At 40.4% G+C, this 72,089-nt stretch overlaps 1 non-coding gene and 1 pseudogene across 1 annotated transcript; one reads left to right on the top strand and one right to left on the bottom strand.

Moving 5' to 3' along the window:
- Positions 1-39,791: 39,791 nt before the first annotated feature.
- On the bottom strand, positions 39,792-47,595 carry LOC131976737 (uncharacterized; annotated as a pseudogene).
- A 1,568-nt stretch (positions 47,596-49,163) lies between these two features.
- LOC131977065 (U2 spliceosomal RNA) lies at positions 49,164-49,349 on the top strand. Its single transcript, XR_009394862.1, has one exon. It is a non-coding gene; the product is annotated as a U2 spliceosomal RNA (small nuclear RNA).
- Positions 49,350-72,089: the final 22,740 nt, after the last annotated feature.

The raw sequence follows: 72,089 nt of genomic DNA, 5'->3' as shown, positions 1-72,089 counted from the left end.
CATAGCTATGGTAGGAGAAGCCATGCGAGTGGATGAGGGAGCCAAGGGAGTTGGTGTATATCGAGAAGAAGAGCGGACCAAGGACAGAGCCTTGAGGGACCCCGGTGGTGAGTAGACAGGGTTCTGAAACAGAAGCCCTCCGAGTTACACGGAAGGTGCGGTCCTTGAGATAGGATTTGAGCAGAGACAAGGCAGAGCCCGATACTCCCAGGTGGTGAAGGGTGGAGATGAGGATCTGGTGATCCACAGTGTCGAAAGCTGCAGAAAGGTCCAGTAGAACCACCACAGATGAGAGAGAGGCCGCCTTCGCCTTGTGAAGCTGTTCAGTCACAGCGAGAAGGGCAGTCTCTGTTGAGTGGCCCTTCTTAAAACCAGACTGGTGAGGGTCAAGGAGGTTGTGCCTATGCAGGTAGCAGGATAGTTGGTTGAAGATAGCCCGTTCCAGAGTTTTGGAGAGGAACGGCAGGAGAGAGACAGGTCTGTAGTTGTCCACTAAGGATGGGTCGAGGGTGGATTTCTTTAGGAGAGGATTCACCCTTGCTTCCTTCAGAGAGTTAGGAAAGCAGCCAGTAGAAATGTATGTAGAAGGGTAATAAGGGGCCAAATTAAGGGTTATAAAGCAAAAACATTTAAAGATGGCAACAAGGTGAAACTATTTAGTAATACTATAGTAATATTTTGGCAAGAATATGGCAACTTGCCAACAATTAGTAGTTGTATCTGTGCAATATTTGGATAAAAAATGGTGAATGGGTCAAATGAATGAGGTAATACCGTCATCATAATCATCATAATAGGGTTATATGGGATGATGTTTTCACAATTTTATAGACTACAATGAGTGTAATACCATTTCACAAAATGTTTTTGTAAGTCAAAATACGTAATTACCATATTGTGCTGAAATTCGTCCTCCCTATGTTCCAAATATTCCCTTTTGTTTTAAGGTAATACTCTACATATGGCATGTATAATACTCTACATATTGTATGTAAAATACTCTACATATTGTATGTAAAATACTCTACATATTGTATGTATAATACTCTACATATTGTATGTATAATGCTTTGACTTGTTTACCTGGAAGCACACTAGTAGTTTCTGTGTACAAACCATAAAGTAGAAATTTAAATCCCTCTAGCAAGACAGATTTGACAATATACAAACCAAACACAACATATCCAGAAATCATGCCATGTTCTCCTCTATATAATTTGTCCAACACCCCTGAATTGTGCTCCAGGGCAAGACGGTCTTCCTAAATACAGAAACAGGTGGTCAAGGTCAGGGGAGGAGAGGGTGCCATTTTTTTTACACAATAACAAGTACTGTAAAAAAAAAAAAAAAATGGTTCTGTTGTTGTGTAAAAGCAAAAAGTTAAAGCTTGAGATATCTCGTCTTTTTACTGTATACAATTATTATTAGGGCAATCGCACCAAGCACTGGTTATTATACTGTGGATTTTTCTTCTTCCTCTTCCGGACGCAATTTCGTCCCGCTAAAATTATATATCAAAACGTGCGGTTTGATCGGAATCGGTGTGCTATTACTTTTCTCGACTGAATATGAAAACCATAATACCTATCATTGATCCGAGTTCACTTTGAGCGTCCTGAGTTCTTCCTGAACATCTACATATGTTGGTTTTTTTTTAAGAAAAATTAAAAAATAGCTTTGTTAGAGCGATCTAAAAAAACTGTTACATCTCCCTTTTTCAGAAATCTTCCTGCAAATCAAGTATCAGAAGTATAGAAAGTATAACATACTTTGGGACTTTTATCAATGTTTGAAATTTTTCAAATTCATTTATTTTTAATCCTTTGCATTATGGTAAAGTACACCTACTGTATACTGACTGCAAAAATAGTGCACCGTCAACATAAGAAATAATGTAATAATGAAAGAATAATGTACTTAATATATATATGTATACCATATGGAATTGGGACAGAGAGGCAGTTATTTTTTGGGTAGGTATGACCTCTATGTCAATAGTCAAGTACATTAATCTGGCCAATCATACAGACATTACATGAATCGCTGCACCCCTACCCACCTGTCCCACTATCCTTGACATGAATGAAGCATGTGTGATGTGGCTTCGGTGTTGTGTGTTAGGGAGTGTCCGTGGGTGGTGGAGGGGAGACATGAGGCATGATGTGTCGACGTTGTGCTTCTTCTACAGAGCCTGTTGGAGGGCTGAAGTTGTCACAGTGGGAGATAGGGCCAATACATCCACATGTAATCTTTACTGGGATCTGCTTCATCGTGTTGGTGTGCCAATACAGCTACAGTCAGTGCAATGGAGCCCAAGTGGAACCAGATACACCGTTTAATATTCCTAAGGCATAGAAATGTTCCCACTATATATAAAAATGGAAAAATAGAGTTGTGTTGTTTTGTTGTCATGGTGGATTAAGCCAAGCAGATACTATGTCATTAGTCTAAAGTATGGGCTTGTCAGACACTGACCCCTTTAAAACAGTGTAAAGAGACCTGGTTTAATCAAGCAGACTGTTCCTTGTTGTGACATATGTAGGTATCATATGTATGCAAATAGATACAAAATGGGAGCATAAAATGTGTGTCCTATTTTTGCTTTCTCTCTGCTGAGTCTACAGTGCTGGCACAGCCTTGCTCACCAGCTTGTTCACCTGCTCCCAAGATTATTTTCAAGCTGTTTACATTTTATTTAGCTTTGAACAGTGGAGTGACACTGATAAAATACCAACCAGAGTTAGAAATCAGAGCTCATAATTCACAGTTGCATGGTACAGTAAAGGTTATCTAAAAGTAGTCAAATGTCTAAGCTAAAAGGCCTTTATGACTTGGCTTGATTTTCCAGCATTTGCACTTTCAGCTAGCCTGGGTATACCCATACCTGCATAACCTTGCACGCTCAAATTTCATTTCGAACCTCCAGGCAGTCTGGAAACCAGGGAGGTTTCTTAGCCCTGTTTTAGGGATCGAATTCCAGAACGGGGAGGGACAGCAAGACGATGACGTGTACTACTCGGCAGAGGGAAGCTTGTAGTTTTGTAGTTTTCTTACGGATCCAACATGGCTGCAGCAGACGCGAAACTCTCTTTAGCTGTAGATGGTGTTTTAAATAGTTTAGAGCGAAAGTTGATTTTAAAAGAACAACTTGACTTCACACTGTTTCACCATGAAAAAGGATGTTTTAGCCTTGCTTCCGACAGGATTTGGGAAAAGTCTAATCTACTAATCTACCAACTAGCGCCGCTAATAGCCCCGGGACTAGCACCACTACTAGCCCTGCTAATAGCCCCGCTACTAGTGCCGCTAATAGCCCCGCTACCATAACGCTGGTGATCTCGCTACGAGCCGGGGGACAGCGGAGCTGCCGAGAGACCCGCAGCAGCTTGTTTATTGCCCATAAAATCAGTGGATATGTGTGGCTGAATGATAAGGCGTGAAAATAAATAATCTTGCAGAAAGCGAGAACTGGAGAAGCAAAGCAGCAAGCAACACTCTCTCACAGACACACACACAACAAACATCAATTTCTGTTGCTCTACATACGTCATCTGGTATAACTGATACGATTGGCTAAGAGCTACCACAGACGCTTTTGATAGACATTCTAAGCGCCCAATAAACGGCTCCGGAGGATCGTAAACCACGCCTCCTCTACGGAGAAATGAATGGCTGGTTTCCAGACTAATCTCATTTGTGATTAGTCTGGTGTTAGCCAGGCTAACTTTCAGCATGACCAGATGGCATCTATTGTTTCTATTTATTGTATTGTTTAAAACAATCCCCACTTCTGTATGAGGGGCTATACAATGGTGTAGTGCAAAGCACTCCGGTTCAACTCCATCCTGCGGCTCTTCTGTGTGGAGTTTGCATGTTCTCCCCATGTCAGCATGGGTTCTCTCCAGGTCCTCTGGCTTCCTCCCAGAGTCCAAAAACATGCGGCTTAGGTTTAATTGGGACTCTAAATTTCCTGTAGGTGTGAAAAGGCAACGTGTCCAGGGTGCCCCCCACTGTGTTGTAATAGTGTTACATCCTATCACGCAGGGCGTAGGAACCATAGCAGTTAGTCCATAGCCGGACCGTTTATGTTGTTACACAGTGCTTCCAGCCTGCGAAATAACAGGTAGTCATTCCGGTGTTATGTTACTTACCGCAAGTCAATAAAGTGAACTAAAGATGATCACAGAGTGATATAAACTCTTTTGCATAACACAACACCCACCTCTTCAATATCAGCTGGGATAGAATGGCCTTAAAGCCATCTATGGAAAAGGAAGCTGACTCCCAGGCTGCAGGGGAACAAAAGTGGGTGAATGATCCGAACTTGTTTTTCGACAGATTTGATTTGTCATCTGCCCCTCCCCCTGCTGCAACCCCTCTCAGCTTCACCTCCCTTCCTTTAAGGTCAGAGCCACACCCCACTGCTCATCTCATCAGCACAACCTGGCCAAGCCGGGCACCTGCCACAAGACTCAGGAGACTGAGGTCTTTTGGTCTGTAGGGAGCACTCCTGAAGACCTTTTATGACACTGTTGTGTCTTTCATGGAATGGTTTGCTGTGGCAGCAGCAGACCACTCAGCAGCAAGCGACTCGATAAGCTAATCAAGAAAGCCAGCTCTGTCCATAGTTGCCTCGACTCAGTGAAGGTGGAGTTATTCATACACATGTGGTCCAAGGTTGTAAAAAGTAAAAGGTAAAAGTTGCAAAAGGCTGCAGTTTCAGTGAATTTAGGCTACAAAACCATTGACCAAAAAACGTCCTGGTTATGCGTTATAGAAGACAGTTTAAACAGTAAATAAATCAACGTAAATGCCGGTGGTGTAGTTACGAGAGTGACATGCAAAAAATGTGATTCACAAACTGTGAGCCACAGAAGTTAAGTAAAAGGTTGTTTACTTTTGTTTGCAAATGGGACACAAACTCTGTACTCCTGGATTAAAGTTTGCTGTTTGTTCGACCCAACGTGACAATGAAGATTTGTGAACCATTTGCTTTTTTTTTGGCCCCACTGGATGTCGGTCTTGGCCTAAAAAAAAGGCTCTAGTTGAGTTTGTTTTCAGTGGGCTCCGTAAATAAAGCAAATAGTTCTAAAACTTTGTTGTCCCTACCTTCCACTTCCTCAAGTGTGACATCTGCCATTAAAACTCTGCATCGCTGATACCTTTGATATTTCTGGTTAAAGTTGCTTGTTTACATTTATTGTTATTTTATTCATTCTTCTTTCTATCCTATATCCTATCTCTTTTTACCACTTTTTTTTTTACACTTTGCTGTTGTAACACTGGAGATGTCCCCGTTGCGGTATTAATAAAGGTTTTTCTTATCTCTCATCTTATCTTAAGTTTTGCCTTTTTTTCAAAATGATTTGTCAAATCTGTTGCTTTTGTTTTTTGATAAATTGTTCACTGACCACAACAGAAGGCCTCTCTACTGCTTCAAACGAACACGAGCGGGTGAAATCTTACTTTGCAAGCAAATTACTGTAAGACAGCCTGTAACCAAACCAGCAAAGAACTGTTTGATTCCAATCAGAAGCAAACCTTCAACCTTTGTCTACACCTTTCTTCACAATCCTTCCTATTCATGGACTGGTATGTACTGGACTTTAGATAAGGTTAAAGCCAAAGGGCTAAGAACAAGTGTTGACCTGTAATCAGTGATTTGGTTTATGTGTGGTTTTAAGTATAATTGTCGTGATTATTGTAGTGACACCACTTGAAGTTGAATGTTAATCTTGTTTTGCAGTCATACATGCAAACAAGATTTTGTTTTTCATTGTTTTTGTTTGTCTGGAGCCTCCAAAAGTTATTGTTGATTCTTTTTAACCTTTATGTTCCCTTGCAATAAGTTTAACCTTACCTGGCAATGCTATTGAATTTCATCACAATCTCTCTTTTTTTTTTTTTTTTACAATGAGCCAAAATATGAGATGTCATGTCTTCATTTATTGTGTAATCCTTGTATTATGCACTTCAAGGCCTTTAAAATGGAAACTTACTTTGTGTTATTAAAAGCTTTTCACAATAAATTCAGTGCATAATATTTTAGTTAAACATCAGGATGTGGAGCACATACTGTACATATAACTGTTGTTAGGTTTGATGTTTTGTAGCATTCACACAGTCATTTTGATTGACTTGTTGACTTTTTGGTTGCTTGAAATGTTAAAAAGCAGCTCATGTTTACAGTCAGAGGGTATGAAACCCCTTGTGAGTTTGCGCAGTCCATTAGCATCCTTGATACAAAAGCAAAGGATTTACTCAGCCCTGAGCTGTGTATCAGCACAATATACACTGTGTGTGTGCTGGTGCCATTGAGCTATGTGAGTGCAGTCTAATTTAACCAGGGAAAGTGTATTTATTATTTGCCTTGATATCTCCTTTGAGACCACATTAATGCATGATTGAAATTTTTCTTAGAATGATCTGAGCTCCCACTGAATCAAACACTAACAACACGTGTAGCCTGCTGATTGGACAGAATTAACTGCATATTCAGGAATCTGTTTCTGACAGTTTATCTGCAGGCTAGAAGTTAAAAATGAGCTTATCTTACCCCAGGCAACCAAATGTGACACCTCATTCCACGGCCAAAGAGCTGGGCAGGCGTGACAGGGAGAGTGTGTGTGTATGTGTGTCTGTATGAGGGAGTGATAGGGATTGGTCGTAGAGTTACAGGGAGGCTATTCTCTATCTAAAGCTGACCTTGACTTTGTCCTCCACTCTCACCAATCTGCTTGCTTTCAAAAGAACCACCCTCTTTCTCTCTTTCACAGTATGCTAATATTCATACATCCACTTTGGCAAAGAAAAGTGCAATCTTTTCTTCCCCTGCCTGTATACTTGATCATTCTGGGATGGCTACAAAGCATCAAGAGGCATATATTCATTATCTGTCATCATATTCATTTCTATGCTAATGAGAATCCTGTTCCCGATGAAAATCTGTTTTCAGTCCCTCAAACAGAAGTAAGTGGCAATCACGTATTGTTTGTTTTCGAGGTTTGTCTTTAAATGAGAGAAGACATTTCCAACACTGTGCCATGCCCAGGCTATATTCCATAAATCATATTGTACCCCAAGCACTACAATGCAAATACTAACCTGTTTCATCTGCAACTCCCAGTGCAGCCCGAGCCTCTCTGCCCTGTGACGTTATATTGATTAAACAATATTTGAGCCGAGAGGGGGAGAAAACGCTGGTTTGATAACCATTGATTGATGGAGACAGCAAAAGCAATATCATTCTAAAAATGTTGTTTCTTTTTTTGAAAGTTTTTGAAAATGAATAATGAGCCTGCTGGGGAGGAAAAGGCTCAGACCCCCCCCTCCCATTGGATGTGTTGTCTGCTGAGAGGAATCATTCGTAGCTTGGAGCTACATGTTTTGTTCATGGTGGACTGATTTGAATTTTGACAGCAGAAGCACAAGCAGAAATTAACATATTGGAAAAACAAGTTTGGTGGGATCTCAGTAATCTGAGACTCAGAGAGCCGAGGTCAGTCAACTGAGGAAATTATCCAATGAGTGAGATACACTGGTATACACAGACAAATTTATACTGTATATGTAAAAAAACATGAATAAATACAATCTTTGCTTTTTATCTTACATGAAAAGATGTATAAAAAAATTACACCTGCAGCACTCACACAAAGAATTCCACAATCATAAATACTTAAAAAACATTTTGACTCACCTGTGATAAATCAGAAAATAGAATCACCTGTGATAAACTGCCATTGCCCACAAGAATTAACCAATAAATGATGACTTCAATGTTTTACAAAGCCGCATGTTATTCCCTATTACTCCACAATGGTGAAGTCAAGAAATTTGAGATAAATCTACAGAACAGAAACATCCGTGAAATGTGGAGAGGAATCAACACCATCTCTGGTTACAACAACAAGTAAAGAGCTGATGAACAGATTCACCCAATTCCAATGCTGCTTCTCCTCCTCCTTCTCCTTCTCCTCTTGAACATGTGTACATCTCCAATGCAGCATCCACCCCTCTTACACCTGAGCCTCCACCCTTGTCTGTCACAGAGACAGGGGTGAGGTTGGAACTGGGAAGACTTTGCTCTGGGAAGGCTGCTGGATCTTTCCTTCATCTCCTGGATCACAGATTACCTGACAGGAAGACCATAGTATGTCAGGTTGGGGAACTGTGTTTCTGGGACATTAATGAGCAGCACAGGGGCTCCACAAGGGACTGTTCTGGCTCCATTCCTGTTCACACTGTACACAGCGGACTTCAAATACAACTCTGAGTCCTGCCACATCCAGAAGTACTCGGACGACACTGCTATTGTGGCGTGTATCAGGAATGGACAGTAATCTGAATATAGGGATCTGATAAGAAGCCTTCAGTGACTGGAGTCACAAGAACTATCTCCTACTGAACACCTCAAAGACTAAGGAAATGATCATAGATTTCTGAAGGTTCAAGCCCCCTCTTCAGCCAGTGAATACCTGTGGGGTGGACATCGAGGTGGTGCCAAGTTATCTATCTTAAGTATCTAGGTGTTTACCTGGATAAGTTGGACTGGTCCCTAAACACAGATGCTCTCGACAAAAAGGGGCAGAGCCTCCTCTTTTTCTTAAGGAAGCTCAGATCTCTTGACATCTGTCGTAAGATGCTGCAGAGGTTTTTTTCAGTCTGTGGTGGTAGTGTGTTGTTTTATGCTGCAGTCTGCTGGGGAGGCAGCATCAGACAGAGAGATGCAAGGCAGTTGGAGACCCGTTCTCATTCCCAAAGCGTAATATACCGACGATTTGTCACACCCCTAGACGTATCTTACTGACGCAAAGGGTACCCTTCCACGTCTGTACGCTCTGGGTTCTCAATTGACTCCAATATAAACCCGCTCGCGGCGCTGAGAAACGCTTAGAGCAGAGGCTACAGCCGTCTATTCACTCCAATGTCCCGACCACGGCCCTACATGACGCTGCGAGCGACAATCTGATCGGAGAACCGAGGACCCTGTGCACGGAAGTATTTTTCTCACTATTTTAAGGATTTCTTTTAATGACATCGTCAACATTTCTCAACACAAACACATCAAAGTCTCTCTGATAATTCAACAATAAAATAGCTTCATGTTGTGGCTCATCATTTTTTTCTCCTTCGATTCTGAGAAATAAACTTTTATTCGTTTGTTTTGGATAGCGGAAAGACCTACATTACCCACAATCCTCAACAACAGTTGCTACGGCACTCCGCTGGCGGACATTTCTCTCATTTATAGTTCCCACAGCCCTTTGAGTGCTCTGAGTGCGAGATGTGAAAAAATAAAACTTTGTCATAGAGCTAAACTAAATACATCACTGGAAAGGTCTTGGCCTGGAGAGTAACATATATCAATTTCAAGGTTCTATAATATTCTTGCTTTGAGATATTGACCTTTGAACCTTAACCCTGGGGCATATTTAAATGATTATAACTAAGAGACAAAAAGGGTTACAGACATGAGACCTACTGTTATAGAAAGGTGTTGACATGGACTATAGTGTGAGCATAGTCACTAAGGGGTGGGAGTGGGGGGGCTTTAGGATATGCTGAAAAAATAAAAAATCCCCCATTGAACAAGACAATATTTAAATTCTGATGCCAAAAATGTGATTGACATCCCATCAATCCCCTGAAAAGCCACTAATTAAGTATTGCCAACTTCCAATTTTAGGGGAAACCCTGTTTTATTAAAAAAAACTACAACTCCCTAGACCTCTCTTCAGTACTTATGTCGACATTAGAAAAAACGTTTTGTAGTTCTTCCGTATTAGGGTTGTGAAAACCTATTTCTACCCAATATATCGAATATCACACACTGTCTAATAAATAATTATACTGTATGTATATTATCTATGCTAAAAAAAGACAACAATGTTTGTTTAATGAAGATATTTGAACTAAAACAGGAGAGCAGAGTCCGGGCCATTTACAGTGAAGCGCTATTCAATGAGATCGTACCACATCCGGTAGGATCGGACCACATCCGGTAGGATCGCTCAGCACATACGGTAGATTACAAAATAAAACAGATTTCAAAATAAAACACAGCGGATCGTTTTTTTTCTGGCAAGATCTTCGCCACAAAGTGATTATGTACATTCACTGAGTGAATATTAAGAAAATAAAACATATATTTCTCGCTAGAAATGTAATCAAAATCCATTTTTATGCAGAAACAAAGTCAAAATATTGATTTTTTTTCCACTATAAATGAGAGAAATGTCCGCCAGCAGAGTGCCGTAGCAACTGTTGTTGAGGATTGTGGGTAATGTAGGCCTTTCCGCTATCCAAAACAAACGAATAAAAGTTTATTTCTCAGAATCGAAGGAGAAAAAAATGATACTGAGAGCCACAACATGAAGCTATTTTATTGTTGAATTATCAGTGAGACTTTGATGTGTTTGTGTTGAGAAATGTTGACGATGTCATTAAAAGAAATCCTTAAAATAGTGAGAAAAATACTTCCGTGCACAGGGTCCTCGGTTCTCCAATCAGATTGTCACTCGCAGCGTCATGTAGGGCCGTGGTCGGGATATCATTGGAGTGAATAGACGGCTGTAAGCCTCTGCTCTAAGCGTTTCTCAGCGCCGCGAGCGGGTTTATATTGGAGTCAATTGAGAACCCAGAGCGTTTCACACAGACGTGGAAGGGTACCCTTTGCGTCAGTATGATACGTCTAGGGGTGTGACAAATCGTCGGTATATTACGCTTTGGGAATGAGAACGGGTTGGTTGGACAGACTGGTCTAAAGAGCTGGTTCTGTGGTTGGAGCCAGGTTGGACACACTGGAGGAGGTGGTGGAGAGATGACCTGTCAAGATGTTCGAGGCCATCTTGAAAAACCCGGATCATCCGCTACACAAAACCTTTATGGACCAAAAAAACAGCAGTGGGCGGCTCCTCTCTCGCCGTTGCAGGGCAAAAAGATTTAAAAAATCCTTCACTCCTACAGCCATCAGGCTGTCTCAGACAGAGCTAACAGACTAAGTGTATTTCCCCTCTAGGGTAAATAAAGTAATTTTGATTGACTTTATTGATTTGATGTCTGAGGACCTCAGAAGTGCTATTATTAGCTAACACAAGACCTCTTAAGAGTATAAGACCATATCCAAAGACTTTGTTATCCCTGTTTCAACAGTGTGCAATGTTATCATGAAGTTTGCTTAGCATGGAAGTGTGAAGAACATCCATGGGCATGAGGGGAAGAGGAAAATTGATGAGAGAAGTCTTTGAAGGTTGGTGCAAACTGTGGAAAGAAACGTCACAAAAAACATCTAAATACCTGAAAGCAGACCTGGAACAATCTGGGGTTAAGGTTTCAACACGTACCATTCGCCGCAGGGCTTTATGGCTTTAAAGCAGGGCTTTATGGGCAAGGCATAAAAAGGAGCGACTGATCTTTGCCAAAGTACCTGGACAAATCAAAAAATTCTGGGAAAAAGTTCTGTGGACAGACAAAACAAAAATAATGCTCTTTGGCAATGCACACACAGCAATTTGTTTACAGATGGTGAAATGAAGCTTATGAGCAAAAGAACACTCTACCAACAGTTAAGCATGGTGGAGGAGGTGCCGGGACGCTGTGGGCGTTGGAGGCGTGTCCCCACCTCCATGTCTCCGGTGTCTGTAGGGCTGGTCGGTGTCGGCTAAAGGGCCTTTCTGTGTGGAGTTTGCATGTTCTCCCCGTGTCCCCCGAGGATCCCCTTACAGGGACCTCTCACAAAAACATGCATTGATCCTGGTCGCTATAGTGCCTCCCTCTGGTCGGTCGGGGCGCCTGATGGGGGGGAGAGGAACCGGTGGGAATAACGCGATCCTCCCACGCGTTACGTCCTACCAGGGAATCTCCCCCTGTCAGGTGACAAGAAGCGGTCTGCTAACTCCACATGTCTCGGAGGAAGCATGTGGCCAGTTCAGGGCTCTCCCCAGACCGACAGGGACGAGGTGGCGCCCAGGATCAAGATAGGAAAAACTGGGTGATCAGGCTGTCTCATTCTAACAGAGCTAACAGACTAAGGCTAAGTGAATTTCCCCTCTAGGATAAATAAAGTGATTTTGATTGACTTTATTGATTGATGGTGATAAATAAATGGGTTACAAAATCGTGGGATAAAAAAATAAAAAACTGTTGTAGGGCTGCTTTGCTGCATCTGGTACTGGAGGCCTTGACCATATCACAGGAATCATGAAATTGGAGGATTACCAAGGGATTTTAGAGCAAAATGTGCTACCCAGTGTAAGAGAATTACATTTAGTCATGGGTTCTCCAGAAAGACCCAAAGCACACATCCAATAGCACGCAGGAATGGTTGGAAAGGAAAAAACGGACTGTTCTAAACTGGCCAGCAATAAGTACTGATCCAATCCTATTGCAAATCTATGGGTTGAGCTGAAATCTGCCATTGGTGAAAGGAATCCTGCCAACATTCAAGAGCTTAAACAATAGCAAAGGAAGAATGTGAGAAGATACCTGCTGAGAAGTGCAAGAAGCTTATAGATGGCTACAAGAAACGTGGAGGCATTCATTGCTGCCAAAGGGTGTGCAACCAGATAATAAGGAGGGGTGCCCTTATTACTCTCCATGTCAATTTTTGTTTCCTCTTTGAAATTACAACATGTAAGTTAAAAAAAATTGTTACATTTCTTTGGACATTCAGTTAAATATATATGATTTATGATATAAATTTGCTACTTGTTGCTCATTTATTTCTGAAGATATTGCACAGGTTATGCAAAAAAGAAAAAACATACTGTTAAACAAGGTTACCTGTTATGGGGCAGGGTTTTTTTTTTTGTATTTTGCATTATGATCATCCAGTTACATTTTAACTGTCTATTAAGGTTGTCAGTCAATATGTGAGGGATAGCAGAGGTCTAAGTAACCATACAGTCTAATAGATGATTGTGTACTGCTTCAGAACAGGTGTGATCTGCAGAAGACACACACAAGCAGTAGGGGTCTTGAGCTATTCATTTGACTAAAATTCCCTCTCATTGTATATATGTTGTAGTCATTATACCTGGGGCCATATTTGTTACTTGAATAGATATTCAGCTCTGATGGTGATTGGCTGAAGACACTTTCACAGCACCACCAGAGGCTCACTCTCCATGTAATTATTTCTATATGACTTGGCCCCAAATTTAAAGAATAAATATAGGCCTATATTTTCTCTGAATGCTGTCGTTTAAGAGGCTTTTTATGTGAGTAATAAAGCAGGGGCCACCACCCTCTGTCACTAAGGAGTGAATCATTTCCCAGGGAGGGGAAAACATCTGTTCCCAATTGAGGAGCCTGCCTGATGAGAAATAAAAGCTTTTCACATGATAATTCAGGATAAAAATGTTGAAATTGGGTCCACAATGTAGAGGAACTGGATAATGATGCTTCAGACATGTAAAGAGAAGGGGAAGTAACAGCTCTGCAAGCGCTCAGCAGAACGCTCCTTCCCTCCACAGTGCTATTCACCCTCATCTGAGTCATCAGTTTGGACCGAATGTGTGGAACCTTTTTACACAAATTGCTTCAATTACCTGTGTGGCAATAAACATATTCCTAACAGATGATTAAATGCATATACAAATTTACTGATACTGATTATCAATGGACATGTGACACACACACGCACACACACACACACACACACACATGCAGGCAGGCCTGAGGTGTGTACTAATTTCATGTTTAACCCTGGGTTTTCAGTGTCACGGCCGAGATTCACTTTTTAACTGCGTACATATTTTTTGTCTGCTGAGTTTTGTCTCGTCAGTTTCACAGTGACAGGGTGAAGCTGAAAGAATGAAGCTAAAATCCACATACAGACAATAATACATCTGAACAACATTAGTATAACAGAATACCCAACTGTAATTAGAAAGACCTACCTCTTCTACTCATCTACTCCCATCACCTGTGGAGTACCCTAAGGCTCAATTTTAGGGCCCAAGTTATTCACCTTATACATGCTGCCAAGGGATGTGGCTCAGAAGGTAGGACTCAAATGCATGATAGAGATCAAGTTCCAATAATCAAAAGGCGTTTATTCCAGAAACGAGGTTGGTACGCAGGCAGGCAGTCACACAGGCAAAGGTATCCAAAAAGGAGAGGCAAAAAGGCAGTATAAAAACGAGCAAGGTTTCAAAAAGACAAGGCTATGACTTTGAAATGCTGGAACATGAGCTATGAAGAACAATGAACTGGCAACAAGACAAGACACAAAAGGGGGTCATATACAGGGCTAATGGGGAGTAATGAAAAACATGTGGGAGACACAATCAGGGATCAGGTGCAGACAGATGAGGAAGGGGGCAGGGCAGACAGGAAGCTGAAACAGAGACAGGAGTGAGGGATCACAAAATAAAACAGGAAACACGAGACACGGAACATGAAGGGGGAATAAAATACTTAACAGACAGTGATGCAGCAGGTCCTGCACCATTTGACCTGGTGTGCTCTTCGAATGCACCTGTTACAGTTCTTGCGGGCAGTAGAAGACCTCTTTTTTAGGCCTGTGGACAAACAGCACACACCTCTACTTCTGGTCGAGCCAGTGGCAGCAGTGGCCATGATGGTGTTGAAGGTTTCTGCGAGGGCAGCAAGAGTAGTCTGGAACTCTGCCACCAGGGCAGCAGCAGCTGCTGTATGCAAGGGGCGCTTCCTCTGCACGATCTCTGAGGACACCATGGACTTCTCCAGCTCCTGTTCGAACAACCTCAGTCTGTTTCCTCTCCACTTTCAGATGAAGGGTCAGAGGTACTCACAAAGGTGAAGGACTACAGTGACACACACAAACACAGATCACACACAGTCATATTACGTAATATTACGGCATAGACAGTAGGAAAATGGTTGAATTTGGTGGAATACAGTGAAAATGTCAAATATCACTAATTTTCTTTTAAATGAAATGCTGACATTACAGAATTTATATCATAATGACAGTGAGATTAAAATATGTGGTTTGAATGGAAGTCTATGAGGCATTTTTAGCCACAAGGGTGTCCAGAGGGAGTATCTGGCACTACATTAAAATACTAATGCAATCAAATCAATTTTTTTTTGCTAATCTTTGACATAACCAAGACTCTACTCATCCCCTACTATTTATTACATGAAATAGTTACAATTCTGAAGTTGTTTAAGAGATTTATGAAAAACAAAAAGTAGAAAAAAAATATTGATGTATGGTGATTTAATAGCAGTTTTTGTGTGAGTGAACGTTTTCGGCCACGAAGATCACAAGAGGACAGTAGATTTGAGGAGGGCATAAGGGTTAAAAAAAAAAGTATATAATATTATAATATTGTCTTAACACTAAAAAACTATGTCATAGACAGACTGGTTTTGTTGCCTGTCTCATTCCTTTCACAAATCTAAATGTTCACACAGTGAAGAGAATTCACATAAAGGTCCAAAGAAACGGTCACAAAATCACTGTTGACTTTCCAACCGCATATTTATAACACACAATGTTATAAGTACACACACAAACACAAAGTGTTGATCGTGCACAACCCCAGGTGTGTGATCACCTCAGGCCCTGTGGCAGTCAAAGCTTTTAGAGGTTTGCCTGACAGCTAGTTTTATCGTTTGATGAAGCGTTTCTCGACCAATTTGTGATTGCCCAGTGTGTGATTGCCTGCCTCTGTCTTTCCAGGGCGGTACTAGAGTGTGAATTATGTACCTCCACTCTTCCATTCCTGGTTCAACTCGCAGCTTTAAACTGAGGTATCACCCCAAAGCCTCAGCGCACCAAGCTGGGACACTAATAACTGCCCCCATAAATGAACAGTAAATCTGAGGCAATATAAAACACAACCTTATGAGAGGCAATCATTTGGAAGCACTCAGTGCCTTGTGGCCTCAACATCCCTTCTTTCTCTTTTTTCTATCTCTCTGCTCCTGTCTGTCTGCCTCTTCATCCTTACTTCTTTGTTTGCTCTCCTCCTTCTGCTCTGTCTCCCTTCCCCGCTGCATGAGTTCTCACCTAAATTACTGCAGGCACTGCTGCAGAATCTGAACTACACCTACAGGCTTGACTGGAAAGGTCAACAACCTGCTTAAAATGAAGAATAGTGCAGAAGCAGAGTAATCTACTCCCTCCATCTTCTCTTTCTTCCTCTCTCCTCCTCAGTGCTGGTGTTTTTTATACTCCTTCCATTTTTACGTCCACCCAGGTGCCATGGTTTTTCTGCAGCATGCATCGTGCAGTGTGTCGATTTTTTTTCATTGGTTTATCAGTCTAGTTGTCTTTTATGTATCTTTTATACTATTTCCTTTTATCCTTTTCTTTTTTTTCATCTCGGCTCTTCTTTCTTTGTCTTTTATCGCTGTCGATTTCTTTTCTCTTCCACTAGATGTATAGGTGATCTTACTACTTGAGACAAACTGAGGTGGATTCATGAAGTCCATACATTCAATGGCCATTCTTCTTCTTGCCTCCTTTGTTCTCTCACTCCCCCTTGCTTTGTTTTTCCTTTCTCACTCTTATGTATTTTTCCTCTCTCTCTCTGTTTTGGCTCTCCCTCCTGTGTTTCGACTCACACTCTGGCTCAGACTGGATGTGGTTTTGAATATCAAACAGGTTATTTGCTTCTGTCTTCAGCCTCTCTGAGAATATAATGGAAGCCAAAGTTACAAATGACACTGATTTTCTATTCGCTTTCAAATGTAGCATTCTGTCTCCCCTTTTTTTTCTCCAGGTACAGCAGCATTTTATGCATAAGCCTTAGACAGGGATCCATTACATGGCCAAAAGTACACATGATGGTTGAACATGTGATTTTAAACCATGGGCATTAATCTTCTGTTCTAACAACCACTTTTTCTGGTAAAACCTTCCCCCAGGTTTTGGAAGCTGGCAGCAGAGATTTGCTACAGGGACCTATTTGGGGGAGCCAGGGCAGAAAAAGTCTGCTGGGCCCCTATTAAACCACTCACACCTATACTCTATATAGCAGTGTTGTTATATGGCCAGGGACCAACTGGGTCCTTTGATTAAACTCAAATTAAACAAGCCTGTGTTTATAAGGCATATTATCTTGCACTGCAGTGTTATATATCTAAAGCAGCCTTTTGCAGTGCACTTTGTCAGAGTTCTGGCCAAAGCACCACCTCCCCCTCAGCATCCACCTGTAAGCTATGACTATGGAGTTAAATTACTGCCAAAACTCCACAAACACACAAAACATGTTTTACTCATGCCCAACGATTCACAAACAAAGTCAGTGTGGTTTGCAAATACAAAACATCATTCACAAAGGAATGCATTTTGTTTTGCAAATAAGAAACTTACCTAAAAAACAAATACACAATGCTTCAGAAACAAATAGCATATTTCTTCAAGTACAAAAAAATATCCTTCAAGTACAAACTAAAATCTTTCAAGTAGGGCTACAAAATATATCCTTCAAGTACAAACTCAAATCTTTGAACTACATTTTTTTTTCAAGCACAAAACTCAATTCTACAACTACAGAACTGTCATGTGACTTTTGGCAGTAATATTCCACCTTGCAGATCCAAACACAAATGCAATCCGATCCACACACAAATGTACTGACATCCACACACAAATGTCCTGTTACTCACACAGGTGGCCCTGTTGAGTCAATTTAATGCCGCCAGGACAACCCCCGCTGCAGCTGAGGCGACCGAAACACGCCCACCAGTAGGCTATATGCTACAGTAGGACGGATATCAGCCGGCCAGCTCGTGGACTTACCATAGACCGGATATAAATAATGGACGTAGTCACCGTGACGTCACCCATTGGTTTGTGGCCCATTGAAAGAATCGAGTTCAGCGTTACATTCGTCGCCCTCTTGCGTCGGCATCTTGTTTCCGATACGTGGAGAAGACCATATTTGGACTGTGGAGGAGCGAAAGGGATCTGACAACACTGACTACACACCTCTCTACACCTCAACCCGACTGAGAGAAGCCACTGCTAATCATGTTAGCATTAACTGGAGCATTAACTGGGATGTTAAATTTGGCTAGCAAAAAAACAAAACAAAATGTACAATACTTACATCAGAACACTGAACAGCTACTCCTTCGAGTGTCTGTTAGTCCAACCAAATGCTGAACAAGACATTTTTACTGAACAAACAATCAAATAAACTGTCATTAAGTGAAAATACAGTGTGAAAGGGTCAAAGTTTTGAGACCAAATCGGTAAACGTCCTTTTTTTTATATCTATATAACATTTTATACAACTTTATTGACACAGTGCTGTGGATACGCATTGTTCTGCTTCTCTCCTGATGATCGCCTTGTTAGTGACCTGTCAATCAAAGGTGGCCAGTTAGTACAGTTAGTGTACTTTATTATTTAAAAATAAAAAGTAATCATGTACATAACATTAACAGCACTAAACAAAAAACATATTTTTATGTTATCTGTAAAATGAATTAACAAATTAGTATGAGTAAAATTGGGTATTGATGACCTAGACAAACAAAAAAATGTTAATTATAATACTAGAAAATTTCCTCTGGGGAAATTCTGAAAGGGCCAAGAGGGCTATGTGTGAGTGTGTGAAACATGTATCTGGAGGAGTGTGCGCGCTTACGCCCGCATTTTTGTGTCTGTGTGTGTAGCGAAAATCGCATAAAGTTACCTGTGTGTTTGTGTGTGTGTGTGTGTGTGTGTGTGTGTGTGTGTGTGTGTGCGCGTGTGTGTTGGAAGCATGTGTATGCATGTGTGAGGAGTGTGCGCGCTTACGCGCATGTGTGTGTGTGTGTGTATCTGTAACTGTAATCACATCAAAGATCAAAGGCAATCAGATCAAAGCAATCAACAGAATTAACTGACACCTGTCCCAGCACAGTGACAGCAGAGGTGGACAGACTGGAATTTCTGGCCTCGAACAGAAAACATTTTTGGCAAAACCATAATCCCTATCTTTTTTTTTTTTTTGGGCATTTTTGCTTTATTGAAAGTGATAGATAGAAAGGGGGAGACAGAGGGGAGGACATGCGGCAAAGGGACCTCAGGCCGGATTCGAACCGGGTCTGCCGCAGCGGACGCCCCCATAATACCTATCATTGATCCGACTTCACTTTGAGTGTCCTGAGTTCTTCCTGAACGTCTACATATGGTTTGTTTTTTAAGAAAAATGAAAAAATAGCTTTGTTAGAGCGATCTGTTACATCTCCCTTTTTCAGAAATCTTCCTGCATTTTTAATATGGCAGCCAATGAGGCAGTTGGTGCATGTTGGTGCCGCATCTGTGCGTCCTACGCCCAATTTATAACTCTGACAGCTTTACCAGAGGATTGTGAGTGAGAAGACAAATTTTCCTAAGTTTCTATGTATAAATTATTTCTGTAGAATGGAATTTGCGTCCTGGACAATCCCTGTTCAATGACCATGATCATTTTTGGAGAAATTCTGAGATTATAATGAGTGTGTTTTGCACGGAATGTTCGTGTCACAGTGTGTGACATCATCACCAGAGTGTAGAGGGAGAGAAAAAACTGTCAAAAAATACATTTGAAAACTGCGCTCCAGGCCGCAAATTCCACTCTACAGAAATAATTTATACATAGAAACAAGCTGTCAGAGTTATAGTTTGGGCGTAGGACGCACAGATGCGCCACCAACACGCACCAACAGCCTCATTGGCTCCCATATTAAAAATGCAGGAAGATTTCTGAAAAAGGGAAATGGAACAGTTTTTTTAGATCGCTCTAACAAAGCTATTTTTTCATTTTTCTTAAAAAAAAAAAAATGTAGACGTTCAGGAAGAACTCAGGACGCTCAAGGTGAAGTCGGATCAATGATAGGTATTATGGTTTTGCCAAAAATGCTTTCTGTTGGAGGCCAGAAAATCTGTCCACCTCTGGCTGCTGTCACTCTTCCGGGACATTGGCAGGTGTCAGTTAATTCTGTTGACTGCTTTGATCTGATTGCCTTTGATCTTTGATGTGATTACAGTTACAGATACACACACACACATGCGCGTAAGCACGCACACTCCTCACACATGCATACACATTCAAACACACACGCGCGCGCGCACACACACACACACACACAGGTAACTTTATGTGATTTTAATTACACACATACACACACACCCACACACACACACATTTTGAGGTTAAAGGGCATAGGTATAAATCTCTCAAGAATCTCATCATAGAGTACACACACCGGTAGTAGCCCCCGTGGCCCTTTCAGAATTTCCCCAGTGGAATATTTGTAGTTAACTCTATGGTCTTGTTAGCTGCAAGCATACACTATATTGTGACTACAAGTGAACTGTGTAACTTTGTGTGTCCGTAAGTAGTATCAGATAATAACACTTGGTTACACAATACAAACTGTGTAGCTCCTGGTAGCAGACGCCAGAGGGGTGTTGAATCTGAGCAAAGTGAGAGAAGGGCATTAGAATAATACTGTGGACGCTAGTACTTGCTTTTATATATAGATATAATAAAACAAGAATATCCATCACCAAACAAACTGGAGCATGGACTTCTTGTTCAAGGTTGTTGTTAAGATTTTAGTTTGTACTTGAAGGATATTTTTTTGTACTTGAAGAATTTTTTATTTATTTCTGAAGCATGATGTATTTGTTTTTTAGGTAAGTTTCTTATTTGCAAAACAAAATGCATTCCTTTGTGAATGATGTTTTGTATTTGCAAACCACACTGAGTTTGTTTCTGAATTGTTGGGCATGAGAAAAACATGTTTTGTGTGTTTGTGGAGTTTTGGCAGTAATTTTACTCCACATATGACTCCAGTTTGCTGATGAGGTCACAGCCTAAAAAAACTAAAACACTGTGGGGTGTAAAACTAGTTTGGACACAGTTTCCCACTAAATACGGCTGCTGGGTTATGAGATAGTTCAGGTGCCAGTTTATATTGTAATTGTAAATTTGTCCTACAATGTGTAGCAGTAAAGATTGAAACACAAATGTACAATTACAACAAATGTTGTTGGCCTTGTGTTATAGCAACAGGGCCGTTTCTAGCTTTTTGGGTGCAAGATGCTGTTTTGGGGCCCCTATTTTGTCAAACTACAATGGAGGGATTCCAAACCCTTTAAGACGATTCATGAAGATGCATCAATCTGTTGAAAGCAGGCTAGATTTGTGAAAACCTCTCAAATTCAAATTAAACATCTCAAGTTGAACCAGTCAAGTTGAACCTATAAAAAATGATAATAAAAGCTAAACAACGAGGCTCCTCTACATCAATAAATGCAACAGATGCCACATTTTCAACAAAAAAAGTTTATTTCAAAATTTTAAAACAAAAATAAAAATAAACTCTAAATTATCTACTCACAACCTTAAAAATAATTTAAAATAATAATAAATTATTATCAATAAAATAATTATTATAAATAAAATAAAATAATAAGAATACGATAAAGACTTGTATTGTGATATGAAAGGAACCATAGTATAACTATGATTACAGTCTTATGTTTTATTGGCTTTTTTTAAAAGCAAAGTCGTCAATGATGTCATCATATGACCAATCTCATGATTGATGCTGATTAAGACAAGACCAGTGAGGAAGACTGGTACAGAGGCAGATTTGTCACAATAAATATTCTGATAAAAGTGACAAAAAGAATGCAACTAAGTCAGCAGAGTTGTCCATACGACCACAACAGATAATAGGAGAGGTATTTAGACAAGTTTTCAGAACACAGTGATAATTCAAAATTCCAATTAGTGCTATATAAATAATTCACCTCTATATAGCTGCTACTACTACTATTAATAATAATAATAACTAGAAAATTTCCTCTGGGGAAATTTTGAAAGGGCCACGGGGGCTACTGCCGGTGTGTGTACACTATGATGAGATTCTTCAGAGATTTCAAACTATGCCCTTTAACCTCAAAATGTGTGTGTGTGTGTGAGAGAAACATGTATGTGGAGGAGTGTGCGCGCATATGCGCGCATTTGTGTGTGTGTGTGTAGCGAAAATCGCATAAAGTTACACGTGTGTGTGTGTAATTAAAATCACAAAGTTACGTGTGTGTGTAATTAAAATCACATAAAGTTACACGTGTGTGTAATTAAAATCACATAAAGTTACATGTGTGTGTGTGTGTAGCGAAAATCGCATAAAGTTACCTGTGTGTAATTAAAATCACAAAGTTACCTGTGTGTGCGTGTGTGCGTGTTTGAAGCAGGTGTATGCATGTGTGAGGAGTGTGCGCACTTACGCGCATGTGTGTGTGTGTGTATCTGTAACTGTAATCACATCAAAGATCAAAGCAATCAACTGAATTAACTGATACCACCTGTTAAAGTTCCGAAGGAGTGACAGCAGCCAGAGGTGGACTGGAATTTCTGGCCTCGAACAGAAAGCATTTTTGGCAAAACCATAATACCTATCATTGATTCGACTTCACTTTGAGCATCCTGAGTTCTTCCTGAACGTCTACATATGTTTTTTTTCCAGAAAAATGACAAAATAGCTTTGTTAGAGCCATCTAAAGCAACTGTTCCATCTCCCTTTTTTAAATATCTCCCTGCGTTTTTAATATGGGACCCAATGAGGCAGTTGGTGGTTTTAGTGGCGCATCTTTGCGTCGTATGCCCAAACTATAACTCTGACAGCTTTACCAGAGGATTGTGAGTGAGAAGACAAATTTTCCTACATTTCTATGTATAAATTATTTCTGTAGAGTGGAATTTGCGGCCTGGAGCGCAGTTTTCACATCTATTTTTTGACAGTTTTACCTCTCCCTCTACACTCTGAACGATGACATCACACACTCTGACACGAACATTCCGTGCAATACACACCCCTTTATAATCTCAGAATTTCTCCAAAAATGATCATGGTCATTGAACAGGGATTGATAAAAAACTATATGACCTATCGAAACGTGGATTAATACACCGATACACAAGACTTGTGTCTACTGTTTAAAGTTTAAATGGAGTCTCTAGGTGAAATTATGCCGGAGAAGTAGAAGTTTAAAAATCTCCAATTAGTGTTCTTTTTCGCTCATTTTTTGTCGGCCGTCCCATTCATTTCAATGCAAAATTTTGGGCAGTTTTTCGCGAAAAATTCGTATTCTGTAGAGAAAAGTAATAGCACACCGATCCCGATCAAACCGCACGTTTTGATATATAATTTGTCCTGCAACTCTTTAAGTTGTAGGACTAGTAGCTGGACGAAATTGCGTCCGCAAGAGGAATAAGAAGAAATCCACAGTATAACAGTAGTGCAGCATACAGCTATTGCTGTATGGGACCAGTGCTCGGTGCGATTGCCCCGAGGCCCTAATAATATGTAAAAACTAAACCAACAATAAACTTCATTCAATAATCCTTAAGTAATGTTACTGTGGCAAATATTTACCAGCATAAGAGGTCTCTGACTGCGAGGCGACACTCAGTACGAGCTAAGCTCACTAACTTATCAATAAGCACCAAGGCAAGACTGGATGCAAGTTGCAGAGCTGCCAAGTGTCACGCTTTGAGTGTGACAGTCACGCAATTTAACCCATTCTCACACCACACGCCACACTTGACATTTCTCACGCTTATATTTCCCCATTCAATACTCTGTATTTATTTTTTTCATTATAATAAACTTTCGTCCCTCGCGGCTTGCAGTATCTCGAGTAACTCTGATTGACTGACCGAGATAACCAATCCCAGACCAATCCATCAGTCCTTTGTGCATAAATCTAACCAACCGCGGAAGGCACCACGCAATATAAACCAATCAGAAGCAACGAAAGGCGGGTCTTGGCGTCTCTAACTTTCTTTCACACACAACAGCGCCGACATTTAAAACCCACTCGACGTTGCTTGAAGACAGATGGTAATTGACTACTCAATTTTTTTGACAGTTTATTCACTGTTTCTCCTTGAGTTTCCTAGTTAATATGTACTGTTTTAAGGCTGCTATAAGTCTATCACTGTCCTGTATTTGTTGCAGAGCTGTGTAACATTTATTTGCCTCTTCTCTTGACCAGTTCACACTTGAAAAAGAGACTCTAACGTTAGTCTCAATGTGTGTGTGTGTGTGTGTGTGTGTGTGTGTGTGTGTGTGTGTGTGTCAGAGTTACAGACTTGTGAATATCAATTTAGACCCCTCTAAAGCAGTGTTTCTCAAAATTCTAAATTTCAAGGTCTATCCTTAACTCTGACAGTGTACAAATGGAACCAAATTAGCTTTATTGGCATGAATGGTATCAACCTTTGTTGCCAAAAGCAGAACATACATACAGACATGCAATTCAATTACAATACAATTAATACAATACATTAAATATTAATACAAACATATTAAATATTTTACATAAAATATATTTCATATTAAATCTCTCTCCTTCGCGCTCTCGCTCTCTCTCTCTTTTGGCAAACATGGCGGAAGGCGGAGCAGACACGCCCATAGACAAATAGACGCCGCATCGGCTGCTGTGACGCGAGAAATTCGGCCGCCGTCTTGGAGTGGTGATCCGCTCCACTCAGTGTAATTAGTTTGACAGGAGCATATAACTGTCAGCGCATTTAATTAATCTTACCTCACTGAATACTACTGATTTTCACGCGTTTTTTTGTCATACGTGTAGCTATGATAAAGGACACATGTTTTGGCATGTTTTATTATTCATAGTTGGCTTAACAGTAATTGAATATTCTTATATGCTATAAGTGACCAGACGTCCGAGATTAAAAAAAAAAAAAGACACAAAATAACTAAAAAAAATCACACAAAATGACAGAAAAAAACCTAAATTACTTTTTAAAAAAAAGAAAGAAAATGACAGAAAAAAAGACACAAAATTACTAAAAAAGACACAAAATGACAGAAAAAAACCTGAATTACTTTTAAAAAGACACAAAATGACCTAAAAAAGACACACAAAAAAAAAAGACACAAAATAACTAAAAAGGACACAAAATGACAAAAAACTAAATTACTTAAAAAAGACACAAAATGACAAAAAAGACACAAAATGACAGAAAAAAGACACAAAATAACTAAAAAGGACACAAAATGACCAAAAAAAGACACAAAATAACTAAAAAAGACACAAAATGACCAAAAAAAGTGCCAAGGGAAAGAGAGAAAGATGGCCTATATTTTGCATTTTGTTGTCCAAGTAGCTGTTACTTTGTTCAGTGACAATAAAGTTCAATCTAATCAATTCTAATGACTGTTGATTGAGGGTGGGTGGTGGCAGCGGGGCTCAATGGGTGCTCAGCAGCCCTAAAGCTCTGACCCTCGACTCGCCCCTGGCCGCTGGCATGTAGGTGAGGACATCAGTCTTAAGGAATAAATCGACGTTAAAAGGCCAAAGTCATCATGGTGCTAGAGTCTCACTCTTGTCATTTTCTGAAACTTGGCAGCCCTGAAGTTGCAAAAGAAACCCCAGGCATATGATCGTAGTAAATGTTCTAAAATTGTACTTGGTGATTAACAAGTCAAATCTTTTGCGACTTCTTTCAGCAGCTTCAGCCTCGCTGTGACTAAACAGTTCACACTGCTGCAAACAGTCTCGTTGCATTGCAGCTAATGTTAGCTGAGCTAGCCAGCAGGAAAAAAGTAACGTTAGCATATTTGCTGGAAAATTGGCTAGCATTATAGCTAGTTCCCCCTCCACCCAACAAGTGAGTCTACATCATGAGATATGGATAAGTTTGTTTTAATGCTACCATGCTGAATAATGCTAGCTTTATTCTCCTCTCTGACGTGACGAGTGGCTGTTGGTCATCCCGTACCCTTCAGCAGACATTACTCCTAGTGTGACAGCCCAATGATGATTTTGACGTTGATTACCCCACAAACACAAGCCACAGCTTTCCTATCTTAGCAGCTGAGTTATGTGGATGCAGGGACAATGAATCGGCATAGTCCACTAGCAAGAAGCGGCTCTATATAGTAATAAGATCGTAGGGTTGAGGTCAGGGCCCAACACAGGTAAAGCATTTTAGCTTAACTTTGTCATGTTAAAATAGGAAAGAAACAAAAACAAAAATGTTACAAGAGAGTTAGAACTACACTATAGTTCAAAACTATGTTGTCAACTGAGGGCGTGCGTACTGGGCTATAAACATGTGCTATTAGACAAAAGGGAAACTTTATACAATGTTTTCTATATACAATTCAGCTACACAAGTTGAAAAATAATTATATCAACTTAAAATGTTTTATTGGTTCTTTTTGCAGAAATGAATAAAATTTTGATGAAACTTTCCTCATTACTCTCCAAACAGCAACTGATTTTTAACTATAGAACATCATACGAAGTAACTAGTTAAATTATTATGTTCAGCATTCAGCAGTACACAAGAGTTGTAGAGTCCTTAAAAAAAACATATCAAATTTTAGTTTAAAGTTTAGTTTTGGTTTTGACTGTATGCTTGCCAAATGTCTTACATTTGCACTCTCATGTTTTCTGTTTCTCTCTGTTTCATAAATCTGTATCAAAACTTATTTTTGTGTTTGAAGGAAAAAATAGAGAGACCACAACATGCATGTGAATCCATAAACAGACCAATTGGCAGGGAGAGAGAATTATATGCAATTATACCACCCTCAACAACATGTTCCAATCCACAATGACAACATCAATTCAGGTGGTGCACAGCAGTTTGGGAACCATTAAATATCTTTAAACTGATATAGATTTCCTGTAATTGGAAAGATAAACGGCCTTAAAACCACAAATACAAAGTGGTGTGTTTCCATATAATTTTGGCCATAGTGTGGATGTGTTTCACAGGAGCACCTCACAGATATGTTTAAAAAAATGCATATAAAATATGACTGAATAAATTTAACATTTTGGAAACTGTGAATGCCTGCAAATTAGTAAACTTTTAACTCTTATGATTTGTTCTCAAGGCACTCACTTCCTGATGAGTTGAATGAGATTTAAACAGAATTGCGTTGCCCCCTAGTGTTTATAACGTGCACTGGTGTGTGCACAGACACAAAAACAACTATGCGTGGTTGGGTGTGTGTGAGAGACAAAGAGAAAAGGAGCTGAGAAGTGAATATAGTACACCTGAACAGTGTTGAATGGTTTGTCACTTTGCATAAGTTAAAGCAGAGCTGGGCTGAGAGAATGAGAAGGAGGGAGTCATACAAAGAAATGACATGCTTTGCAAAGACCTAGAGAATAAGAAACAGACAATTCTCAGAATACATACAAAGTAGTTCTTCAGGGGATTCATAAAATAAGGTTTATCAATGTATCATTATTCTCATGTTAGCAGCAGCAGAGCAACATGACTTTTTTGTTTTGCTAAACTGTTTGAATCAAGATGTTTCAAATAGCTGACGTAGCTGGTACAGTAACAAATCGTCTCCACCATTTTCCTCAGCAGTCAAGATGTATCTTGTTGGTATAGGAGCATATGGTCGAGTCATTCAACCTTACACATTCACTACCAGCTGTGAGTGCTCTGTTCTTATATATTCTCACATGATGCCACACAGACATAATTTCTCAATTTCTAAGACCAGACTGTTGTTTTGGAAAGTTTTGTTATTAGATTTGACATGGAACTTATCTGAGACAGGTGATCAATCACAGTGAAGACTCACAGCTTTTATTTTTCTGTGGATGTTTCATTATCATAGCTGGTGGGGCAGAAGGAGTCTGCTTGTTCTGTTCAAAAAACTTAATGTATAATTCTATCCATTTCAATACAATAAGGGCAACGGTGTGTTCACTGTCATGGATCATACGGAACAGGCATAATTCAAACCTTCCCAAAAATAATAAAAATGCATGAAGAAGACTTAATTAAAGGATAAATTAACACAAAATACACTTTTTGCAATTTGAAGAAATAATATGTATTTATAATATTTTAAATTGGTTCTGGTCCCAGTTATTTTCCTATTGTTCATTACAGGACAATTCCATTTATAAGATAAGATAGTGATTTAATTATTCCAATGGAAAATTATTCTCAACAATTGCATTATAAAGTAAGAATGAATGCAGATTTAAATAATGTACATATAAACAAGATAATTGCATGTCAATGCTGACAGCTGAAATGAAGACATTTAAAACAAACTGCCTCAATGTAAATGTAGCAGATCACAAAACTGATGTACAATATGCATTTTTGCACTATGGTGGTTTGCATGTTGCATGTTAGATGTTCGAATATACGTAGTATGTTAGTGTAGGGGTATCTGATTGCAGATACAAATTGCCTCCAGCAGGGGGCACCCTGGATGTAATGGGTGTCTACTTATTTGGATCAATTTTGCTATCAGAAATTGACTAAATTAATATTCATACTTTAAATAAATTAAAGTTACTGTCTGGGCACCACCTCTTTACTTAGAAAGAGGAAAGATAGCAAATCTCATAAAGTTAACAAATTATCAATTTGGAACATTGATTATTAATTATGAATATAATTATAATCAAATTATCTTATTCATATTTAGTAACGGTTGAAGGAATTTTTGAGTTATTTTCATGGCAGAGGTTAAGCGAATCACTCATTCATGTGCAACATTAAAAGGAGAAGCGTATTGATCCAAAAATATATTTATTCTAAAACAAAGTAAAGCAAGCAAAACACACAATAGCTAATCTTAAAGACTATTTACAGTGGAAATGTGGGTGAAAGATTATGTGTAACAAAATGGCCGATCAAGGGCGGTCATTTAAGTAAATCAAAATGGTGGAAGCCCTTTTGTTCTTGGAGAACAATAGACCATGCGGCCTTGAAAGTCTATGTGTTTGTAGGAGGCCAACTTAAAGTATATTTTATATGGATTAGTGTGTGAGCAAATCAAATGAGTTAAAGTTAATTTACATGTACAACTTAAAGTCTGTAGAGCAAGATTAAGCATACAACTTCAAATGATCTGGCTACACAAAATATCACAACATACATACTTAACAAACACGTGTGGAAGCTGCCAAAATTGTTGAAATAAATGAAGCCCCATTTTATTCCAATAAGATGGAAACAGCACCTCCCGCAGGTGGCTTTGAGTAGATTTATGTTCACAACTGCCAGATGTAATGGATATGTATGGGCTTGTATAGGTTGTGCCCAGTCAGGATGAGTCATGGTTGGTAAAAACTTTACAAGGAGTTAAGTGTTAAATATTTAATAAAATGTTGTGCTGCATCATGACTGGCTTCATTTTCACTCTCACAGTTAACTTTACTACGTGCAAATTTACAAGTGGAACGGTGCTACTGGCACCAAATGTATTCTGGGTGAAAACGTCATCAGCGACCCACTGACTGAAAAAAGAGAGCAAGGAAATGCTAAATTAAAAAAACTGGACACATATTTTGTTCGTCCTCCTGGAGATGAACCTGACGTTGTTGTTAGCGATTAAGGTCCGCCAATACTGACAGCACCATCAGGGAGCCAGATTTACAGGTAGCAATTCTAACAATCACTATACAATGTTAGTTTTTGTTTTGTTTTATCCATTGTAAAGCGTCCTTGGGTTTGTGAAAGGCGCTATATAAATCACACCTATTATTATTATTATTATTATTATTATTATTAATAGACTGTTGATATGGTTGTTGGTATTGTAGTAGCCCAGCTGCCTAGCTATCCCCTTCTTTCTATCTCGGCTGTATAGCGGTGATGTTAGGGACTCAGCAGTTGCTAGCTGCTCCAGGGTAGAGCCGGACCTGGTGCTTGACCAGCAGCCCCCTCCTCATGGAGGGCATTGTAAATGTAACTCTTACTCTGGCTTCATGCAACCTGGCATTCAGGGGACACAGGGAGGTTCTAGGTAAAGGGAATGCTGGCAACAATAATGTGGTCTCTATCCGTGGTGCTGAACTGCTTTGAATTTGTGTTGTTTTATTATTAGGGGCCAGGTAGCTTAATGTTTTTGTTGTTATCTCAATTTGTTATACTTCATGTCCGTTTGATTAACATAACCGAAGTGTCAAAAATGTGGTAATGCTTGTAAGCCCGGCTGTCGTGGGCATGAGCATGTTGTAAAGCGATGTTATTGTTGTAACTGCTGCCACCAATGTAACCGAGTGTATGGACACCTATACAGACTATAAAATAAAAACATGGAGGCTCCGCTGTTGAACAGGACGTGCGCTCCCTTATTAGTCTTCTTCACTTCTCATTTTGCAGCACACAAAAACATTATTGCAGCACACAAAAACATACACTTCCGCTCCACCACTCCAAAATAAACCCACCACATATACACTGTAAATGCTAAACCGGAAGAAACATAAATTGACTCTAAGCTGTCTGCCCAAAAAATAGGTTACGTTATCATGAGCTTTATTGGGTTTAAAGGGCCCGGTCATGTGCCCCGCCCCCGGTCCGGCATTGATTTGTTCCGCTGCTGCCACAAACCATCAGAATATAGTGAATAATCCCAGGTTGTTGAGCTTGTTTACCAGTTTATGGGGTTCAAAGCGGTATGAAGAGAAATTTAAACACCTTCCTTATATCTGTTTCCACAGTAAGAAAACTGGTGGCTGTCCAGATCAGTGGGGATGACGGCCTAGATGTTGGATAGAACCAGTCTTTCAAAGCACTTCATAGCAATTGGTGTCAGAGCAATTGGGCGACAATCATTGAGACTTGACTGTATTTTTGTTTTTTCGTACAGGTTCCTCCTTAAGTGGTAGGGTTATACTATCGTGTTGTGTTATGTACCATATGTCATTTTCCCTTTCACCTCCTGTAGTCCACAATCAGGTCTTTGGTTTTGCTGATCTTGAGATAAATATTAAAATGGTAAAAATGGGTAAAGGCAGTGTGGAGGGCTAGGGTAATGGTGCTATCTGTTATCAGACATAAAGTTGGACCTGAAGATTTATGAACTCTCAACATAAGAACTCGTCTCCAGTGTAGTTGACAGAAAAGCTGACATAACAATCATAGCAGGAGCTCCCAACATAGGATCTCCTGTTTCCTTTTCCTCTGTTGTTCCCTCTTCCAGAGCAGAGGAGGAGGAGAACAAAAATGGTTGGGGGTGAGGGGGCATCTTCTCCAACGCCTACTTAGATCCTGACAGTGACAAATATGGCTTTTAATGTCCCGCTGCTGCGTGTTAATTGCATTTCTCTACAATTTAGAACATCGTCACACAGAGCGACCGTTGGCGTAACAATTAACACCAAACGCCACTTTGTGTGCAGCTTACACAGCTCAGTTCACTCTACTGGAAGTCTGTGAAGGCACTCTGAGGACAAGGGTGAAAATTAACTGCTCAGTCACCCAGACAGAGGGGTAAGTCAGCCAGAGACACAGCTATGAGTTCAGGGAAAACTCTGGCAGGCGGTGGCTGATGTTGGTGAGAACAAGTCTCATTCACACAGCATTTTTGAGCTGCTAGTGCTTTAATGTGCCAGATTTAGATTAAAGACACATTTTGGAACTTTTGACAGCAGTGTCAAAGTGGTGATCAAACAAGGTTGTTGCCAGCTGCTTTAGTACAAATGTGATATAACCTATGTCAAGTCTATAAACACAGCTGAGTTGTGTTAAACTCTTTTTCATTCATGTGAAGCAGAAAAATCATCAGCGATCTGGTGTGTTTGGAAATTTAATACAATCAATGTTTCTTATATTTTGTGCTTTCTACAAGACTATATCATCTTTGACTAATTTCTTTTTCTTGCAAGACATTTCTGTCCGGAAAAAAAAGTCCATGAGAACTGAGCCATTCCATTTGTCGATGATGACCACAAATTGTGACTAAAAGTCTTGGAAACACAAAGTAAGACAATTAGTGCCTTCAACAGCAGTGACTCATGAACGTTTAGTCATATTTTTTTTCAATGTGAATTTGTTTGTGATGGTGATGAAAGTTTCACTGATTGTTTTACTGGCTTTTTTCACCAAAGGTGTTGTGTGGCTTGTGGTATCCCTTTTCTGCCTACCTAATCTACAGTAATCCCACTGGGTTCTTTAGAAAACATTGTTTCCTACACTCAAAAAAGTGAATTAGGTGGGTTGTCCACTGTATATTAATTTTATGTTTTCAGTTTACTTAAAATACATGTGTTTGTTAAGTTAAAATATTAATATATTTAATTAATATATTAATTAATTATTAATTAATTAATTAATTAAGTTAAATATCTAATAAAGTCTATGTAATTGTGTCTTTCGTTATGTGAACAGAATAATTATGCATTGGTTAATCACAAATAATTTAATTTAAGTGAATTATGGTTGAAATACTTCTTACATCCAGAAGGTGGCAGTAAGAAGAAGATATAAGTGCTTCAGACTGCACATGCGCAAACTCACCAGCTTCAATCCTTGTGTTTGGCGGTGAAGTTGCCAACGGTTCGAGAGGTAGGTGGACACATTTCATCCATACCAATGTCTATTATTCTACTAGCCTATTATTGAGCATGATTTAATTGTGTATTTGTGGTACAACACTCGTTCTATATTTCTGAAGTGCTTGTCTTTTTAGAGCGGTGGGTCTGGCACGTTTGCTACACTACTTTAACGTTAGGTCGGTCTGCTTTTATCTCGCCGAGCTTCACATTAAAAGTTGTGTGTGTGTGTGTGTGTGTGTGTGTGTGTGGGGGGGGGGGGGGGGGGGGGGGGGGGGGGTTATTGTGAAACAGGTTACTCGAGGACTAACAGGTAGCACGGTAAATTAGCACTGAAATAAAGCACCGGTGGCTTTAGGCAAGTGGGCCGATACCCGGTCGGCGTTGTTACCAGTCAAGGCTTCAGTTGTCGGTGGTGGTACGTTATCGGTCCGTGGCACCTGTAAGCGACATGTTTGACGTGGCGCGTGACGTCTAACACACACCTCCCACTTGGTCCGACAGTCATCAAATCAGCAGCAGCACACCCATTGCGGCTGCCGTAGCTAGCTGTGCACAGAGTGTCCGGTGCTTGTTGTAAATAAACGGAGATCGCTAAGTGAACACCTCCTGCTGCAGCAGCAGCATATACACACTGTACTGTTACAAAGCTATCTGTGCTACTGCGCAGCACTTCTGCTGCTCTGACTATCGAACAGATCTTTCCGGCAATATAGCAGACATTTGCGCGACCACACTATGAAAAGGGCAAGTTATTTGCGGTGCTGCTGCTGAGAGAGAGACAGAGTGAGAGATGCTAGCACTGGCTTACATGTTATAAATTACAAAATTGAGTGTGCCTCTTTTCCCCCTCACTGAATTTATGAAAGTTAACTCTAATCTGGCCCTCTTGCCTTCTGCAGGTGAAGATTACAATTTAAGGCTGCTCTTCAACCTATTCATGTTTGAATACGTGACTGGCCATAGAACTATATGTAAGTATATTTCCTTAACTGTTAACCAACAGTTTTGTTTTTGTGTTTACTTTTCCTTTACTTTTTTTAATGCTTTGCTAAAGGGGCTTAAGGCTTATTCTTAAAGTGTGACACAGACAGTCCCAAGGAGGAGCTATGTATTGTGGTCCTGCAATGTTGTGCTGCCATTGAAGATTAGAAGTACCATTGGTGTGAATTTCATTTTGAATTACAGCTGCAGAAATCAGGTACCAACAAAAGTGACCATAACAACAAATAAAATACCTCTACAGTTAATTTACTCAGTAAGTGAAGTTTCCCACACCACTGAGTTGCATTTACTGTGAATGTATGATATGCTGTTCAAAAGAATGTGTTTCGGGCCCAGCTATGATACTGTATCACACTTTCTCTCATGTTATTCTTTCAAAGAAGAATAAACAAATTGAAGCCATCTAGCTGGCAGAGAAGTACCTATTACATGACTACGTCGTTGGGCCCCTTCGACTGGTTACGTTTAAAAGATATCCTCATATTAAAAGCACGTGTTGAATACGTGAGTAAATGGCTTTAATGTTTAGTAAATGTGCGCTTTATTCTCACTAGCATGAGCACCTAATACTAAAATAACACCTGTCACCTATTTCCACTTGGCTGCTTACTAACCTGTTTCTGTGCATGCACTAACTCCATGTTACTGGTGGGGCTGAGCAATATTTTGATATTATGTTGATATTGTGATATGAGACTAGATATTGTCTGAGATTTTGGGTATTGTAATATCAGACTATGACATAAGTGTTGTGTCTTCCTAGGTTTAAAGGCTACATTGCAGTAAAATTATGACATTTTCTTAACTGGCAATTATTTGCCTTTATCCACATAGTTATTAGAAATACGTTACAGATTATTATTATTATTTATCAAAAAATGTCATTGTGTAAATATTTTGTGGAAGCACCATAGTCATCCCCACTATATCATCACAATATCAATATTGAGGTATTTGGTCAAAAATGTCATATCACCTCTTCCAACCTAAAGCAACTAATTTGAGCACAACTAACCATAGTATGACAATTCATTTTCCATGCTACTATCATTGTCACTGGCTTCTGTCTGTGGATTGCTCAGTGTCCTGTTTGTTTTACATATGATCAAAGTCAGTTGGTTACTTTCGAATTCAAATGCTTTTAATTTATACATATTTAATGACTTTATATTTGTATTTTTATCTTTTCTAGATTGACACATTTGGATGATGGCTGCACCAGTAAAACTGCGGATTATCCTTGGTTCCAACAATGCTGAAAAACTGACCATAGAATCAGGCATGCCAAAATCTGTTGAGGATCTTTCAAATGAGATCAAACGTCAGTTTGATATAGAAGGGGACATTAGACTCCAGTACATGGACAGTGACTTTGATAATGAGTTTGTTAACCTTAACCAAATTTGCGACATTCAAGACAAGAGCACAGTGAAAATCATCCACTTGTCAGAGGCTCTAGACCTCAGCCAAGGTAGCATGAACCAGAGTGGAGAAGAAACATCCTTGTTGTCATCTTCTGATACAATAATACTCTCCTCTGATTCAGAAACTGCTCGATCTCATTGGCCCAAAGAATTCCAAATCCCAAACTTTTCATATGACGTGGAGATGCAACTTCGAAGTGCAAACCAGGCCTTCATATCAATTGGAGTTCTTCTGTCCCCTGGTCATAAACTTAAATCAGACATCTTGGAAAGTCTGGCACAGGAAATCATCAAGTTCAAAGCATATCCCTCAAACTTAGAAATTGAATCTGTTGCTGAAGCTTTAATCAAAGCACATCCATGTTTGAGAGAACAGGGATCCTTCACTGGTTTCTACGGCTGGAAAATAAGCCTCAAGTATAAGATGGCAAACTACAGGACAAAGCTTCGAAACTTGGGGTGTCCAGAACTGAGCATCAACCCAGGACAGCCTTGAAGGTGAAAGATTAGCATTGTTATCTGAGGTCAAGAAGAGACATAATGATAAAGTTGTCAAAGAAAAGATGGCCAAGACCTTCGCATACAGGAGACAGGAGGTCGTCAGAGACAAGCCCATGGTTGTGGAGTTCAAGATCAGATGGCCAGGATTGTTCAATGTGGCAGAGGTATTAAATGCTTTTTTTTTTTTTGGCAATTCTGCTATATTGGATAGTGACAGTGTAGAGACAGGAAGGGCAAGGGAGGGAGCAGGGTTGACATGCATCAAAGGGCCTGAGGTCAGATTTGAATCCCAGCTATAGTGAATATTTTTTGTCTTTTTATAAAATGTAATATGGGAATGTTAATCATTTTGTGTAAAACGTAACCATGGCACAGGAGATGTTGTTTAGAGCACAGCCTGTTTTTGTACATTCTTATGAGAGTATGTCTGTTTAAATGTTTTAGTAGGTACCAATAATATGTTGTTTGTGGACATAATGTTTTCAGGTGGAAGCAGAATTTGTGAGGATCACTACAGGTCCCCTTGTCTCAAAGTTCCATTCACAGCTTGATCAACACACTGCCCAGCTCATCAAAGTGTTAAAGAAGAAATGAGGCTCTGCAGGGTCTAAAATCAGCAGGACTTTGGTCCCAATCACACAGGTATGTTTTGCTATTGGTAGAGGACATAAAGGAACCACAAGTTGATGTTGACTAGTCAGTTTTGACAGGTATAGTGAAAGTTAACAGTCAAAAACCCCAACCCCTAATATTTCTGTATTTTTTTTCCCTCTCTTTAGAATGAAGCTGTTGAAAAGAGGAGGGAGTGCATCCTCAGGGCACTTTGTATCTATCTGAACGAAGACCCGAATATCCTCTTCAAAGAATACCTGGTTAGTAATTTTAACCCTTTTTTGTTTCATTTTTTTGGCCATAACTTTCACTGTATGACATAGCATGAATTTTGGCTAGATAGCTTATTTTTATGTAAATTTTCAAAATTTGGTTTAAAAATTTTTTCTAAGGTCAATACTTCAGTGTGGCCAAAAATCCATCAGTTTCACCTGTTAAGGACATAAATGTCCTCTAGAAACAACTGCTCTAAAAACACATCAGATAAATATTTTTTTCAGATTTTTTTTTGCACAGATCTTTCAGTCAACCTCTCTCCTTATCAAAAATACTATTTATTTATTTTTTGTTTATAATATATTCATTGGGAAACGGAAGGATTTTAAAACTGGGCCAGATGGTTAATAGTTTAGTTTCTGCCTATAATAAATCAAATCTTGAATAACTATTCTTGTTGAATCTGATCAACTGCACTTGGTTATATGTCTTGAAGACATTTTGCCTCTTATCCAAGGGGCTTCATCTTATTTTTTACACAAAGCACATTTTGAAGTATCATGTATGAAAATATTATTGGTGAAAAAGGTGTGAGCGTCTGTAACAGTAGAATTTGTAGTTGTGTACAGTAATTTGTATGCGTGTATGTATACATGCTAATCTCTGTACAAGTACACAACTCATACTTACACAGATACAAACCACTGCACACAACTACAATTCTACTGTTAGACGCTCAAATCTTTTTCACCAATAATACCTTCATAATCATGCTATTTTCATTAAAGCAAAAATTAATCTTTGGAATTCTACGAAATCTGAGAATTCATAGATTGTTTGTCCTTTCTTTCTCTCCTATGTAAAGGATGCTGATGGTACTGCTGTACAGAGGGAGCTTGAGCAACTTACCCTTGGCATCTACAGCGTCAAAGTCGAGGGAGGTGATGCCACCACTCCCCCAGCTGATGTTGGAATAGTGATCGAGGGTGTTGAAGTTCTACATGACCTGGGAGACGTCGCCTCTGCATGTGCACTCTTAATGGGCGTAATATATGCACTGAACCTCAGTTATCCTAAGGAACTGAAAGCCTTCTTTGAAGTACTTCAGAAGGTCTTCCTTCAACTGGATGCAAGCAGACTCTCAACTAAGGTACAGATGCTCAAGAACAAACTGTATGAATGAACCAACCATTGACTTGAAAAGTTTTGGAAAACTACGACCATAAGTGAGTGAAAATTTGATGAAAAAATAGGTGACAAGTGAATTGAGAGACCATGCAGCACTAAAATTGTCTCAGGTTTTTTTTCCTTCCACAATACAAAAATAAAAGTTGGCAGCAGCACATGTATTGTTATGGTTTGACTTTTCTGCCCTACAAATTCTAACTGCAGTAACTATATTTTTGGTCAAAATTGAGTTTTAACCACAAAATCCAACTCAAAACCAAGCAGTAATTGCACTTACGACAGTCTGCTTTGGATACATATACTCATTTAAACATGAAAATAATCGACATTAAAAGTTTATTTTTGTTAGGGAAATTATTATCCAGATAGTGATTAAGTAAAAAAGTGAGATAAAATTATATGCAGTAACTAAATTTTTGGGGTCAAGGTCAAATAAATCATGATTTTTGAGCATAAAAATTAAATCATCAATACATGTAGAAATTATATCACTAAACTACCTATAACCCATTTGGCTGGCCAGTTAAAAAACACTTTAAAGCAGTTTTCTCAGTTTTACCCTTTGCATAGTTACTGCAGTTAGACTTTGTAGGGCAGTATTATGCTGTTACAAAAAAACAGAACTACAAGCCCTGTTGTATTGTTATGCAATAATATTGGCAAATCAGGGATGTTTTGTTGGATTTTTTGTTTGTTTATGCTGCCTCAGGAGTGTTTATATAGTTTATGTAACAATGCTGCAACACAAGTTGACATGTTTGTTAATATACTTACATTTCATGGTATTCCCTCCATAATATTAGAAATAAAAGTTGACAGCAGCATGTGTGTTAGGAGTTTATGCTTACGTTATTATGATGTTAGGAGAAAAAAAAGAACTGCAAGCCTGTTGTATTGTTGGACTGCATAAAGGCATTTTACAACTGTTAGTGTTGAACCATGCTGCACCCTAATGTATATTAGGGTTAGTTGTGGGGTTGTATTTTGGACCCAGTGGCAACAAAATGTTAAATGCATATTGGTGAATAAAGGAAATACCAAAAATATGTTGGGTGTACTAAATTCATTTGTGTGGAACCTGTTGACAAACTAGAATTAGGTCACACTAATTAGTATAAAATAAATTGGATGAAAACCTATTTTAATAAATTGAACTCAAATTTATTATTTTACTTCTACTAATAAGATACATGTTTAAAGGACAAATGTAAAGTATGTAGACTTTAAATATATTATTTATGTCCATGTAACATAACTGAATTAGATTGGGTAAGCTTAAATATCTTTTGTTGATCATAAGTTATTTTATCTAGTTGGGTCAATTCACATTGTGTTAATGCAATACAAGTTCATTAAGTTAGTTGAACTTAACATTTTCGCTTTTAACTAACATAATACACTTTCGTGGAACCTGTTGACAAAATAATTTTAGTTAAAGTCAATGTTTCATTATTTTGAGTGTAGACTTAGCGTGTGACCAGTAAATGTCTGTTTTGTCTTTGGCTTCAGTTAATAAACCACAATTGACTACAACTTGTCCAAACCTACCTGAACAAGTACATACATGTTGTTAAGCAACATCTCATCTCCTAACTTGAACAGAGACAGGAAAAATTCTAGATATGAAAACACCTCAAGAGATCAATCCAAGACAACCTCAGGAATTTAATTGCCAGTTCTACCTGACAGATACACCTCATTTGCAAATTTTCCATTTGTTTCCATGTGGTCTCATCTCTACTGTCTTTGAATATGAAGCAAGAAAAATAACTTGATACTTAGGCATTGAGGCAGCATTAAGTCACATCTTTGGAGACTACATGATGTATATGCTGTGTAAAGCTGTAACACAGTCATCATGTGGCAGTGTACTGTGTGGTATGCCTAATCCATGCATTCTCATCCCAACTTGTCAGATACCGATGCTTTGTCAGATGGCTTCTTTCATCATGGGCACGAGCTAGACACCGAAGCCTTCTTTTTTATATAATTACATATACATACATCTACATTAGTTTTACAGAACAGAATATCAACATTGTAATATGCGTATACTGAATCCAAACAGTTTGAATGCGGTCTAAAACGTGATTGATTGTTAACATACATTAAACTAAATAAAATACAAAAACCTAAATAAAATACAAACTCTTGGATGCTCCTAAACACATCATCAGTGATATAACCTGAGGTCATTTAGTGTTTCGGGTCTCACAACATCAAACACCCTCACCTTGGCGAAACCCAGCCGTGGTTGATCGGACGCAAGATCTGTTCAGCGGGCATTGCCTATACACTATGGATCTCCGCTCCCAATCCAAAGTTGGGATGAGAGATGAGCTTGTCTGTGGCTCTTGATTCCCATGCTGATGGCTTCTGCAATCGGTTTCAGAACATGGTCATGACACCAGGTGAACTGGGCCTGCGCAGAAGCCTTTGGGCAGCAGCTTAGGATTTGCTACAATGTCCACCTGCATGTGCACTGCGAGCAGTCCTGAATTTGTGCTTTGATCCATATACAGAGGTTTGATGGGCTGGGCAGGACATCACACACTGCATCAAGAAACTTGAGGTGCTCTGGTTCTGGCTGTGAGATCAGTCCATGTCATTTTCTGTTCTCCCCTTGTCCTGGCCCCCTGTTGCCTCATGCTGACAGCTCTGCTGTACCTTTGCTCTTCCACCATTGCTCTCACTTCCTCCTGGACCAGCCTGTGCCTTTCATTTCCCTTGGCTTTTTTCGTAGTTGGGAGTTTGGAAAGTTCCCAGACCTGCTCTCTCCCGGGTAGCTGCTCCCACCAGGACTCTGTGGCGTATTCATGACACTGCCTTCAGCACAGATTCGTCAGCTTGCCATTTCCTCCCAGTTTTCAACTCCATCCCTGCCTGGGCCACCTTGAGGTCACTGGAGTCCCTATACAGCATCCCCTCTCTGGCCCGAGTCACCCTAAACTCCTTCTCCAGGGACTTCAGGGGCAGCTGAAGCTTGGTATTGTTCCCGTAGAGGGTGATGCTGCTGAGGTTCCTGAGCAATCCCATCCATCTCCTGAGGAAGCTGCTGAAATTCCTCTCCAGAATGACGGACCTCATAGATGATGGACCTCATACACCATCAGGGGCCAGAGAATCATTGGCAGGATACCATGTTGGTAGATCCAGGCCTTAAACTTGCCAGGAAGTTCTGACCGGTCCACTGCTCTCAACCAGCTCTCAAGCTCTTGGCAGGTTGCCTGCATTGATGCAGAATCTTCCAGGCTGTTGTTGAAGCTTGCCAAGGCTCTTCACTGGCTTTTCAGAGAAAGTTGGCATGAGTGTCCATCCGATGCAGAAGTGATGCAGGAGGGGAATCGGTCAATGTCTTTGCCCTTCTTCAGCACCAGAAATTTGAGGCTTGAACCTCATCCTTGCCTATCTGATCAGAAGCACACTTGACAATCATATCCATCGCCAAGGCAAAAAGGATCACAGAGATGATGCAACCTGTGATAATGCCAACCTCCGGCCGGTGCCACTCTGATGTAACTGCTAAGGATGGGGCAGTAGGCATTTGCCAGGTCAAGCCAGAACACTGTCAGGTCTTCCTTGTTCTCCCGGGCTTCTTTGATGAGCTGGTTCACTACTCCTGTATGCTCTAGCAGGCACGCCAGACATGCCGCCCTTTTGTACTGATGTGTCATTGTAGCCATTCAGGGAGAGGAAGTCTGTCAGCTGCCTTCCTACTGTGCTGAAAAATATCTTGCCATCAAAACTTAGCAAGGAGATGATCCTGAATTGGTTGATTGTCTTGGCTTCCTCCTTTGGGATCTAGACATCTTCAGCTAATCACCATTGCTGCAAAACTTTTTCTCTCCTCTCGATACTTGCAGGATCTTCGACTTGCAGGATCTTCGCCATTTCAGCAACAAGGGACAATTCTTATAAACCTTGTAAGAAAATCCACTCAGACCAGGCACTGAGCTTGATTTTGCACATCTCACAACATCATGGACCTCTTTCAGGAATGGCTCATAGCTGTCGAACTCCTTGAGGGTTGAGGGTGAATTAATCAGGATGTTGCAACGGTCCAGCTCCTGCTGCCGATCAGTGTCACTGTATGTGGTCTGGATCTGCAGATTAATTCCTTCATTTAAGCAAGCCAATCTCCCACTGCACTTCTGCCCTAGTAGTATTTTTGTGAAGCCAAAGGGGTTGGCTATGAAGGAGCTCTTTCCTTCTTGCGCCTTCTTTGCCACTCGGCTCTGTGGAGAGTCACCAGTTTCCTTCTCAGGGTGGTTCGCGGATCAGCCAAGGAAGCAGTGCTTCTCACTGGCCTGCGAGCACTGCATTATGAGGGACTTCAACTCCTTGTGTGAATCCTGTGGATCATTGCAGCTTTGTGGTTTATGGTGAAGGTTGTTCTGGCTGGCCTCTCCTCCAATGCTCCAAACCTCTCCAAAGCCACTGAGACCTTCCTCTGAAGTAGGGGTGTGCCATGTCGTATCGTTCACGATTATACCGGTATATTTTTTTTATGGGTAAAAAAAATGCATATCACAATATTGGCAACATGCCCTACTTCTTGACATAGTGTCGTAAGGATTTCCTATTAATTACCTAGACCTTGGCGGCCCGCCAGAGTCTCTTGTGCTGCGCTAACGTCACATTTCAAGCTACTGAAAGTATATCTACACTTTTCATAACATAGTTATTTTGCGTTGTGTCTCTGCTCAGCAGTGTCTGTCACCCGTCAGTCAGTCAAAACCCCGACCCACCCCTCTGTCCTCCTCCGAGACATGCACACGCATTCACACACACACACACACGCACTGAATATACCGAGCTGCCCTCCCACTGCGCTTCAAAACAAGCACCTACCTGTCTGTAATGTATCAGTCCCGTCCCCACTCTCTCTCTGTGCGTCTGTGTGTGCGTGAGCCGATCTAAATACTATCAACATGTCCTGTCAGAGATCCAAACGGTCCAAACACACTGTTGCATTGTGCCGTTCGTTAGCCGCGAGCTAACATTAGCTAACAATTAAAGTTGTTTTAATCACAAAAAGCTACTATTACTTCCTGTTGCTATACAAATGCAGCTTTCAAAATAAGAGCACAGAATCCACCACAGAAATTACATGAAGACTGTCAAAATAAGATGGCTTGAATAAAACATAGAAGAACCCTTATTCTCCTTTTCAATAATTAATTCAAATAGGCAATGATGTGTTTGTGAGGTGTTTGCTCCCATTTAGCTCTCAAAGTGGACGAGATTGATCACATTGTACTATAAAATGTGCAAAATTTTCTCCCAGGGGGCCCCCAGACGCCCTAGAAGGTTATTGTTTATTATTATTTGCTAATACTCAATTAAGTATTTTTTTTGTATTTGGCAACTGTTGAGATTTGCAATTTACACTACATTTAGATTTATGATTGATTTTTATTTTGTTGTACAATTTTTTTTTATTTATACAGACTAAAAAATAATTTTCTATATATTTTTCAGTATTTTTTAATATCGTCAAGAATATCGTTATCGCGAAAATACTCTGAAATATCGTGATAATCTTTTCGGGCCATATCGCCCACCCCTACTCTGAAGGGGTAAGTATCATCTCCTTGTCTACGGGCAGACACACATTCTGGTGCACAAACCAATGTTGGAGCAGGTGAGTGTGCAAGAGGTCCAGTGGTAACTAGGGGTGTGACGAGATCTAGTGCCACGAGATCTCGCAAGATTAAAGTCGACGATATTTCTCGTTAGAAATCACTCTCGCGAGATTTGTGAGTTATCAGACTTCTATTTGTGACCTGTGGGGGCAATAAAATGAAAAGAAGAAAAGGAGGGGAAACAGCAAGCAGCCAGAATGACGTCGCAGAGGCTCGTTCAGAAGAGAAAGAACGAATCTAAGCGGCACAGTCCACCTGCAGCAGTCTCTCCTTGCTGCAGAGCCGGAGTCTGCAAATTGCTAATAGGCTAACAGTTAGCTCTGTAGCAGTACAGTGTGTGCTGCTGCTGCTGCAGGAGGTGTTCACTTAGCAATCTCTGTTTGTTTACAACAAGCACTCTGTGCACAGTTAGCGATGCCGGTTAATTCAAGATCGCTATGTTTATGATAATTAGCCATGCTGGTTTGTTTTGATCAGTTGCTGATGTTGTGCAGTTAGCGACAGCAGCCACAGTTTCCCATGTTTAATCCGTCTTGTATGTGATCAGGGATCACGGTCGAAACTGTTGCTAAGCGATTACCATACGTCACCTCCGGAGTCTCATTAATCCCTTTGGGGGATTTTATTTTATTTATTTATCTTATTTTAACTTTTAAAAGCCCATGCCTACATCATGCATGTAAAGAGTTATAAATAAAACATTTCAAAATGCATGTTAAATAAAAGTCTGTTGGTCCAGTCATATATTTTGTCATTGTAGTTTTCTTAAAATCTCGTCTCGTTCTCGTGAACCCAATATCGTGTCTCGTCTCGTCTCGTGAGAGTATTGTCACACCCCTAGTAGTAACACTTAGGCAGCTGCTGCAAAGGGTCCCAACATAATCTGGCACCAAATCACTGACACTGATCTATCACAGTCTGTGATGCACTCCCTGATTGCCCTCCTTCTCGTCAGGGTTAAGCATGGCTTCATGGCAACGGAGTCCAGAATAAGGCTCAGATGCTTGACTGAGTTGGCCAGGGCTAGGCAGCTCTTCTCTGCAATCAAATGCAGCCTGAGGGCAACCAAATGTACCAGCAAAGCCTCTGTGTGGCTTCGCACTAGGACTCCTGACAAGTCACACACCAGGAAGTCGTCCAGAAAAGGATATTGAACTACACTTTCTAGTCTTTCCATCACTTGCTATTAAAGAGGCCACAGACACTCTCTGTTCCTCTCTAGCCTCCTCTCTTAACAACCTCTGTCTTCTAACATCCAAACCCGCTCGTGAAACATAAAGTTTATGCCATCAGTAACCAGTTCTCTGACCCTGCCCAACTACAGCTGCTGCTACAACCTAACCGAGGTTCTCTCACCTCTCTACACCCACTCACCGAGGAGTAGGTCTTGAAATATCTGAACTCCTTTGTTCAAACAAACCCTCCCAGCCATTATGCTCTTCGAGTGAAAGATGTCTGGCTACTCCGCCGTTGAAGGGCTCTACGTCTCAAACAAGACTCTTCTCCTCTGTAGTGCCCCGGTGGTGGAACAAACTTCCAAACTCCTTATCAGTCCTTAAGAAGAGACTAGGACTAAAGACCCAACTCTTTAATGAACACCTTAACACTTGATCTACACAGATGACAACGACAGGTATCACACTGACTGCTCACCTGATCTAAAAGCACTTTCATCCTAATGGACTCAAACTTAACCCATGGCACTTACTCTTGCTATGTTTCTTGACTTATCCTTTGCTTGTGTTGTATTGACTCTCAATTGTAAGTCGCTTTGGATAAAAGCGTCTGCTAAATGACATTGTAGAATTGTAGAACCCTGTACTTTTACGCTAATCCTAGTCAAGTGGTTTTACCGCCTGAAGTAAACATTTTCCTGTGGATACTGAAGTTTATTTTGAAAAGCCACAATGCTTGCAACTAGCAGAAAGTGAAAGATGGTCCCTTGATGAGAATACATTGTGATCTCACTTGTGCCTTGTGATTATAATTATTACATTAAATATTACTCAGTGTTCCAAATTGATAGTTTGTAACTTTATGGGACTGATTTAGGTGAATTGGCTATATTTTTCTCTGTTTTACCGAGTGGTGCCCCTTTTTGAGGTGACTTTGAGTAAATCAAGTCATATCATTTATTATAATTAATAATTATTTATGATGATTATGTATCATTCTGATAGCCATTTAACCACATTTTTGAACTGTGAGACACACACAAGTGTTGCTCAGGTTCATCCTTACATATTTGATATCCTTATGGTAAGGATAGCATTTACTATAATGCCCTTTTTTTCTTGATTTTTTTTATATATTTGACACCCCGTGCAAGGTATCATTTATTCATAAAACAGTTATCCTAAATTCCAAACATGGGCGACTGTGTATTATGAAATAGAATTGAAAAATGTACACCTATTCTTAGGTGACTGTATGTATATCTGCATCATGTCTTTGATGATGTTGAATGAATTCAAACATATGTCTGTTTGCACCACTGAAGGCTACAAATCATTCAGTGTGCTCCAATCCTTTATTCTACTCTGAAGTCCACATAAATGGCTGGGATGAAGTGAATTTCCTTGCCATTCAACATTATTCACAGTTTGCATTATTTGCCGTATTGTGACACTGATGGACAGAAAGTTTGCTTGGTCACCGAGGGTTCAATCTGTAGTGAAGACATAAGTCTTTGAAGAGGATAGCTGAGAGAGAAATGTTATTCAAGCAATCTCATTTTGTAAATTCTGAATGCAGAAAGAGGAAGGGTTTTTAGTCATAAGCTGTCTTTATTATGCAAGTATCGGTACAAGTATTTACCATGTCTCCATCCAGCTTTGGCCCTGAATAAGACAGGTGGGTCTGCCCACCCCCCTCTCCTCAAGCCTAAGGCTAGCTCTGAGGCATTCATGCTGCCTTAACCCTGCTGTTTGCCACTGGTAATATATATATATATATATATATATATATATATATATATATATATATATATAGACAGCCAATAGTTCTGAATAAATATGAGGAATCTAAACATCCAATCATCCAAGCAAAATGGAACACAGCAGCTGCCAACAAAGTTAACAAAGTTAATATGCTTATCAATATTCATACTATATATATCATGTTATTGAGGCACAAGTAACAAATATAGGCTTACATTTTTTGTCTATTCCTATTCTTTAATGTGTTGCTTGGCTGATTTTTTTATATTCTTTCAGCTTGTAACCCCAGCGGAGTGAAACGAACGTGAGAACAGATTGCAAACAAACAAAATTAAAAAGAACATGATTCAAAATCGTAAGCAGGTTTAAGGTCCACGTTTTTTCAGGGGTTGACAGGAAGCCTACAAGACTCAAGTGCTTTAATAAGTTTGTTGTAGGATTTGGCTTGGTAGGCCTATTCAAAGATCAAAGACATAGCTATGATACTTCTTACAGCAAATAAGAAAAGAAATGGAAGGAGGCGTCTCATCGGATTGGCAGCTCCCAACACAGGAAATCTGTACGGGGTATGTTTAAATCAGTTAATATTAATATACTTGATCACTAACAAAGCTAATAGCCTGATTATTGTGGGATAAAAATGTCTGTATAAAATGTATTTACTTTATTTACAGTTGTTGGTTTCACCTCTGTATAGGATGCCAACCTTTCTTATACACTATGATGCCATCTGTGGTTGCTGATCATACATTAAATAGACAAATTACATTTCTTATTTTCTCAGGTTCCGGACGACCAAGAGCTTTGGCGGTAAACTTAAGTCTTTTGTTTCCAAATATTTTTTATTTTTTTATTTTTCCATTCTAACACAGATGATGAAAGTTTGCACTCTTGGCTTTTCTGTCAGATCTACCTGCTAATGGTGGTGGTCTGCACAAGGGACAAATGGCTGCTTCAAGTGCCGATAGCATAACCTGTAATAAATTGCTTCCATTGCTATGATAATTTTTCAGGAAGAGGGAAAGCTCCCTGAACCTGAGCCCTCAACCTCTAGACATAAACAACCACAAGTGGTAAATAATTTACCTTAATTTAATCAGTGAAGCCAAAGTGAAATGTTCATCTTTTTTCAAATGTGACAAGGGGTTATTTCAACTTATAACATATTTTTCATTCTCTTCAGCTCTCTATAAAAGTTCTCTTGAATTGGACATTGAGTACAAAATCCTAAAAATTCTGAACACCAGTTCCTGGTGGTAGAGGAGATGTGCAACCAAGAAGAAGCTGTCATGTCAGATTCCAGCAGGAGAAACTGACTAGCTAGAGGCTAACACCACACACAGCATGGCTCCGCTTACCTCTCCCTCCGGCTGCACCAGCTGCTCCCGCTTCGCTTTGCTGAGAGGATCACAGAACTGGAAGGACGAATATCCACCTTGTACCAGATCTGTGAGGCCAAAATGCTAATGGATACCATCACCTGCAAACTCTCCCTCCTTCTTCACGCCTGGCTCCGACGCAGCTCCTCCGGGCTCAGATGCCGCTCCTGCACCCGCTGCAGCAGCCTCTCCTCCGGTGCCAGGTCCAGAGCCTTGACCAGCTCCACTCCATCGGACCCTGTGCCCTGGCACCTGGTCCTTGCTCCCAGAAGGAGAGGGAGACGCTCCCAAATCCCTGCGACTCACCACAACATCCAGCTGGAGAATAAGTTTGCACCCCTCACTTTTCCTCCCATTGATGATGAACTCCAGTGTACCCCCCTCCTTCTCCATCTCCATCCCAGAGATCCTACGGTTCACTGTTACCTCCGAGGTCCTCGACCGCCACACATGAGCGCTCTTCTCACCGCAAGACTTTCCGCTCCACGGCCCTGTTTAAACCTGCACCGCGGCACTGGAAGTGAAGTCTTCCCCACCTACCGCCTTCTCCACCCCATCGCCACAAGTCACCCCACACTCGGCATCCCCGCGCCCCGTTTTTCCTCCGACTACTTTAATCATTGGGGACTCTTATTAATTATGCGACACATCCACTTTTTTAATGCCGTAACATATTGTTTCCCCCCAGAGCCAGAGTCCCAGTCATCCTCCAAAAACTCCCCGATTTGTTAGACACATTGCCATCCTCCATCCACAGAATTATGCTCCACGTCGGAGTCAACAATTCATCCCTCCGACACTCCGAGGTGACCAAGTCACACTTCAGACAATTCCTCCAGTCTCTAACCAGCACTGGCAAATCCATCTTCATCAGTGGACCGCTCTGTCCTCACGGCTGTGGGATAGAAAAGTTTAGTCAAGTCCTCCAGCTCAACTCCTGGCTTCAGTCTGTCTCCAGGGAATTCAGCGTCGGTTTTATAGACAATTTTAACTTTTTCTGGAATTGTCAATCCTGGCTAAAAGCTGACAGTATCCACCCAAACAAACTCGGCAACTACATGTTGACAGCCAACCTGCAGCACGCTGTCCAGTCTGACCCACATGACTGACTATTTTCTCACCGCTCCCAATCGCCCACACGAGTCCCCCCCAGCGCCTTCTCAGTCCACTACTCTCTCTACCTACTCCCCCTACAGGCCCCTGCTGTCACTGCACCACTCATCCCACTAGGTTGCTGCCTTCTCCATTACAACCATTCTATCTGTCAGACCCCTTCGCCTCCAATCTACTCTCAAAGTTGTAAACAAAAATAACCTCTCCTACGTAAAACTCAGCGCCCCTGCCCCTCCATTCCTCAAACTTGAAAACACCACTGTCAACTTTGGACTACTAAACGTCCGCTCACTCACAAGCAAGGGACAGCTCATTCAGGACATCATCAAGGACCATAACCTAAATTTAATTTGCTTAACAGAAACATGGCAACTACCCACTGATTTTTCTTCTCTGAATGAATCCACTCCTCCAGGATTTATCTATAACTGTCGTCCACGTGACTCTGGCAGGGGTGGAGGTCTCGCAATAATCCATTGCGAAAAGTGGAACATCCAGCCGGTTCCCACCCCTGCCTATCACACATTTGAATCCATCACCTTACAGTTATCTGGCCCCACCCCCACCATCCTTCCCACCAAAAAAGGAGTTCCTCGAAGATTTTGCTCTACTCCTGACTCATCTCTCCACACTCTCTCCGAACATACTACTCCTGGGTGATTTCAATATCCATATAGACAATGGCTGTGTCCCAATGTCAAGGATCCTTCCTTGGTAGGATCCTTCCTTCAGAGTCGGGTCCTCCGAAGGCAAGGCAAGAGTCCTTCCTTTCACTGGTGTAATGCACAAATGGGACAGCCTTCGGAGTGTGCAGCTGTGCGTCATTGCGTAATTGGACGTCCTGCTTAACTTCAGCACCGCTCTCGGCCCTTTGGCTAAGATCAAGTGTAGTATCTGTTCTTATCAGTTTAATAAAAAATAAAAAAATAAATTCAGCGCCGCAATTTCAAAATCAGTTCACGACATGAATGTGTCTCTGGCATCAGCACTCTGACACATATTTGTGAAAATGGAAGAAGATGCTTTAAGGTTGAATCTCCACGATTTATCAAGTAAAAACCATAAAGTGGATTAAACCTGAATATTTAACTAATCCTGGCTGAATTCGGCCGCTACTTAGTGCCATGAATGCAGCGGCGCATAATTCATCATGGAAATATGTTCTGTGATTTTTTATTTTTTATTTTACAGTACAGTACAATAACAGTTATTTATAAATAACAATAACGGATAATAGCGGACTTTCGGTCCCTGTAAACACAATAAAGAAATGTATAACTTTCTGAATGGCATAGTTGCACATAGTACATCATCATCGGACACATATAAATTAATAAACAATAACTTTAGCGACTGAGACGGCATTAATTAACTTAACCGGCAATGTATCAAGATGACGTTTATTATCTTTACGCTTAATATTCTGGCATATGCTTATTCATATGTTTTTGCTTGACTTTGAACACGCGTTTTGTAAGTTATGTGATAACATTCAGTGTAAACTGAAAATATCTACATATTTAAATGCATATTGCGCCGCCGGCGTCGCTGTTTCTACACTCTCCATTTTTAAATCTCCCGGTAGACCGGTGTGCGCAATGCTTTATGGGTAGTCGGAGCGCACGCAGGATACACACATGTATCCTCGGAATTTGGGCAAAAGAAGGACTCTGTCCTCCGGAGCATCCTCGACATTGGGACAGTCCTTCAGCGGATGTCGATGACGTAGTGTCCTTCAAATCCAGCCGTTTGAGCATCCTTCCTTGGCTTTGGGACACAGCCCCTATCAGCAACACTCTCACCAAGAATTTTACTTCCTGCATAGACAGCTTTGGACTCCAGCAATTCGCAAACTTCCCGACACACCTAAAAGGACATACTTTGGACTTAATATGCTGTTCTGGTCTCTCCCCTAACAGTTGTAAAGCAACTCCCCTCCCCTTTTCAAATCACATGCTAGTTTCCTTTAATGTCAACCTTGCACTCTCCAAAATCCGTCTCCCACGCACTATTTCATTCCGTAATATTAAGGACATTAACATGGACACTCTCTTCGGGAATCGACTCCCTCCCAAATGCAGAGTTTTTCCACCCCTGATGAGTTGGTCCTCCATTACAACAGTCTCCATGATCTCCTGGACTATCTCACCCCACTCAAAACCAGATCTGTCACCTTCACCTGCTCCTCACCATGGTTCACTTACCCCGCCCCCAGTTTCTGTAATTACTGATATCATCAAAAAGGCAAAGTCATCAACCTGCCGGTTAGACCCTATTCCAACTGCTCTTGTCAAAGCCACCATTCCCTCTCTGGCCCCCCTCATCACACACATAATCCACTCCTCTCTCACTACTGGAATTGTCCCATCACCCCTCAAAACAGCTGCTGTCACCCCAATACTAAAGAAACCTGGTGCAGATCCCAACGACCCTAACAACCTCCGTCCCATCTCCAATCTGCAATTTCTGTCAAAGACTCTGGAAAAAACTGTTGCCACTCAACTCCATTCTCACCTTTCCCGCAATTATATTTTTGAACAATTCAAGTCCGGTTTCCGACCTCTCCATAGCACTGAAACTGCACTACTCAAAATCACCAACGACCTTCTCCTCGCAGCTGATTTCAGTCTCCTCTCCATCCTCATTCTGCTTGATCTGAGTGTGGCCTTCGACACCATCTCACACACCATCCTCCTTGACAGACTCCACTCCATAGGCATCACCCACACCCCCCCAGCTTGTTCAAATCCTACTTCTCTGGTCGCACACACTTCATCAAACTCAAATCATTCACATCACAACCACTCCCAGTCACCACAGGGATGCCCCAAGGCTCTGTCCTGGGGCCCCTCTTATTCATCATCTACCTACTCCCCCTTGGTTACATTTTCCGGAAACATCACATCAACTTCCACTGCTACGCGGATGACACCCAGCTCCACATTTCCACTGAACCTGAGTCCACCTTCCCTCCCTCCTTCCTCACTGACTGCCTCCTCGAAATACAGTCCTGGTTTTCATCCAACTTCCTGAAACTGAACAGTAACAAAACAGAAATCCTACTCGCTGGCACAAAAAACACCCTATCCGAATCTCCCAGTTTCACAATGTCCATAGACAATTCAAACATCTCTCCACCCCCCAGGTAAAGAGTCTGGGTGTTATCCTCGACAGCACACTCTCATACACCTCACACATCAGCCACATAACCCGCTCAGCCTACCTCCATCTCTGCAACATCAACTGCCTCCGCCCCTCTCTTACACCCCACACAGCTGCCATCCTGGTCCACACTCACTTCCCAACTTGACGACTGCAACTCCCTCCTCTTTGGACTTCCACAAAAAACTCTTCACAAACTACAACTGGTACAGAACTCAGCAGCACGCATCATCACAAGTACCCCATCCAGTCACCACATCACACCAATCCTCCAGCAGCTCCAATGGCTCCCAATCACACACCGCATCCAATACAAGACTCTACTGCTCACCTTCAAGGCCATTCACAACCTCGCCCCTCCATACCTCTCTGACCTCCTCCACATTGCCACACCCACCCGCCCACTCAGATCATCTTCCTCCACGCACCTCTCTGTCCCCCCTGCCCGCCTGGTTACCATGGGGAGCAGAGCTTTCAGTCGCTCTGCTCCCTTGCTCTGGAATTCCCTTCCCCCTTCCCTTCGCAACATCACATCTCTCAATCAGTTCAAATCACAACTCAAGACATACCTGTTCAGACTCGCTCACTCTATCTGATCCTCCGCACCCCCCTCCTTTATTGTAATGTATTTGTAAATGTTTTCTATGATGTTTTAATGTATCCTATTGTACTTGGTTTTAATGTCTTTCTAATCTTATTTTAATTTTGATTTTAACAAATTGTATGATGTTCTGCACTGTTTTATCCATGCTGTAAGGCAAACTTGAGTGCCTTGAAAGGCGCCCTTTCAAATAAAATGCATTATTATATTTCCCAAGCAAAGTAAGGCTCCTGCACAAGGTGAGATTGTTGAAGAATTTTTTTAACAACCTAGTTTTTACATTGGCACACAACAGAAAGTAACAATCCCACGGATGGAAAAGATTGTGGGAGAGATGCATAAACATTCTCAATTAGTTTGTTCCCCAAATTCCCAAAAGCACTAATGAGAACAAAAAAGGAAGTTAAAGGCAAGCGAGCTAATCACAAAAAAATATGCAAGAACTTTACAGCATAAAAAGAAGCTAGGTAAAAGATAGAGCAGAGAGCTGTTCAATAATTTTCCTTGCCTGTATTTTGTCAAATAGACAAAAGTGGTCCGTTGTTTTAAAAAAAAATTACCAAAAGATGCTGTTGAGAGAAGTAAAATCACTTAGAGTGTGAAGCATGAAGTCTAATGTGCTGAGCTTCATTAAAACCGCATATGGCTCCTGCCCTGGCCTCTCCTGTAAACCTAAAACTTTGAATGGGAGAGGATCCATCTTGTCCCTCAGTTCCCGCAACCCTCAAGCACATCTTGGTTGGATCTAAGACCAGTCTAACACAAGGCAGATGACCAGGCGACACATCAAGGCAGATGACCTGGCGACACATCCAAGTGCTGAGGTGTTTAGCAGCTGCACTAGAAGTCAAGAGATCAACCACCAACACCATGCGTCTCAAGGCCCAGACAAAGTTTGCAAACCCTCCATCCTGATCTGGAAGAGGAGAGAAACATGCAGCCAGCTACTTGCCTTCTGACTCAAGCCCTCTAAATGCAGACTGGGAAATGTGTGCTGACTTAGGCCAGAGACTCATTTTCCCGTACAAAATTGTAGCAACCAGCCTGTGGCCAAATCTGGTCAATCTTTTTCAACACGTTGGCACACCATGTCGAGAAGTTGTTGAAAAAACGCTGGAAATTATGCTCATAACATGCAGTTTAAGGCAAAAACACATAGTTTTTCTCATGTAGTACAAATTTGCCATTTCCACCTACTGTATTTGAAAATGTATACATGCTGTGGAGAAATACTAAGAAATGCATACTAACAACGTGACTATCTATCTATTACACATGGTATGACCGTTGATTTTAGACGTGAAAAGTGCATTTTTAGTGGAGACGAGCAATTTGAGTGGAAAAGCAGAATTTTAAAGGGGCAGTTATCAGTTGTGAATCACTGATTTGATTACATTTTCCTTTAAAAAGATGACAAAGCCTAAAGAACTTGGCAAGTGCTCAATGTGCCACAACATCTTGAAAGGAGTGTCAAAACACCTCGGGGAGTGGCATGGATTGAGGAATGCCGAGGAAAGGTAGATCCTCAACAAACAAGGAGAACAGGGAGAATAAATGTAGGAGAAGGACCATGCCCCCTACCCAGGTGCCAGCCCTATGTTTTGTGGCTGAAGAAACACATTATGGCCCACAAGGACCACACAGCAGCACGCCTCAAGAGGAAAATGAGCGCTGTAAAGTGGCACGTTGCAGTGGAGCGGCTGAGGGCCAGCAACCCCTACCCTCCCATGGTGTCCAACCTTGACGTGGAGGAGGAGAAGGAGAGGGAGGAGGAGGAGAGGGAGGATGACGCAGGTCACTGCCAGCTGTCGGTCTGTAAGGAGATGAGAAAGAGGGTGCAGGGGCTGGAGAGAGAGAACAAGGACCTCCGGTCCTCCAATGCAGCCCTCCATGTAAGTGAATTTCAAATAAATGGCAATTCAGAGCTATGATCAAATGTAAGTCATCATGAATTAACACTTTTTCCTCTTGCAATCAAATCCTCAGGCGATAGCAGGGGAGGGCACCCGTGGCACACAGAGGCCAGCGGCAGAGGGGCCAGCTCCCGTCACTCAGTCAGGCACCAGATCTGTGCAGGTTAGCATATGTCAGGTGTTTTGGTGATAAACAAAAACAGCTGGTGTTGTATTCACTATTGATCCGAAATGTGTTCTCAATTGTTAGGGATTAATAAAAATAGCAATAATCACATTATAGGGGCGTCCCGGTGGCTCAAACTGGTAGAGCGCTTACCATGAAGGCCGTGTGCTTGCCGCAGAGGACCCGGGTTCGAATCCGGCCTGAGGTCCCTTTGCTGCATGTCTTCCCCTCTGTCTCCCCCTTTCTATCTGTCACTATCTAATAAAGCAGTAAAATGCCCAAAAAATAATCTTAAAAAATATAAATAAATAAAAAATCACATTATGACGTTTAGCAAGAATGCTGCTTAGACACATTTGTAAAACACATTTATATGCCAGGCACAGCACACAGAAATAAGAAGTATCAAAAGAAAGGACATACTGATAACGCTTTGCACATCGCCACATAATTTGAGGGCAAGCAGATAAAACACTGAAGCACTCTTTGTGCTCCAATTCAAGGCCACGGGCCCAGGTGGAGATAGATACTGACGAACACTAGACAAGATACAGAAGTGTGCTGTTAGCTTTTTCCTTCCACAGGGCGGTGACCGGAAGCTGAAGCACCAAGAGGCTAGGACTAGCCTGCGTGCCAACGTAATGGGCAGACCGAGTCTAAACCATGGTGCTGCCCTAACAGTTTTGACCAATCAGATGGTCACACATTTACATTATAAAACTCTGTGTAAAAGTAAGTTAGGCATCCTTTTCTGGGAGGTGGTTACAGCTAACTGCTTTGCAGCCTGTGATTTCTGAACAGAGAAGGTCGATGTACATCATTTTACTCTTTCATTGTTGTCTTAAATAAATAGTCAAAAGGATTTTATTCTCCTCTCATCTGTTCTGCAAAAAAAACTAACTCTGACACATTGGCCCTCATTTATCAAGCGAGCGTAGAAACGAGCGCAGATCTGAGTGTATATTTCGTCTTATGACAGGGTCCACGTGTGATTTATCAAATGATCGTATCTCTCCAATCACAGCGTAAGAATGATCGGCTATTGATGAATGTGGCAGCTCGAAACAAGCGTCATTTAAATACCACGCCCTAATAAATACCCGATTCAGATGGCTCGCCTTCAGAGTTTACGACACCGAAGGGCGCAATACGGCCAAAAGGAGGATTTTTTCACCCTCTAAAGTCAGCTTTATTAGCAAAGTGCACCGTTACAATTAACAATAGGGTCAATATAGACATATTAAAGAAATACGCAGCGACGGAGGTTTATGAAATAAAAGTACTTATAGTTTTAAACTCAAACAAGTTCAGTGAATATTTTACATTTGGAGCACGGACTTAGAAGGTTTCAGCTTTTTGGTTGAAGGAGGTAAACAATGTTTTAAAGTAAGTTTTAATTCTAAAAGAAGAGGAATTTCTCAGTTAGAAAGTGAAACGCTGACGTCCAACAGCAGCAACACAACAAACTAGTTTTGTTTGGCAGCATAAAAAGTGAAAAGGAAGGAAATCAGTGTTGCTGTCAGCAGAGGAGCGGACTATCAAACTCCCGGCGAGGTTTGAGTAATTACATTGTGATATATAAAGCCCAATAATCTATATACTATCCGAATATTGCTATTATTATGATGGAGAGATATTATTGACCTCTTTACATTTACTAATAATGATGTCCTAGTGAGAGGAGCGTGTGGCAGCGCTGATTGGAAATGTTTCTATTCGGGCAGCACCGCTAGTGAAGGAGACGCTGACGCTCCGGTGTCGGAGCTGGATAACGGTAAACAGCAGAAGACAACAACATTTAATATCCTCGGCTAGTATTCTGTTTAAAGAATTTCACGATCGCAGGGTGTATTTATTTTTGGATTATGTTTTAATGATAAACTATGTAGTCTAAACATGTTTTGCTTTGTCATTATTAAAAATCAAAACACCACAGAGTTTTATCAGCTCCAGGCATCGATACAATAGTCTAAGATCAATTCTCAGACTCAGACGTGTGGACTTCACGCTGACTCAAATTTGCGTACACAAGCTGAGAGCAGACGTGAGATCTGATCGTACCGTCCGCTCACGTCCAAATTGATAAATGCCGAGGCTTGTGTAGAAATCATCTTACGCCCACTTTACGCTCACTTTCTGACGTACGCGCGTTTGATAAATGAGGGCCAATGTATCTTTTCACTGGGTGTATCCAGGTGATTAACAGCAGCAGTAGCAGCAGAAGCAGCAGAAGCAATGCTGCAGAGGAGGAGGGAGGAGAAAGAAAGGTTAGAAGAGAATAATACTGAATTCACAAAAGTTTATGTCCCAGGTTTCTCTTCCTCTATTCTGACTCCTTCTTCCACACCCAAGGAGAGCCAGCCCTCACCACCAGGCTCCTCAGCAAGGAGGAGCTTGCCTGCCTTAGGAAGGGAGGAGGAGGAGCAGCAGCAGAGGGGCAAGGCTGGATTGGCAAAAGGCAGCTCGGAGGAGGAGGAGAGCATTGAGGACGTGAGTGAGACTAGAGAGCAGAAATGTTAAATGAAGCTAGATTATATTAATAACAAAGCTAAACACTGATCACAACACAGTGAATTTTCAATGATCCAGATCTTGTTCTTACACGTGTCTCAGAGGAAGGCCAGGATTAGCCTCACAATGGTAAATGGTAATGGACGTGCACTTACATAGAGCTTTTGTAGTCACTTTGCGACCACTCAAAGCGCTTTACACTACAGACTGCGCTCATTCGACCGTTCACACACACATTCTTACTGGTGGCTGAGGCTACCCTAAACGGTGCCACCTGCCACCATTGGGAATTCATTCACACACCGATAAATGCAGCATCGGGAGCAATTGGGGTTCAGTATCTTGCTCAAGGATACTTCGACATGTAGACTGCCATGGTCAGGGATCAAACCACCAACCCTCCGATTATAAGATGAGCCGCTCTACCAACTGAGCCGAAGCAGCCCACAATGGCTACAGCTAAGAAAGTTAAGAAGAGGGTCCTGAGCCCTTTGAAACAAAAGGTGTCTCCCAAGAAAAGGGTCAGGAAGACCAGGGTGCAGGTCCTCGTAAAGGACATCTTTAAAAAGTGATGAGGAGGAGAGGAGGAATTTTTATTTATACAGTTTATATAGTTATTGGGTTTGTTTGTTTTTTTACAGTTAAACTGTCAAAAGTAATTTTGTTTTGTTAAAAAAAATCCAGTTAACATGGTTAAACTGTGAAACTTTTTTTTGGTTAAAAAAAAATGGGGAAAAAAACAAAAAAAACCTTTGCATGACGTGGCGTGGAGGCTTACTGCCTGTGTGATCATAGAGCCTCTGGATATTTTTCAGAGGCTTTATGATCACCTGAGGGAAGGGGGAGTGAGAGGGTAGGCCCACAGGAAAGCAATTAAAGCCCTTGCCAACGCCGCAGAAAGTAGCAGCCAGTGGCTGTGGCTGAAGAGAAGAGGTCCCGTCTGGGCTCCTTAGTTACCATCTAGACACCCAGACCTGATCAGCTTGGGTCGGGCTTGCCTTGATGGAGGGTATCTTGTTGCCCCTTGCCGAAACCCCTGTGAAGTTAGGGTACAAAACCGAGTACAAACCTTACACCTCCCTGTAAAACCTTAAATCTTCTGAAATATGTTTAAAAATGTTAACACTTTGTTTCCAAGTTGTGTTTACCATATCAATTTCAACATATGCTATTCTTGAAATTTTTTCCTGGCAGTAAAATATTTCGAACACAGTCTGGCATTTATAGTAATAAAAAAACACAAAATTACCAGACAGAAAGACGGATGGACGGACGGACGGACAGATAGATAAATATTTTGAGTAAGGTCCTCTGAGCTGATCTAAACTGAATCCTCTGCTAGAGACACCCTTCAATATACACACACACAAACGGTACTCGGACAGCACATTTGCACTGTGACGCCAGAGCTCAGCACTCGCCCTCTCGCTCTGCAGACATTGTTAATTTGGTTTGGATGAGCTAACACTACAACTGTAGCGATGGAAAGCAAACAGGATAAATTCTCTCACTGATACACACACACATAACGTGCACCTGTGCACTCCGAAATTTAGATCATCGTCATATATACCTGCTCCAAAAATAACTCCATCTAGAAATGTACAAATATTGGTAAAAAGAGAAAAACTCCCATTGCACAACCAGTATAGGAAGGTTATGTAGGTCACAGGAACAACGTTGGGGAAGATAGTGAATACCACCGCACACTGGAATTACTTTACTGTGACTTATTGAAAATGAAAATTCATCGTACAAATCATATCAAACATCACATATAGCTCGGTGCAAATACCAAAATACACTTTTCAAAAGTCATATTTAAAATACATTACAAAGCAAGCATGGCATTATCACTAGAGTTAAACTATTGACATGATTGCAGTGTAAGTAACAAGTCTGTAAATATAATAATAATAATAATTAGAAAATTTCCTCTGGGGAAATTCCGAAAGGGCCATGGGGGCAACTGCCGGTGTGTGTACACACCTACAGGACCTCAGACAGCCTGTACATCTTCCGCCGCAGGCTGAAGACCCACCTCTTCCAACAATACCTCGGTTAAGTCATGGTCACCTAACATATATATTAAAAAATAAAAATAAAAATAAAATGCTCTTCTTCTTTTCTCTTCTTTTCTTCTTTAACATATAGCACTCCTGTAGCGATGACAGTTAGCTCTTAAAGTTATGTACTTGATTCCTGTGGTCTATGTCTAGTACCTTCAGGTTGAATGCACTTATTGTAAGTCGCTTTGGACAAAAGCGTCTGCTAAATGAATGACATGTAATGTAATGTAATGTAACTATGATGAGATTCTTCAGATATTTCAAACAATTAATACTAGTAATGTTAGATACTATATTATATACAAGGAGCACACCTACAACAAGCACTCCTTTTCAAGTATTTTTATTCTTTATTATTTATACAGCAACCTATGCCCTTTAACCTCAGAATGTGTGTGTGTGTGTGTGTGTGTGTGTGTGTGTGTGTGTGTGTATGTGTGTGTGTGTGTGTGTGTGTGTGTGTGTGTGTGTGTGTGAAGCATGTGTATCTGGAGGAGTGTGCGTGTGTGTGCGTGCATGCCCGTGTGTATCTGTAACTGTAATCACATCAAAGGATCAAAGGCCATCAGAGCAGAGCAATCAACAGAATTAACTGCCACCTGTAGAAGGTTTCGTGACAGCAGCCAGAGGTGGACAAACTGGAATTTCTGGCCTCAAACAGAAAGCATTTTTGGCAAAACCATAATACCTATCATTGATCCGACTACACTTTGAGCGTCCTAAGTTCTTCCTGATCATCTACATATGTTTTTTGTGAAGAAAAATGAAGAAATAGCTTTGTAAGAGCGATCTGAAAAACTTTTAAATATGCTATAATATGCTATACAGAAATCTTCCTGCGTTTTTCATATGGGAGTCAGTGAGGCTGTTGGTGCATGTTGGTGGCGCATCTGTGCATCCAACGCCCAAACTATAACTCTGACAGCTCTACCAGAGGATTGTGAGTGAGAAGACTCATTTTCCTACGTTTCTATGTATAAATTATTTCTGTAGAGTGGAATATGCGGCCTGGAGCGCAGTTTTCAAATTTATTTTTTGACAATTTTTTTCTCTCCCTCTACACTCTGAGCGATGACATCACACACTGTGACACGAACATTCCGTGCAATACACACCCATTATAATCTCAGAATTTCTCCAAAAATGATCATGGTCATTGAACAGGGATTGATAAAAAAACTATATGACCTATCGAAACGTGGATAAATACACCAATACACAAGACTTGTGTCTACTGTTTAAAGAGAGAACTCCGGCAACGGAGTTTTTGATGTACTGGAGTCCGTTCAGGGATTTGGTTGGGACCCCTGACAGGACTGCGTTGCAGTCATCCAGGTGGGAGGTGATGAAGTATTAGAGTTTCAGCCACAGAGTCAGGGATTGAGGGTCGGAGTGTTTTTCAGGTGGCCAGAAGCGTTTTTTGAAATGGATTTGATGTGGGATTGGAATTAGAGGATGGAGTCCAGAATGAAGGAGGAGATCCCCAACCTTCCCGAGCAGTGCCTTGGGGGCCACAACCAAGGGAGCTCTGTTTTATTGCTGGTTAGTTTGAGGAGGTTTGATGTCATCCAGGTTTTAATGCCTTACAGGCCGTTGACTAATGACTGGGGTGGAAGCTTAAGTGTCGTCAGCGTAGGAGTGGAAATGTATACCATGTTGGCGGATGATCTGATCAAGGGAGAGTATATGAAAGGAAAATGAGAAGGTCCCCCCTCATGAAAAGAGGGGGGACCAAGCACAGATTCCTGTGGCACACCTTGGTTGACTGGGGCTGGGTGGGAGCTGGAGTCACCAATGGTAACAAACTGATTTCTGTTCGATATATAGGATTGTAACCAGAAGAGAGCTATACCAGAAAGGCCGAGATATAGACTTATCAGTCCTAATGCTGGCCCTTTATAACGCTAAAAGGGAGGGGTTTGAGCACCAGGAATGCTATCGTGGCTCATGTCCCCCTTTGGCCCAACAACTTATATGTGAAAAGAGACATAAGTTAACATTTGCATATCATTGAAAACTCATTAAATCCTGTGTTTCATTAAGTCCATAAGGTTTAATAGTGTTCAGTTCATGGATCCTTTCTCAAGAGCTGATTAATTAAGTTTCCCCCTCTTTGTTTGGGGATAACTTTTTCATTGTCAATCAACTCGAGGGAAGTTGCAGGCCCTTGACATTTGTCATGGTCATAGTGTCACATTGTCATAGTGCCTAGCAATGGCATAATCCATATTTTAATTTCTTATGGTAGCCTTATGCTCAGCAACTCTCAGTTTGACATTGCGCTTTGTTTGTCCTACATACATTTAGCCACAAGGGCACTTCAGAATATAAACCTGTGTAGAGCGAAGACTAATGGATTATAAAGAAAAATAAAACGAAATATAGATATATAAAATATAAAATAAGATATGTTTTTTATATTTCTTTCCCTCTGTAATATTTGTATTCTGTACAAATATCGGTGTTTCATAAAATTGAGTTTAGGATCTCTCTCATTCAAGCATGCATGTTCACATGCACACACATCATTTGCTCACTGTACCCAAACATAAATCCTGACAGATGTCATTATATCCGAATGCAAGATCGGATGCAGATCTTTGAGGTTGTAAATGTAATAAATAATACAAGTGAAGCTAATAAGTTCAATTAAATTTATGCATGTTATTCATTTTTCAGAATATGTGTAGTGTATATGACCCATATTAAAGGAATAGTTCGGAATTTTGGACATAGGACCTCATTTCCAACTTAGCCGGTGTGATATAGGTCGGTGGAGACCATTTTCAGCACATTTTATGCAGTCCTTATAGTTGCACAAGTCACTGTTGCTAAACTGGTGTTGAGCTAGCGCACGTCAATAGTAACATCCAGCCTGTCACTAAAAACAGCTTTACCTGCTCCGCAGAACACCCGAGACAAATGCATTATAACGTCGGACTATCGATGTACATGTCTGTGTTGATAGAATAATTTTAGAAATTAAACCAACCTTGCATTTTCAATGTTAAAACATTTTGAGGGACTAGTTTCTCAGCAGTAGCGGAATTTTACTTTGTGGGTTAGTAGTAGTGCGTCAAAACGGAACCAGAAGAGCCCTCCAGTCGTGACAGCTATGGCTGATTTGATAACACAAACTCATCTTCGTCGTCCTCAAACTCCGAAATCTCAGCATGGCTGGCAGTGGCCATAGTGTCCTGCTATCCTGTCTCCGCTATGACAGCACCTAAATAAACTTGCATGATTGTCAGCGAAACCGAAACCGTCTTCCACTGTAGCCTCACTAGCCTGGAGATAATATCACTCCGCCGCTGCCGTAGCCTAAGCAACAACAGGGAACAAAGTATAAGCTATTCCAATGCTATGCAAGGTTGGTTTAATTTCTAAAATTATTCTATCAACACAGACATGTACATTGATAGTCCGACGTTATAATGCATTTGTCTCGGGTGTTCTGCGGAGCAGGTAAAGCTGTTTTTAGTGACAGGCTGGATGTTACTATTGATGTGCGCTAGCTCAACACCAGTTTAGCAACAGTGACTTGTGCAACTATAAGGACTGCATAAAATGTGCTGAAAACGGTCTCCACCGACCTATATCACACCGGCTAAGTTGGAAATGAGGTCCTATGTCCAAAATTCCGAACTATTCCTTTAATATTTTCCGAAAGCTTAGGAACTGAGTCGCAAATTACATAAATACATGGCCAAAATGAACATATCTATTTCATCAAATAATCATCTAGTGATATTATTTAATAGTTTAATGGATTCGTTGACCCAGAAAATGTATATTTTGACACCAAGATTAACCATCCAAGTGGCTTGGGAAATATATTGGTTGTCATAGATGTTATATGGCTGCCATCTCTGATCCGCAATGTTGATGAAGTGGCTCCTATCAAAAATTTAAACCTATGGTGATAGAGAGCATATGGAAAAAATGCGGTGCTTTTGTCCAACGTGTCCCCATTCTTTGTAAATCTGATCCTAAGCCGCTTGACGATTTGTATTCCTCCTGGACCAGAAATACTGGTGCCTGATACATGTTTTGTTCATGTAATATTCTAATTAGCATATTTGCATAATTACAAGTACAAATATATATTACACAAATTGGTTTCAAGCATATTTATGCGAAAAATAAGTATGATTTCCCTTAAGTAATTGTAGAATTCTCCTTTCTCATATTGCTTTGCCTTGTGGTGTCTTCCTGGCCGTCTTGGATAACATCTTGAAAATGATTCCTTTCTAGTGGTCAGATTTTGGTAAACTTTTAGTATGTTATCAAGGACATCTAATACAACAAAAAACAGCTGAGAAACCTTTTGATAGATTTTTTTAGGTTTAGGTGTTTATATATATATATAGATATATATATAGATATAGATATAGATATAGATATAGATATATCTATATATATATATGCACCCGCCTATAACAGGGCTGTCTGTCCCACCTCTGTCAGACAATCTGAAGCAGACAATAATGCTTGACGATCATGCATGACAGATTATAGGACATATTGTTTTTGTCTTCAATTATTATGACTTGGATATTAGCCTCTAACTTTTATTTTATTAACAACTTCTCAGTGAACAGATATGTTTTAAATTGGCAGAAAGTTCTGTTTATACTGTTACTCAAGCTCATTACATCCTTAAAAGTGAAGTTGTCTGCGTCCCTGTTTAACAGACACTATCAATGTCTGTACCTATAGCAATTCATTCGATATATGAGACATTTCACTTAAAACCAAAAATGTCTGCCTAATGGTTGCGTTTGGGGAAAAGTCACTGTATAATCAGGGTCATTATCCTCTGGGGACCACGAATGTCTGTTTAAAATGTAATACCAAAACATCTGATGGCATCAATGAACTTGGCCTCTGCCTTTGTAGGGCAGAATCAGAATGCATGCCCACAGCCCCTCCCCCTACACGTTAACCACAAAAATTAGCCCTCATCATAAACATCGATTCAGTACAACTGTGTATGTATGTGTTTTCATCAGCAGTGAGCAATGTTGAAAGTGTCAGACAGGGCAGCAGAGGAGTGTTATCTCAACTCTTACTGTCCCCACTGATCCACTCCAATGATTAATCATCTGCCCAGCTGCCATTACCACACCCTCTGCCTTCACCCCATCTCCTTCACTGCTACTTATGAGCTCATATAGGGCTTGTTTCATAATGCCAAGGATCAGGAAATTCAACATTTATTTAAATAGCAAAAGTCACTGACTTAGATTTCTTCTTTTGGAGGAAAAGATATACCTTCAAAGCATGGAGCTCACATTTAATAAAACCTGAGACAATCCTATTTATTTTCTGTCCCTGTACCTCTCTCCCTGTATTCATCTCTCTGGCTCCTTGTATGAAAATAAGCACAAGAGAAACCCCATATGTATAGTTGAGGGAAGTCATCATTTGCTCTAATGTTTATTTGCTGAGGTGGAAGGGAGGCTAGGTGACAAATGTGCTGACTAGAGTAAGGAGCATTAGCAGGTGAGGCAATGCATTAAATCCCTCAGACTCAATCATTTAGGTAATGTCCCGTTTGTTTTAGATTCATGGCTCGTATTGCCTTTTTAACGATTGAGTGTGGCCAACCGTGAATCTCAGGCTACCGTTATCCTGCAGTGTTTCACACTGCTCTACATCATCTGCTGCAAACCAGAGAAGAGACTGAAGGTTTAAAAGGCTGACAAAAAGGTTTGTGATGAAAGAATTGCTGGTTCAAAACTGCAGAATGCCTCTAGGAAGTCCACTGAACAGTAACTGCCAAGGCGCCTTTGAGCAACATCCTGGACCTCCAGCAGCTCTAGAGGCAACTATTTTCAACCTGAATTAACAAATGATTTAAGAAATATGTTGTTAGCCAATGTGTATAGCCAGTTTATTGTATAACAAGTATCAGATGTTTAAGAAATACCCTCCAATCACCTATTTAATATTTCTTCAATATCATACCCATCAGTAAATCAAACTGTCCAGCTATGAAAACAATGACTGTGCCTAGTGTAGGGAACATGCCTCAACTTGGGGCGTCAAAAAGGTGAAGTGAACATAGGGGTTACAAATAAATGTATAATTATAGTTTGCCTCTCCTCAGGGCACCAAAAATGTAAGAAAAAGAGTGAACAGGATCCCATCAATTTAGTGTTAAGGTTTCAAAAGTGAGTTTAGATGTGTAGAACCTGATAATGTAATAAATTCCCGTTAATGTAGTAACCCCGTTAATGTAATAAAAATCTTGAGTCCAGTGAAAATGTAATAAAACCTGATAATGTAATTACTTCCCAATAATGTAATAAAGTGCATTTCCCAATAATGTAATACACTTTTAACCAATAATGTAATAAAGTATTACATTAATGGGAGGTTATTATATTATCTGGTTAGCCTTCATTTCGCAAGTCCTGATAATGTAATAACTTCCCGATAATGTAATAAAGTGCAGCAGACCACCCATTACTTGAGTTCAAGTGGTGATACTGTGTATGCAACACTAGCATAAGAGCTCTAGCGCCACCAACAGGTCAAAGTTGAATGTTCATTAACTTTTGACCCGTTCATCCGTTTTTCACAAACGAGGTATCCATTACACACGAATGCATTCAACAGCTTCTTGAAATCTAAAGGTGCTTGGCTGTGACAACCAATCACACTTAATGGCTAAGTCGCCAAACAGGAAGTTAGCCTATTTCTCAGCAACCCTTTAACATATCTTTACCAAACTTGGTATATCGAGTCATGACGTCATCCTGGGAACACCTAAACAATTTGGTGACCTTTGACATCTAGGGGGCGGTGTGTTTTAACTCCTATATCTTCACATAAGTGGATTGCAAACTTATTTTTCAATGTCTGGTGATATTGCCAGACCTCTCCAAATAGCTCCAAAACTTTGTTGCACATCAGAATTTGGCTGCCATTCTGATCTTTGAGCATCCTGGTGTTAAACTTTAACTCTTATTGACATTAAACCAGGTTAGAGCCTAGGAAAAAAACCTGGTCTCAACCAGCCTTGGTGCCATCCACTATACATGCCCCTTCATCATTGCTTGCAGCTTTTATACGTTTTTGGAATGGATTATTTTGTATTTCAAACTATATGTAACTACTTGTGCCTAGTGCTTTCAGAACATTTTCACATAATCAACAGCAATATTAGGCTACAAAGCACTGCTCAAACAGTGCAGTAACACTTGACTTTTTACTAAGTACATAGGTTGGATACATTGTATTAGGGACCCTGTAAAATAAAGTGTTACCAACTGTATTCTGAGCTCGTTAAATATCACTGGCAAATTGCAGTGGACTCCAAATGCAACAATTTTGTATTTGTTTATTTATTTAATTTCAACACACAACAAAAGTAAACTATATCCCGAAAAGCCAGTAATATATAGTGTTACCAACAGTGCTCTGAACTTTTTAAATATCACTGGCAAATGGCAGTGGACTCCAAATGCAACAATTTTGTATTCTTTCAGTTAATTTCAACACACAACAAAAGCAACATATCCAGAAAAGCAACCTCACTTTAGAACTTTGTGGTTGATGTCTTCATCATGGCTATTTTGAACATGGATTTGAACTTTCTTTCGGCATCCATATACTGAACTGGTGTATAATCCATAAACCAATAGCAAATAGACAATGTATTATCGTTATTGAATGTGAATATTATATGAAATAACTTCACTAACCAAAGCCTCATTTGCCCTCCATGTTTTAGTAGATAGACTAATTGAAGTAAATATAGAATATAAAATACATTTATAATAATAAAAGGGACTTTATACACTGGACAGCTATCGATGAGCCTTTGGTACCAGCATGTAGTTAGAAAAACGATGTAGGTAATGCAATACTTGTAATGTAATACCATATTTTTGATTATTCGTATTAGTAGTAATAATATATTACTGGAGATGATTAAAGACAATAATAGTAGTAATAATAATAACAACTAGAAACAACTAGAGTGGATGCAATATACTGGCTAAAATGTTGCTATGTTGCTGAGCTCACTGAGCTATAGCTGCTTAATTTGAAACATGTGCATCAAGGAAATATAAGGAGAGACCTTTGACCTTCATCATCAAATCAATTAATCTTTAAGTCCCTACAAACACTCATACCAAATTTGAATCACTTGCACCAATGCATTCTAGAGATACTGCACTCAAGATTAACATGGCTGTCAGAGAGCCAAATGGTATTGAATTTAAAAAAGCTGTTTGACACATTTGTTCAACTTGGTCTGAAGATCATATGCCAAGTTTCATGAAGATTGGACAGAATATGTGGCCCCCCAGAGGTCAAAGGTCACCAGATGTTTTGGGTCATATGATGATGTCATGATGTCATATGTACCAAGTTTGGTTAAGATATGCTAAAGGGTTACTGAGAAATGGGCTTATTTCCTGTTTGGTGACCTCACCATCAAGTTTGATTGCCAAGTGCCTTTGAATTTCAAGAAGATGTTGAATGCATTTGTGTGGCATGGTCGGAAGATCTTCTGGGCCAAGTTTAGAGAAGGTTAGACGAAATTTGTGATAAGAGAGGCCTTTTAAAGGTTTTTGATCAAATCAAAGATGGCGGAAAATCCAATATGGCCGAAAAACCCCATTGAGGATGCATTGAGCTCGGATTGGCCCAAGGGTTCCAGTGATACATCCTTTGAGAAAAACGGATGAACGGGTCAAAAGTTAATAAACATTCAACTTTGACCTGTTGGTGGCGCTAGAGCTCTTGAGCTAGAGTTACCTACACAGTATCACCACTTGAACTCAAGTAATGGGTGGTCTGCTGCACTTTATTACATTATCGGGAAGTTATTACATTATCAGGACTTGCGAAATGAAGGCTAACCTGATAATGTAATAACCTCCCATTAATGTAATACTTTATTACATTATTGGTTAAAAGTGTATTACATTATTGGGAAATGCACTTTATTACATTATTGGGAAGTTATTACATTATCAGGTTTTATTACATTTTCACTGGGCTCAAGTGCAGATTTTTATTACATTAACGGGGTTATTACATTAACAGGAATTTATTACATTATCAGGTTCTACAGATGCCTATATGAATTACTAGCAATTTATGTAAATAGTTATGAATGAAAATAAAATACAGTGTAATTGACTGATTTAATCTAGTCACCTCGATTTGGGCACCACTCTGTAAACAGAATTTTTTTTTTTTTCAGTCAATTCACCTAAATCAGTCTCATAAAGTTACTAAACTATCAATTTGGAATATCGATTAATAATTAACTTCATAATTAGAATCAAATTACCATATTCATATATATTAGTGGTTGAAGGAATTTGGATTTGTACAACATTAGAAAGGACAGCGTGTGCATTCCAAAAGTATATTTATTCTAAAACAAAGTAAAGCAAACAAAATACACAATATCTAATCTAACATATGATTTACAGTGGAAAATGAGTGAGAGTGAGATAATGCCTGTGTGTTTGACTAAATGGCTGCACAGGGTTAGACAAAGAGACAAGTAAAATCAAAATGGCAGAGCCTTTTGTCTTGGGAGAACAAAAGACCATTCTGACTTTGAATTAGAGGTAGACCAAAACATCGGCCGGCCGATAATTGCGTTTTTTACTTGTATCGGCATCGGCCGATACGTGGTGCGTTCGCCGATCAATTAGCCCATTTCACTGAGCCAACACCAAGCAAGGCTCGGTGCAACATCTGCCATTCGTTGGTGAGCTGCTGCTGATACCGGAAAAAGAAAAACACATCAAATATGTCGACTCATCTGAGGCGCCACAACCTCAAGGCCTATAACAACATACAAAAAGGAAAGGAAGATCGAGCAGAAGAATGTTTGTTTTGTTAATTAATGTTTCTTTTTTGTTTAAACTGAGACTTGTGTAACATTTGTTATCACTGTGTCATTTTTATCATGTAAATGGAGGGAAAAAAGGCAATATCGGCTTCAAGAATTGGCCCCAAAAAATCAGCAGCACATATCGGGGAGTTTGGGTTTGGGTGTTTTCCAGCATCATTTACTGTGTTGTTGTCTCCAAATCTTGGCGTAGATTTCTTTGTGATTGTCTCTCGGATATGTTACATGTATCTCAGCAGAGACCCATGGATTGGTTTCCCGGCCTTGTAGGCTGGATTTCTGGCTGTCTGACACCAGCGGTCAGATGAAGAAAGACCCCGAAAAGAGGGAGACCTATACATTTATAGCAGAGTTAAGTCTGGACATCATTTAAAACGCAAAAGAACCTAATGTCTTGTGTAAGAAAGGGGGAGGTTGGGCATCTCTCTCTCATAAGGGAGTGAGAGAGAAATCAACTTTATTAGGCAGTGTTTTCAACTGTATGCAGTGTAAAGGTTATTGACTAATGCGTTATTTAAAAAAAAAAAAAAACATATAAAAATTATTAAATTTAGTAATACCAAAAGATCTTTGCAAGAGTTCAGGTCACCTGCTGCTTTATAGAAGCTAAAATCAATCAGTAGTCTTTATCAGATTAATACAAACAAGCACCGACTCAACATGGAGGTTTTGTTCCACCTTTCTATTTGTCGTTACATACAATGCCATCTTGGTCTGCCCTAAAACAAAGTTTGAAAGCTGACTCTTCTGTTTGTGTTGGCGAGTGGTTCTAAAACCACAAATAAAAACCTGCTTACTTAAACTCTCATTACAACTGGAAAAAAACACTTGTAGAACAGAAAAAATGCTGACTGATTGGTTAACCTGGACACAAGAGTCCACTGCCATGATACAGTGGAGCAGCCTCCACTGTAAGTCCCTGTGTCTTTTGCACAGTGGAGGCTTGTACAATGACCTCCACTAAGATCTAGATCCTAGGTCCAGGCCTAGGTAGATCCACCAGGGAGCGTTGGTCCGTCCATCCAGTTTTTTTCTGTCCAATATTTTCACCAGTATTTTATAGAGTTTTTCTGGAGGCCCCCTCCAGGGTGACCGGATGTGCTGTCTCTAAAAGAGCTCCAGAATGGTCTTTTAGGTCCACTGCCAGGAAAGTTGCAAGAAAAAGGTCCTCAGTGTTGGTGCAAATAAATCAATCAGAGAAAGTTTTTAAAAGCAGGATGTCTTGACCTGTCAGCTTGCGTCTCCAGTGTTTTTTTTGTAAACCTTATGTAAACCTTATAATTCCCAGTTTTACGGACAGTTTAGCGTCCTCTGGCTGGGGTAACATTCAAACTCTTTCAACAATAGTAAAACATATCATATGAACGCAAAACATTTATTTCATACAGCATTACAGTAACACAGGGAGGACTATTGCTAACATTTGTCAAGTTATAGTGCTTTGTGTACAGTAATTACCTTAAACAAGGGTGAGAGAGGAATGAAGAAACCATACGAAGCTCCGTCACTCACTCGTCTGTATTGAATGAGGAAGCAGAGCATCTCTCCCTACCTGAGCCTAGAGGCATTACTAAAAGATCACCGAACAATCAACCCACTCATACAAGACTCTGCATCGCCTATCGGTGTTCGTCTACTTGGCTCACTGGCTGCAAACCTAAACAATTACCACTACTGATACACTTAAGCAACCAACAATGAAATCAAATGTCATAAATAATTAATAAATAATTAAATTAACCTTTTTTTTTTTTTTTTAAGATTAAATACTTCACCTGGAGATTAATAACTCTTTTCTGTTAGATAAGCAGGTTCCATACTTGGTGATGATGAGATTACCTTTGTGCTATCAATTAAAATCAGATTAAAATCAAGTCCCAGACTGTTAAAATGTGTCAGGATGCACCAGGGAAAAGGTCTCATCAAAAGTGTCCAGTGGCCCAGTCAGCACTCTCTGTATAAACACTGGAGGAGGAAGGCAGCGCCCTTGCTGGCTAGATGGACCAGGCCCTGCCACCCAAAAGCCATTTCCTCGCCTGTAGAAATAAGGAGAGTTTTTACAGCCAATGAACTGGAGAGGTCCAAAACATCTCAAATTAAGTGACATTACCACTGATTAGCCTGCTGGGCACACTGTAGATCTGGTCAGGGTGGATGACAGACGCCATCACCTCCCTAAGTCTCAGGGCCAGAGCTTTGGACAGGATTTTATAATCCATGCACAGCAGCGAGACTGGTCTCCAGTTCCTCAGGTCTTGTAGGTCTCCTTTCTTTGGCAGCAGGGTGATGACAGCCATTCTGGAGACGATCATTGATAACTTCAAACAGATCAGGTCCAATGATTGACCAGAAGGACTTGTAGAAATCAGCAGGAACTCTGTAAGGATGGCTAACCGTTACCTATTTAAGGACATGTGGCAGTCAGGGCAATGTAATGTATAAATTTGCAATATTTTTTCTACAAGCTTTCACCAGGAGAGAACATTAATATACAGCAGACCAAGCAAGAAAGATGAGAGAGCATGCGTTAGCTGAAATTTAACCACGTTCAGTCGTGTCAAACGGATGAGTTGCAACTTAATGTAAAAATAATGTGACATTACTCCAAATAACTTGCCATTATCAAAGGCAGTAGTAGGTGGTACATGTTACAGCTATAAGCTGCATTGTGGTACGTTAGTAACGTAAGCAAACACATAATCTTTCACTGCACTTCAGTTAAAACAACAACTCAAACTACAAATCAGTCCGCTGATTGCCCAGCACTGACCACATTCAGCATTTATATCACCTTGGCATGGTCATTCCTCTACATTCAACTGGAACATTTCATGGCTGCAATGTTTTAGGCTGCTGCGGTGTTTCTAAGGTAGGGAAACCACAGCCGTAAGATTTGAGACCTCATATGGAGGGTTAATCAAATCAATTTTCCTGGGATTTCATCAGCCAATCATATCTAAATTAAATACTTCCTCCCCTCTATGCTGCTGTCAGTGTGACTTTAGGTTAAATCGTTGTAACCCTCTTACACCCTGTTAACCTCCAACCATCATATTGGTGCTCTGGTCAAGGCTGTAAGAGGCTACTCGTCATCACATCAGTGGCCAGGTCTAGGTCATCAAAGTCCAGAAACACATCACAACCGGAGTATCGGCAGTAGCATCATCACAACCACCACCACCAGTGTCTGGACTCCAATTCGACTTGTGCCTTCATTATTCCCTTAATATACTACATCACCATGGAGTCTAATCGCCAAGGACTATTCACATTTCAATTGAAAAACTAAGTCTGTCCTGATTTAAACGATTTCATGAACTCCTACAATAAAATAAAAATATCCAATCTGATTTTGGGCCAATCACAGCTCTGAGACATCACTAGTAAAGTTTGCAACTGACCTCTGATCCAGTATGGATATTAAAATAACTGTATGAGCACAATCTCTGACACATTAGAATCGATTCTT

Source organism: Centropristis striata, chromosome 8, assembly GCF_030273125.1.
Source record: "Centropristis striata isolate RG_2023a ecotype Rhode Island chromosome 8, C.striata_1.0, whole genome shotgun sequence".
Lineage (NCBI taxonomy): Eukaryota > Metazoa > Chordata > Actinopteri > Perciformes > Serranidae > Centropristis > Centropristis striata.
This window is presented reverse-complemented; position numbering and strand designations above follow the sequence as displayed.